The 59218-nt window shown below is 41.2% G+C and overlaps 3 protein-coding genes across 6 annotated transcripts; 1 reads left to right on the top strand and 2 right to left on the bottom strand.

Moving 5' to 3' along the window:
• Positions 1-8319: 8319 nt before the first annotated feature.
• On the bottom strand, positions 8320-12950 carry plvapa (plasmalemma vesicle associated protein a). The gene is made up of 6 exons (XM_034196216.1): positions 12281-12950; positions 11814-11865; positions 11001-11710; positions 9079-10117; positions 8627-8684; positions 8320-8483 (listed from the first exon to the last, which is right to left on the bottom strand). Exons 1-6 carry the CDS (start codon positions 12680-12682, stop codon positions 8450-8452), a joined length of 2295 nt encoding a protein of 764 aa, XP_034052107.1. The 5' UTR covers positions 12683-12950; the 3' UTR covers positions 8320-8449.
• Positions 12951-35857: 22907 nt separating this feature from the next.
• nr2f6a (nuclear receptor subfamily 2, group F, member 6a) lies at positions 35858-43852 on the top strand. 3 transcript variants are annotated; one of them, XM_034196274.1, is made up of 6 exons: positions 35858-36415; positions 36951-37703; positions 39419-39513; positions 40841-41178; positions 41374-41620; positions 42665-43852. In XM_034196274.1, the coding sequence occupies exons 2-6, from the start codon at positions 37435-37437 to the stop codon at positions 42937-42939; spliced, it is 1224 nt and encodes a 407-aa protein (XP_034052165.1). In that variant the 5' UTR covers positions 35858-36415; positions 36951-37434; the 3' UTR covers positions 42940-43852. The 3 variants fall into 3 exon arrangements, with proteins under 3 accessions (XP_034052165.1, XP_034052166.1, XP_034052164.1); XM_034196275.1 differs by having other exon boundaries at positions 35858-36620; positions 40844-41178; XM_034196273.1 differs by having other exon boundaries at positions 35858-36620.
• A 1898-nt stretch (positions 43853-45750) lies between these two features.
• Positions 45751-56722, bottom strand: zgc:154006 (uncharacterized protein LOC563016 homolog). Of its 2 annotated transcripts, XM_034196217.1 has the most exons (9): positions 56597-56722; positions 54830-55406; positions 53909-54112; positions 53221-53382; positions 49527-49681; positions 48830-49090; positions 47385-47556; positions 47133-47206; positions 45751-46266 (listed from the first exon to the last, which is right to left on the bottom strand). In XM_034196217.1, exons 2-9 carry the CDS (start codon positions 55376-55378, stop codon positions 46191-46193), a joined length of 1653 nt encoding a protein of 550 aa, XP_034052108.1. In that variant the 5' UTR covers positions 55379-55406; positions 56597-56722; the 3' UTR covers positions 45751-46190. The 2 variants fall into 2 exon arrangements, with proteins under 2 accessions (XP_034052108.1, XP_034052109.1); XM_034196218.1 differs by lacking the exon at positions 56597-56722 and having other exon boundaries at positions 47133-47174; positions 54830-55378.
• Between the last annotated feature and the right edge of the window lie 2496 nt (positions 56723-59218).

Below are 59218 nucleotides of genomic sequence, written 5' to 3'. Positions count from 1 at the left end.
GGAGTAACGGAGCGTCCACACTACAGCTTCAAAAAAAGCTTGGAGCTGGGCGTGTCTGAAGCTTGGGGATTTTATTCAAGCAACGCGACCAACAACCAATCACATGAATCTCCCGCCCCCGACATACAAAGCAAAAAATCCCGGGGATTTTATGGGAGCAATATATATATAAACTCCCCAAACAGGCGAAAACCTACCAGTTTCACCCACTGTCTCTGCCACCTCCCTCCATGCCTGGTTCCTCCGGTTTGTATCCCGGTAGGTGAAGAGGGTCTGGTCATACAAAACCGGGTGATTTGCTACGGCGATAATTAGTTTCTCCTCCATCTTTTTTTTAAATATAGAAATGAACGGCGGGATATCTCTCCCAGCTTAGACGCGGTTTGATTGGCTACGGCTAGAGTTGTCAGATTTTCCGAAACGGGATTTGATTGGCTGGCGCTGGCTACTCCGGTGTCTCCGGCATCAGAAGTTGAACATTGTTCAACTTCTGACGCCGGAGACGGCGGAGACGGACCGCTATGCTACCCACAATTCAGTTCGGCGAAAAAGCGAGGCAACGTGACGTCACCCCATTCAAAGTGAATGGGCAGATTGAAGCTGTCGACGCTGTAGTGTGGACGGGCCGTTAGTGTGCTCTCAAGAAGTTTTGTTTTTCATTTGTGCTGTTTCATGTGTCTTAGAGGTAAACAGATGTAGGCTTGACTCAGCTTGACCTCGATGTTTTGAATTGTTTGGAACTTCAAAGTCCTTTGATAATGTCTCTTTAGCAAACAGACAAACACAGCCATACATATACTCCTTGAAGTAAATAAAAACACCTGGCTGCAAAGCCAAAGCTTCAAATATGTGTAGTTTGGCTGGATGGTCATTTCATTCCTGTGATACACAACAACCAGTACGATGAAGAGGAGCTTCTCTGTGGGACAAGAGGTCTCATGCAGCCCGTAACTTTAGCTGCAGGACTCATCCTCTGAAACAGAAACACCCTGAGGAGGAGAATCTGGTGTGGATCTGCCTGAACTGTGCTTGAAAGGAGTCAGCACAAGGATAAAACACTTTTTTGCCAAACAGTTTGCCAAACAGTTCATTTATCAGATGGGGGCAGAGAAGAAGGAACAATTCTGCCCCGAATCCCATGTTGATACAGAGGAATCGATGAGGTCCTTTGCTGAGGAGGTTGAGGAGCTGCTGAGGAACTGCTGAAGAACAACAAGATGGTGATGAGGTTGAGATGTATGAAGGACTACAACACCATTTAGATGGAAAAAGCCTGATGTTCACAAAAGTGCTTAGTGATCTCTTCCTCAATCACACCACAAAGGGGATGATAGCACCAGAGATTGCCCCAGGAGTAACAAGAATATTCGTTGCGCCGCCATGTGAAGCCATGCTTAGAGAAATAATCAGATGCTTGTGGTGGAGTCTGATCGTTCTTCGTCTGACCCTTCCCCTGAAAGTGGAGAGGACACATAGGATCCCATCTCGTAGCTGCGCTACATTCCTCTGCACTACATTCCTCTGCACTATCCTATCCAATGTTTGCTCAAACATCTGTGGCATCAACATCCCTCCAGTTTGCCACCGAACGTCCCCCATGCAGGTGTGTCATGTCGACAATACTGCTGATGATCTCAGGGGTAAAGAATAAATCAAAGAAGGATTCCACGTCATGAATTCTTATTTATGCCACTCGTAATGGCATAACTCGTGGGCCCTGAAACCAAACCTCTGGCAGCAGGAATGTAGCGCGGCGTTTCCTCGTGAGAGGGAAACCAGATTTTAAAATGTTTTGATGTCCACCCACTGCCATGATGGACACGATCCTCCGGATAGGATAGTGCAGAGGAATGTAGCGCAGCTACGGGATGGGATCCTCTGTGTCCTCTCCACTTTCAGGGGAAGGGTCAGACGAAGAAGGATCAGACTCCACTACAAACTCCACATCAGATTCTCCTTCTCATGTTTGGCAAAAAAATGTTTTATCTTTGTGCTGACTCCTTTCAAGCACAGTTCAGGCAGATCCACACCAGATTCTCCTTCTCAGGGTGTTTCTGTTTCAGAGGATGAGTCCTGCAGCTGAAGTTAGGGGCTGCATGAGACCTCTTGTCCCACAGAGAAGCTCCTCTTCATCTTACTGCTTGTTGCGTATCACAGGAATTAAATGACCATCCAGCCAAACTACACATATTTGAAGCTTTGGCTTTGCAGCCAGATGTTTTTATTTACTTGAAGGAGTGTATGTATGGCCGTGTATGTCTGTTTGCTAAAGAGACATTATCAAAGGACTTTGAAGTTCCAAACAATTCAAAACATCGAGGTCAAGCTGGGTCAAGATCATACATCTGTTTACCTCAAAGACACATGAAACAGCACAAATGAAAAACAAAACTTCATGAGAGCACACTTACTCCTGTCTCATTCTCACACACAATCACTCACAAGTTATAAGGAGGTTTAATATGTAAGAGTGTGTATGAGGCGAAAACTGCGACTTGCTGTAAACCAAATATACTATATATTGTTGTACACACACACACACACACACACACACACACACACACACACACACACACACACACACACACACACACACACACACACACACACACACACACACACACACACACACACACACACACACACACACACACACACACACACACACACACACACACACACACACACACACACACACACACACACACACACACACACACACACACACACACACACACACACACACACACACAACACACACACACACACACACACACACACACACACACACACACACACACACACACACACACACACACACACACACACACACACACACACACACACACACACACACACACACACACACACACACACACACACACACACACACACACACACACACACACACACACACACACACACACACACACACACACACACGTATTCCAATGGCTGGCAGGGCCCCATTACACAACAGGCAAAGAAACCAAGAAATGACAAGCATGTAATTCAATGGTAAAATGTCACATCTGGTCATATAGAGTAAAAAGGACAAATTGAACTATTTTCCTCCAATATAAAACGCTGACATTACAAAATGCATGATTTTATACCGGTATGGCGGAGAGATCAAAAGATGTGGTTATAATGGGAGTGGATGGGACATTTTTGTCCGCGAGTGGCTAATGTGAGTTTTTTGTTTAATCTGTGCTGTGCAAAAACTAATTATCCACCAAAATAAATGTTGTTGCTAATCTTTGACATATCCAAGACTGTGATAAAAAAAAAGCCGACCCCCCCAACATTCATTATATGGAAAATAACTGCCTTTTTGTGTATGTTTTTCATAGAAAACGCAAATTCATGTTTTCAAACTGGCAGTTAAAGGGTTAAAATCCTGAACACAAGTTAACATTTGGTATTTTTTATCAGGACTGAAGTTGATTGAAAGATTTAACCCCAAAAAGTAAAAAAAAATATTAATCTGTTGTCATTTTAGAACAGTTTTTGGAAGTGGACATTTTTGTCCCGAATGACTAATTTGTGACTTTTTTGTTCAATCTGAATTTGTGCAAAAACTAATGATGCAAAAAAATCCATTTTGTTGCTAATCTTTGACATATCCAAGACTGTTATAAAAAAAAGAGCCAGTCCCCAGATATGTATTTTTTGGAAAATAACTCATTTTCTCTGTTTTCATCATGAAAAAAAACAGCGGTTTCATGTATTCAAAATGGCATTGAAAGGGTTAAAATCCTGAAAATGATTACATTTTTGGTATTGTCTATTAGGGAAGTTGCTTTAAAGATTGATCCCAAAAAACTTGTGAAAAAAAACTTTTAATATAATGTTTCTATCAAAGTATTTTGCAGTGGACATTTTTGTCTCGAATGACTAACTTGTGTAGTCCAATCGAATAATACCGGAGGGTTAAATGAATTGTTTGTTTAGTAGAAATGATTCCACACAGCCAACAAAATCCTTGACACTACTGCTGTGGATCATTAAAGAAAAATGGCTGAATAGTGGGATACATTCACATAGCATTACATTAGTAAGACTATTTAGATCAGGGGTGTCAAACTCAATTTAATCGCAGGCCACATCAGCATTATGGCTGCACTCAAAGGGCCGGTTGTAACTTTAAGACTATATAAAAATACATATATCAATATATATATAAAATAATGTATTATATTACATGATTGCCTCTTGGATTATTATCAGATAGGGTAATAACTTCATAATTAATACGTCTGAAGGCAGAATTCTGGGGCAAATAATTGCAAGTCAGTGAGAATGTCACAAAATGATTTAAAAAGAAAAGCCAAATTCTGAAAAAATAAAAAAGTCAAAATAAAAAAAAGAAGTGACATTTGAAAAAAGGAAGTGACATTTTGAAAAAAGGAAGTGACATTTTAAAAAAGGAAGTGACATTTTGAAAAAAGGAAGTGACATTTTGAAAAAAGGAAGTGACATTTTGAAAAAAGGAAGTGACATTTTGAAAAAAAGTAACATTTAAAAACAAAGAGTCATGGGCAACGTGCTTCTGTAAATCATTATGTAACCGTATAATAAACATAATATTCTTTGCAAGCTCTTCAGGCCACAGAAAATGAAGTCACGGGCCGGATTTGGCCCCTGGGCCTTGAGTTTGACACCCCTGATTTAAAGATATTAGCTCAATCTCTGACAAATCATGTTTTATTATGTCTGTCATTTTGGCATGCTGATGGCTGATTCATGATGCAAATTATAATATAATTTTCTCAACAGCATTACATTACATGTTACTTGTTAGACGCTTTTATCCAAAGGGACTTACATACTCAATACTGTGGAAAATCCCCACAGGAGCAATTTGGTGTGAAGTGTCTTGCCCAGGGACACAACGACATGCTGACCCCCTGATCCGAACACCTACGGACAACCCACTACGCCACACGCCACCCCACAGCATAATATTTAGCGTTTGCAGAACAACAGTATTTTTAAGCTGAGTTGATTGGAAAATGCAGCTTGGGAGTCATAGTAAGTCTCTCCCCTGTACATACATGATTTATGACTGATGAGTCCCATGCCAACCCAATTTGTGAAAGAGTCACAAAGTCACATAACAATGTCATTGGACAAATGAATGGTTAACACCACTATTGCCGTTTTTGGAACTGCAGTAGCCAATAAAAAGTGTATGCGTCAGTAATTTGGTATGTCGACATCAGATGTGCAACTGTAGTACTGCAGGATGTGCCCATTAAACTGAGGCTACATTTGTTCTAGCTGCTCAAACAGGGGTTACTAGAAGTCAAACACATCGTTTAAGCAATCAGACAGACACATGTTTTCGTATCCATAACGCTACAGAAAGAGGTCAAGGTGAAAGTCATGGTTCGGCTGAAGTCTTTGTCACAAAAGGACATTAGAGCTGGGATCCCTTTTCCCTCCCAGCTGTTTCCAGTGCTTGCCACCCTCCCCCTTAACACAATAGTATCTGCACAAGAGAAAACGTTTTTGCCCTTGATGACTTTACCAGCTTGGGCAGCCATGGGACTTGGGGAGGCCAGGCAGATAGGAAATGCAATTAGAATTCACAGTAAAGAAGGAACATTAGCAGTAACAGACAAAAGAGGTCACAGTCCTGCAACCCCAGGTGAGGAAGGCGGTCGTAATCATAAGCACCCGTTCCCTTTCCTGCATCAGGAGGGGAGGGTGGTGGCTGGGCATGTTGCGTCATCAATGGCCCCTAGTCTAGGTGGTGATCTGTGCTGTCCACATATTGAGGGTCAAGACCCCGAAAGAAAAAAACAGTGTTAAGATTAATAATTTGTCATTTAGCCTCAAACTGATCATCGATAATCGTGATCCGAGTGTGGCCTCAATGACGTACTTAAAAAGTCGGAAGGTATGAGAAGACCCAAAAAGGCTATTAGATAGTGTCCAGTTTATATGCAGATAACAAAACAAAAAAATCACACTGCATCTTTTTTTATTAATCACACTAATAATTTGACTGTGGGGTTCTTTTTCAGCTTTAAAACAAGTGAAGGGCCTCTCTTCTACACCGTCTGATCTGTGTTGTTTAATCTGTGTTACGCTTAAGCATGAGTCATTTCATATAGTTAACCCAGTACAAGCTTAAAATAATTCGGACCAAAGTTTAACTTCACGAGATTTATACATTTTACATTTGAAGAACCATAACAATTATTAGCACTTATTAAAACAATCTTATTTACCACTGGATGTATTTTTGTGTGTTTGTTTTGTAATTTTTTATATTTTTGTAATGTTGTCTTTGGTTTTGTTGTAGTAAACCGCTTAGGCTTCTAAAATAAATGAGGGACTGGGTGCTGTCCGGAGCAGCAAAACAAAACAAGTAGTTAGAAAGCCCATCCCATTTCACTCTAGGTCGTAAATCAAAACAACAATAAAATAGGTTCCAGGGGGTTGTAAGATCTACAAAACAGCTGGGAAAAAAGGTGGGAAAGTTCATGTTGCTGTTCAAATTCTGTTTAAGTATATGACTTGTTTCAAAAGTTCAGCATTTTTAATCCATCATACAGGATATAGTTGTGCTGAGTACAACAAATTGACAAAAATAATGTTATTGTAATCATTGTCCTCTGTGTAACTTAAAACAATAGCATTCCCAATGGGAATACAGGGAATAAAGAAATGCCAGGATTTCGACATAAAAATGCATTGAGATGACAGGAAGCATGTTTGCACAGACCAGCATCATCATGATCATTTTCCAGTGAAGTCGCGTCCTGTGTCTCAGTGAGTGTAATAAAGCAACTCCCAAAAGCATCGAACCAGTTGACCTTTAATATCCTCGCAGCAACCCCTGCAGTAAACCGCACAACACAAATGTGGAAAAACACTTTATGTTAAACAAAGGATATCCTTTAGACGGAAAAGAGCTCTCCCTTTGCGCAAGTCTAAGTGCTGTATTTATTAATTGGCGCCAAACACAATACACTCATGGTTCTTGAATTTAAAGTACGCTCTGATCCTTTCGCAATCCAACAAACAGGATGTTTGTGTGGCTTCATGATGGTTTGTTTCCATGCTCCATGGTTATGTTGTACAGGTCCAAAGGTTTGTAAACTTCAATTTAACAAATGTTATGATCCATATCAATGGAAAGGGCCATTTATATCTCACTAAAGTAATTATTTTTTCGTATTTATTGGTATCTGTCTCTTTTTCTCAGAAACTAAGCAAATATAAAAAATACAATTTGTCCTTTTCACTGTTTCAAGAGTTGTTTGGGGAAAATGCCAGAGCACTCATCAGACACTATGACAAGCTTCATCCATGTATTATTTTATAAGAGATATATTAAGATTATATTTAGGCTATGGATATCCGTGTTCTCTACCGTTAAGTTGTGGCACATTGTTTTTAACAGCAACATGTATACAAAAGTGTTTCCAAAAGTTCCTCCCATCCTTCTCAGCTGGCCTGTTGACAGGCTGTCAGGTAAACATAAGCATGCTGCAGGGATTAAATATTACTGTGCCAGTAAATCTTGCATGAAACATTCCAGGAGTGGTCGGGGAGTTCTTTGTACATAATTAGCAACACAATAGGTGACTAGGTGACGCACACACAGGGACAAGTGATTGTTTCCGGGTCTGCATTTGATAATATCTTGAATAGCTTGTTTATAAAGACAAGGCGGGCACAGTTGATTTGCTTACCTTTAAACAAATCCTTTATTTTATGTATTTACATTTTAGAAATATAACATGTGCTTTTTCTCTGTGAGGTATACACACACACACACACACACACACACACACACACACACACAACACACACACACACACACACACACACACACACACCACACACACACACACACACACACACACACACACACAGACACACACACACACACCCACACACACACACACACACACACCACACACACACACACACACACACACACACACACACACACACACCACACACACACATCACACACCACACACACACACACACACACACCACACACACACACACACACACACACCACACACACACACCACTACACACACACACACACACACACACAGCCACACACACACACACACACACACACACACACACACACACACACACACACACACACACACACACACACACACACACACACACACACACACACCACACACACACACACACACACACAACACACACACACACACACACACACACACACACCACATTTTACATACAAAAGTGCAAGAGTTATTCAAAATACTTTTCAAAATACATATTGAAGTACAAATTGTCACAAACACTGTATAATATATGGTACATTTATTGATATAAAATATGCACTCAATATGAGAAGCTTGCATTTAGCTGTGTATAATAGAATAATAGATGCATTGGGAGATATATCTCTTTTTTTTGTTTTCCCCATTAAGATGGACTAACCCATTATTCTGGAGAGAGCTTGTTTTTCCCTGGAAAAAGGAAGAAAAAGGAAAGAAAGAAAAAGTTATAGCATGAATTTTAGATGTGAAGCTGATGATTCCTTTTATTATTTTGTACTGTGTAGCCGTGATTTCCATCACATCCTACAGCTTAAGACATTTATTATACTCACTCTGGTTCAGAGGGGTTGATGATGCGCTGCAGATCCCTCAGGTGCTGAGCAACAGTTACTGTTGGATAAACATAAAGTGTCATTAGCCATCAATTGAGCTGAACTAAAGCTTTACAATACACAAATGCTAACAGTTAGCACTGAGATCTACAAAGGCTACAAACATCCAGCTATGCATTGTAAGTTTGATGAGGAATTATAATGGAGATTGTTCAAATAGATAAATAGATACTTTGAATTATAATGGATGCTTGCAAGATGATACTCATGACGTTTGTTTGAAAAGGACCAGTTCACCCAAAATATCCATCTATTTACAGATTAGCAGGGGCATGCATTGTGACAGAATGTAATTTTTTTAAACTGGATGAATTGTACCTGAACTTAAAATTATTTTATAGTAATAATAATAATAATAATAATAATAATAAACTGCAAACATATATTCTTACTTGAGCCACCTCCCAGTCCACTCGTTCTTCCTGCACCAGAGGACGATCCAAGTCCAGTATTACTATTCCCAGTTGATGGTCCTTTTCCTGTTGCACTTCCTGTCTTACTTTGCCCAAGCCAACTAAATCCAGAACTTTTGCTCGTGGATCCAGTCGACCCAGAGGACGAACTAGAAGAGCCGGTACCAGTTGATGCCGGCTTATTGAATGCTGACCAAATGGAGCTACTTGACCCTGATGATGAACTTGAAGAGCCGGTACCAGTTGATGCCGGCTTATTGGATGCTGACCCAATGGAGCTACTTGACCCTGATGATGAACTTGAAGAGCCGGTACCAGTTGATGCCGGCTTATTGGATGCTGACCCAATGGAGCTACTTGACCCTGATGATGAACTTGAAGAGCCGGTACCAGTTGATGCCGGCTTATTGAATGCTGACCAAATGGAGCTACTTGACCCTGATGATGAACTTGAAGAGCCGGTACCAGTTGATGCCGGCTTATTGGATGCTGACCCAATGGAGCTACTTGACCCTGATGATGAACTTGAAGAGCCGGTACCAGTTGATGCCGGCTTATTGGATGCTGACCAAATGGAGCTACTTGACCCTGATGATGAACTTGAAGAGCCGGTACCAGTTGATGCCGGCTTATTGATTGCTGACCCAATGGAGCTACTTGACCCTGATGATGAACGTGAAGAGCCGGTACCAGTTGATGCCGGCTTATTGATTGCTGACCCAATGGAGCTACTTGACCCTAATGATGAACGTGAAGAGCTGGTACCAGTTGATGCCGGCTTATTGGATGCTGACCCAATGGAGCTACTTAACCCTAATGATGAACGTGAAGAGCTGGTACCAGTTGATGCCAGCTTATTGGATGCTGACCCAATGGAGCTACTTAACCCTAATGATGAACGTGAAGAGCCGGTACCAGTTGATACCGGCTTATTCAGCCCATATGACGCAATCTTCGAAGCCAATACACCTGCCCCAGTCCCATAGGATGAGCCACCGGGAAGTCCACTTAATCCTGTCTGAAATAAAATAAGTAAAATTGATGTTAATAAGGTGTTATTGAGGTTATGGCTTTTTAGGTTTTCAAGCATTTGTTTTAGAAGTATTGACAACATGCAATGAAAACAAACTATTGAATCATTGAATTGACTACATGATTATATTAAATTACATTTTCAGTTTAAGACTCAAACTTCTGGTTTAAAGAACGTCATAGAGATTCATATTTCAGGTTCTTAATTTGTTCTCAAACAAATAAATATCTGTTCCAGCCTTATGCTCTTTTCTATTTGAATGACAGACCATTTCCCTCCCACACTTCCTCCTCTTCATACAAAGCTGGTGCATTCGCAAAAACAAGTCAGGCTGCGTTTATCGAATGCATCTTATGCACGTTAAGCACTCAAAGACTCAGCTTTGTTAGCAATTTAGTATAGTTCTAAAGGATTTGAATGTGGAAATATGTCTTCAGATACTGCAGAGATAGAGAGTTTTGGACAAAATGACCTAATAGCTGCAGAAACGTATGCATGTCATTACATATAATAAGGGTTTTAGTTAAAGTCAACAACTATGCAATGCGATTATAACCCGTATAGTATATACTACATTGTGCAATTCATTTATGAATATCCAATGGAATTCCAAGTGTATTTAATCCGCTGATTACAGCGGGCAGTTAACTTCCTGATTGTCTCACATTTTCACAGGGTTTTACTATTGTTTCTTGTGATGTGGAAAACATTTGATTATTTAAATATTGATTCATATGACAGCTACTTGTGCTGAAGGAAGAATGCAAAAGCAAGGCCCGCTTGTGATCCTGAGAGGTCATGCTACTTTTAACACTCCTGAAAAAAATAACAGTTTATGTAATCAGTGATGGCACTTTCTTTTTCTTACCTTAGACACGCATGACATATTGAGCTGCCTATTTTGCTCTGTCAGGTGATCATTCACTCTACTTGTATACTTCACAAGGTTGTTCAAGACTTCTATATCTCCATGAAGCCTCAATTTGTCCATCAGGAGTTCCTCCTTTTCCTCATCGTGTTTCTGCTGCAGCTTGTCTAAGTTCTGCTTGTGCTCCCGGATCAGACCTGTGCGGTTTGTGCTGCACCTGCGGTAGTCGTCAGACAGTAGCGTGTTCTCTGCCTTCAAGCGGCTACTCTCAGCCTGGATGTTTGACACTTTTTCTCCCACACTATTCAGGTAACGCTGGAACCTGTCCTCCACTTCCATGGACAGGCTGGTGCAATTGGTGCGGATCTGCTCCAGGTGTTCCCTCTGTTTCGGACAGGTGAGCTGGAAGGCGATGTGTGAAGGGAAAAGGGAGTCAATCTTCTCCAGGAAAGACTTGGAGACATTGGAGATACCGCTCAAGGACTGGGAAAAGTCATCTTTGCATTTTTGTCTAAAGAAATTAACTTCCTTTTCATGAGAGGATTTTTCCCTCCGCAGATGGATGGCCTCCAAGTTAATGTTGTCCCTCTCTTTGACAGTCTGGTCCATTTCCCTTCTCATTCTCTGGATTGTTTGTGTGAAGTTGGACTCCACAAGTTGCAGCCTGGCATGTAGCTGTTCACTCGGACCACAGTTACCTAGACGATTCACTGCTCAGAAAAAAAACAATAAGAGCAAAAGGGAAAAGATATAGATACAGTTAATAATTATTAGGTTGTTTTTTGGTTCGAACTAAAGACATGTCATACTTACTAGTTGTTGGGATTCTGCTCTTGCAAACAAACAACTCGGCAAGGCAATGTTGCTGTTTATAGGAATGTTGAAAAGACAGTATTTTAGGGATTTGCTTTGACAGTTGTGAAATGGAAAGAAACAGGGAAAACTATTGATCTTTTACAATAATCAAAATTACAACTTTAACAATGTCATAGACATGCTCAGACATTTAAAAGTATAATGCTTATTTTTCAACTTATCATTTTAATAAATATATACATTTTACAATCCTATTTGTTGAAAAAAATAATTGTATCTAATAAGCTCAACTTGACTCAAGCATTGCATTAAACCCACAAACATATATAACCACCTTAATTTCTATGGCTAGGAGTTTAATTCCATAAGATAGTGGTCTTTAAGTATAGTCACTTAAATACAAAAAGTAATACTACAGGAATGTATATGTTGGATAAAGAAAAAAAGCTTAATAGGTTACTCACCTGCTTCTTCTCCATTTCTTGGATAAGAATCGATGAGATGTTGGCATAGTAGCGGTGTTCAGCCAGGTCCCAGTCATTGCGAGCCTTCTCAATCAGGGTGGTGTTGAGCAAACTGGTCAAGTTCTTCCTCTGCCCCTTCAGGATGACGTTCTCTATGGAGAGTCGGCTAAAGCTCTCCTCCAGGTCTTGGATGCGAGACGTGGATGGCGAGTCCTGCGTCTTACCATAGACCAGAAAGAGCACGAGGCTGACTATGATAAGAGACTGAATGAGCGAAGAGAAGAAGAAGACAATGCGCATGTAGTAGCCGCAGCTCTTGCCCTTGCCCTTTGAGCGGTACTGCAACTTCTTCTGGCTCGCCGGGCTGCCCCTGGAGACCTGGGAGTAGCCACTGCTGTACATGATGGCCAAAGAATGGTCTCAAAAAAGAGGTAAAGCTTGAGGATTACTATGAGTGTCCAGCCAAGTTCAAACAAGAGTCATCTCTAAATCAAAAAGAAAAACTAGTTCCTCCTAAGCACTCAGAGCAAGCCAAATTAATTAATAATAAAAAGCTGAATTATTTCAGACCAGCTTGTGGATTTTACAGTCTCTTAAATTCTGCGCCCCTTCCTCTAACAAAGCCAAACACACTACAGACGTTTCCTTTCAGCAGTGTTGATCGCATGAGAATTTATCAGATTGTGAGTGAGGTGTAAACATGGGTCTGAATTTATAAACTTCTCTGGCCACACACTTCCCATGATGGGAACCTGGCCTCTGTCCCCTCCCTCCCTCCATCTCCCTGCCCCTCCCTGTGCAGAGATTATCAGCACACACAGACTGCCAAGCATATGTTTTTTTGTTGAATACATTTCATAGTTGAAAATGTTCCTAGATAAAAACTGAATAAAAAGCTATTTCATGACCATTTAATGTTGAGCAAATTAGAATATACCTTTAAAGCAGGGGTGGGGAACCTCCGGCCCCCGTGCCGTATACGGCCCGCGAGACAATTCGATACGGCCCTCGAGGTAACTCACGCAAAAAAGAAAAAAAAATTAAGAAATCTAGACCACAAAAGAATTAAACAAGCGAGTGCCTGTTTTTCCTGGCCAAGGTCAGGGTCCTTGAACACAACACGAGCCTAACGTGTCATCACGTGGTATATGTCTCGTCCGACAGGGGTTTAGAGCTGCCGGAGAGCACCAGGACGTCGCTCCGGGCCGGGACTTCACAAATGTCAGTACCCATAAGGAGCCGTACACATGCCGCAGTTTTTTGCGTGGCTGTGTCTTTAGTTGAAAGCCCAGTGGCGATCTGCTCATCTGTCATTCTGATCATACAGTCAATAACTTTGTTGTTATTAGCATCTGGTTAGCTAGCTATGCTAACGAATATAAGAAGCTTTTTCTCCAACCAGTGAGGTAAAGGCACATCTTTATATGATCATTATAGTTATACAAAAAATAAGAGAATACAGTAAACAGGTATAAAATACTATATGAGAGTAAAAAAAAGTTGTTATTAATAAACAAGAATACAGTTTGAAAGGAGAGTGATTTGTAAAATATCCATAAAGAAAAAGAACATCTGCTTACTGTTCTGTTTCATATGGGTGTTGAGAGATGTATCCATAGATCTCTTAATGTTGCTCTCAAAGTGCACCAGATTGATGCTTTTAACATTCAACATTTAAATAAAAAAAATCTTAGGTTAGGTCCCCGCCCCCCCCCCCCACTTAAATCATATTCACATGGATAGGAAACTAAATTGCACACATCTTGTGTCCATATATTTCTGTTTTGGTGGTCATGCCACAACCATGCATGTGCGTGCATGCATGCGCGTGCATGCATGCGCGAGTCATGGTAAAATATCTGGATTAAGAGGTTGCTTTTTCTTTACACAGCAAGAAAGAAAGGCGAAATGAATGGGCTGTGATTTTAGTATTTTTAAGCAGAGGTCAATAATTTGTACGGCCCTCGGAGGATGTTGAAAAAGTTGAAATGGCCCTTGAGAGGAAAAAGGTTCCCCACCCCTGCTTTAAAGTGAGAAGGAGAAATGTACATCTTCAAGTAGTTGTAATAAATTCACATTGTGATATTAACATGACTTTCTATAGCGAAACTCGACAGGCCATAAAGTCTTCACCGGACTCGCTGCGCTAATCTTTTTTATGGGATAATGAACATTGTTTTCCGTTGCAAAGCAGGCAGGACAATGGCTTATGTTGTTCTTATAATGTTCTAGGGCAGGGGCTCTTTGATGCCCGAGTCTCAGTCCAACATGATGACGTGGGTAAGCTGCCCTCTGTCTCACAGGACAGACAGACACACACACACGCACGCACGCACACAAAGAGACACAAACCAATTGAAAATGAACTACAAGAGCCTGACACTAACGGTCACAACTTTTTCCTGCCCCGCATTGTTGACGTGCCAGCCACCTATTTGACAGGAAGCAGTAATTCATTGGAAAGAGGAACTACGGATGGTCAAAGCTCCATCAACTTTTTGGAGAGATCCTAGATAAAAGGCTCCAAGAAACGCAGGATATCAGACACAAATACAAGAAATAAACACTCCTTTTGTTTATTTAATTGATGATGAAGTGGGTTGTTTTTATCGTCATTTGTGAACACTAGCTATGGAATTCTTTTTTTGGTATTTACATTTTGTAAGTAGTAATGGGATGTTGCCAAACTGAATGGCTCAGCTCTCCGCACTTAATTTAGTAAGAGAGGCTTATTGCATAATTCATACACCTCACCAGGGGTTACATTGTGCCGGGGCTGTCCGGGACTCAGCCCCGGCACATAGGACGATGCTCTGACGTCATCACCCTTACTCATTTGTCATTTGTTTAAGCCATATGTTAAAACATCTCTCGTTCTTAATATATACTTTATTTAGGGTCGATATGTGTTGACAAGATATAGTTTTTCCGCTTAGTGAACTTGTCTCTGCTCCGATCAGGAGCTGCAGCACCGCGGCTCCTTCGTGGAGAGAGTCTGCAGCGGTGTGTGTGTGTGTGTGTGTGTGTGTGTGTGTGTGTGTGTGTGTGTGTGTGTGTGTGTGTGTGTGTGTGTGTGTGTGTGTGTGTGTGTGTGTGTGTGTGCGCAGAGAGTCTGCAGCGGTACCGCCAAACCCCCGACCCGTCTTGTAAACACGGAGCCCGTTTCCTACACCATCAGGGCTGGTTCTAACCAATTTGCTGCCCTAGGTGAGATTTTAGCTGGCGCCCCCCCCCCCCCCCCCCCTGCCAGAAAATCATTCAATAGACAAGATAAAAGTATCCAAGGAATAAACAATAGAATATATAAACAGTAAATGAAAAATCTCTACGAAAGACCAATACACTACAAAAACAGAAACGTATTGACATGTTGGTAATCAGAGATGGGGTCATTACTAAAAAAAAGTAATATATTACATATTACATAAAAAGTAATATATTACACTACTTCGTTACTCTCTACATAAAGTAACTCGTTACTTTACTCGCAGGGCCGGCCCGCCCCTACAGGCAGATCACGCAGACTGCGGCGCACCTACAGTGTAAGCGCGCCACAGTTTTGCCTCTGTGAGACTCCACTTGCACCCCCAATTACTATTGCATTAAGGAAGACATAACATAAGTCTTTATATGCTCTAAAATAGGCTACCAGCCTACCACAACAAGCTAACAGTCTGTGAAACGTAAATACACTAATTAATTAAACCAGTTCAAGACGCATTATTCTTATCATTCTTTACGAGCGCATAACGGTAAGGTATCTAATTACTTATTTATTTAGTATTCCATAACTTAGTAACAGAGATGGTCAAACTAAAGTGGTAGAGACAGAATTCCTACAATGAAGCGGGACATTGAACTGTTCACCCGTGAGAGGGCGATCAACAAAAGAGAGCGAGCGGCCCCGTTGAGGGAGTTTACAGATGAAAAGACTCAGCCATGTTTATGCAGCACTGCACGTGGAGATGTGGTCTCGCAAATCGCGCAGATTACGTAGGCCTACATGTATATAAACCGATATAAACCTGCGGCGGAAACCCCTCTTGTCTGTCAGTGAGTGTGATTATTTTATAAAAGTAACGAAGTAACGCGTGTCGGGGCAATGTTAGTAACTGTAGTGTGATTACTGAATTATAAAAGTAACGCGCTACACTACTCCGTTACCGACATAAGTAATAGTATTACAGTAATGCGTTACTTTGTAACGCGTTACACCCAACTCTGTTGGTAATATACATCAAAAAGGCTTCAAATGTATTCAGTATTGTATGAACATGTTTTAATTGGGGTGGACGTCACATCCTCTAGGGGGATCCGGGGGTATGCCCCCCTGGGAAGAAATGTTTGAAAATGTAAAGTAAAATGCTTCAATCTGGTGCACTTTAAGCACACATTACTAGAGACTAGATTTTAGGGGGTACAACGCTAAACACCCATATGAAAAAGATCGGTTTACATTTTAATAACCAAAGATGTGAACATAACCAATAACCTACCATAGCCAATAACAAATAAATTCATTCATATCTTATTTTACCTAGTTAACATTTATTTATTTAAGCATATTATTTTATCTCAAGTTTTTTTTAAACAATATTTTTGGTTTACTGTCCTATAGTATACATTGAAATGATTTCAAACCTGTTTATCCCAATAATTATAAAGGAGTGCCTTGGAAATATTTGTTTACATAAATTGCATTTATCTCTCTCGCTGTTAACAGCATTCCAACTAACTGTTATTCTACGGACGAAAAGTTTATTATTCCGCCGACTTATTTTGGCCCTCTTCTCCTCCCGCATTGAACATCGCAGAAACTCCGTTCAAACATCAAAACGTTCAGCTCGGTCCGGAATCGATGGCTATTACTTTTCTCATTCATAACTTTCATAATTCCTGAGATACATCCCATAATTCATCACATTTTTAACATTTGAACTTTAACATTGCGCAGCTTGTTAAGGCAGAGTGCGTGATGTCAGAATTAGAGAGGAGGACAGTTTGAAATTTGCCTTCATATATTTTTTTTAAACTGCCATAATTCCCAAACCCTACATTCCTGAGACATAATTTTTCATGACAAACGTAGGAAAACATCCCGTAGCTTGAAAAATGACAAATAATTAAGCAGAATAATTAAACAAAATGCCTCTTGAGGGCATGAAGTGACAAAAACATTCAACATTCCTCCATTAAAGCCCATTGTAATTTCAGGCTGATATTTCCTCACGGTAGCAGCCGCACACCTTTAGTTAAACTGCCAAAAAGGCCACATTATTAACCCGAAAGTACACACAAATTACACTTCAGATACTCAACTTCCTTGACATGCTTCACGTTTTGAAATTTCACAGATATCTGTTACGGTTCTTCCACAAAACGTTCACATGTAAGAGGTTTATCATTCAGAACAATGGAAACCTGTGATCTCTGCACACCTCGTTAGCTCAAATATACACCTGTGTCATGGAACACGATGATGTCATCACTCCAACTGACATGCTCAGAGCAGCAGACTTCAGATAGCAGTGTGCTAACAGTCCAGCCGTGAAGACATCTACGGGACAGTTTTGAGATTTCTTCAAATGCCGTTGCCATGGCAACACAATGCTCGCCATGAAACACGGCTTTCTCATAACTTCAGTGAAAATACTCCAAACGCCCCAAAACTTCACAGGTTTGGTAACGATGCAGCCATCAACGCATCTAAGCATATTATGGGGTGTCATCAAATGCCGTTGCCATGGCGACAGACCACTCGCCATGAAACATGATGTCGCTGTAAATCCAATCGACACGGTCCAATCGTCCCCCAATCTTCACTTGTATATCACCGGTCCATGCCTCAACAGCTCTACGCCAAATCTGAGATCTCACCATATGCTGTTTCCATGGAAACGCATCCCTCGCCATAAAACATGATGTCGCTATAACTCCTATGAAAATGTTCAAAAAGTGCTCAAACTTCACATGTGTGCTAACAGTCCAGCCGTGAAGACATCTACGGGACAGTTTTGAGATTTCTTCAAATGTCGTTGCCACGGCAACACAATGCTCGCCATGAAACACAGTTTTCTCATAACTTCAGTGAAACTGCTCCAAACGCCCCAAAACTTCACAGGTTTTGTAACGATGCAGCCATCAACGCATCTAAGCGTATTATGGGGTGTCATAAAATGCCGTTGGCATGGCCACAGATCATTCGCCATCAAGTTAGTTCAGAAGTTTGCAGTTCAAATATTCTGCTGCTTTTCCAAGCCTTTTTACTTTATTTCTTCTCTCATCACACATTCAAGCCCCCAGTGTTCATGTATCATTTCAATCTAAATTCTTCACTTTCTTCTTACACATTAGATTTTAGCATAGCAGTTTAGAGTCAGCTTTTCAGCATAAAGCATTCCCACTAGCAATTTCTTCAGGAATTGCATTCTCTAGTTATGAATGTTGTTACATCAAGGCCGAAAATTAGGATGAGCGCAAACAGTCAAAAAAATAAGTTCTCTCCCAGATCTGGCGCCCTAGGCGACTGCCTATGCCGGCCCTGTACACCATGCTAAATGTATGTCTGCATAAAGCTGAGTTATGATCGGTCATAATAACACAGAATTTGGTGATGATTAAATAGTTTACAGTGAGATTTACTCCCATACTTTTGGCCATACTCACGCAGCCCTACAAATGAATTGAGATTTCCCACACAAATGTTCTTTATTTAGCAAGTGTGCAGAGCAGTGTTGATTTAAAAAAGCAATTTGAAGGTTGGATATTTGTAAACCTTTTTTTGTATAATATATATTAATAATTTAAGATGTAAATGAATTCCAGTTTATTTGTAGTACTTTCTATTTTTATTGTGACATTTGGTGGAATCAATGTGTGCATTTGATACAGATAATGGAGCAGTTGCTTTGGGGCCACAGTGTATATCCCTTAAGGTCAAATAATTAGATCCTCGACCTCTGCCCCCCTCTCGCACCTCCACACAGAGCCCCCCCACATATCAAATCCCAACTTAACCCCTGCACCTCACTAACATATTTGATCAGTTAGTCCTTTTTATATTTCATTTTTCAAGCATAAAATAAAAAGGTATATAAAAATGAAGTAATACAAAAATGAAAGTTATTAAACACTTTGACGTTATAAGTAAAACGCCCAGTTGACTTCTTGCTGGTCAGGAGTGGAAGATTAACACCACTGATGTCTGTTTGCTAACACAAAGCTATGGCTATTTCGCTTAGCTGAGCCAATGTGCACATCAACTGTGCTCTACTGCACTTTGAGGTGGAAGAGGCTAGAAATGTGTGCCCCTCAACCATAAGACACCGATGAAATAGTAAAAAGCTCTTTTGCATTGAAAATTGTGTTAAAGGCTCAGTTGACTAAAATTATAAAAATACAAATGTACTTGTATGTAACTAACATACTACAAGTATTTCAACAGTTTTACGACAAATTGTGACTTTTTTGATGATTTTTTAAGATTGACAAACATCACATGTGTAATTCATGGCACAATTCAAATGGGATCGAAAGATACGTTCTCTCTCTTCATTGACTTCAATGCATAATTTTTCAGAAATAAGGTCCCATGGACCGGAAGTAGATGGGCGTGACTTCGCCACTCTATAAACTTTAAACACAAGTCATGTGCACGGAAATCCTGTTCAACCATTGGTCAGACATTAAGGGGGTAAAAACGCAAATCCCGGCAATTTCTACCGGAGCCTCCGCCATGGAGCATCGGCACTTTCGGCAGGTTATTCTCATGCTGCTGTTAATCTGGAGATCAACAGACACTAGCGGCCCGCGCATATGATTATATAATCAGACAACGTCCGTTAAAAAACATTATAACACATATAATGAGACGTTCTGCAGTAAGGAGGGGTGTTTCATCGACGACAGGTGTTCTTACTTTGATGTAGCTGACGGAGCATTTTTACACTGTTCAACACTTAATTCTGCTTCACTCTTTAACTAAACAACCGCGGATGTCTTGAAAGACTCTTTCGCTAAAGATTTTTGAAGACATCCGCGTTCTTGTGACACGTAAATACTACGCTTTCTATGTTTTGGTGCGGACTGCGTTCACACCAGCTGAAGAGTTTATCGCCGGCCACTAGAGGGCAGCGTCTCACTGCTGTCGCTGACCGGATATGCCGTGCTCTGACCCGGTAGTGTCGAGCAGCCATTTTAGTTAGAACATTGTTCCTTCACTCCACCTCGAGTTGAGACGTTCATCCACTCATTCATGTAGGATTGTTTCCACTATTGTTTGGTGTGTCTATACTTTGTGTCGTTGTATATATTTGTGTTGTGTTGGTGATGACAAGCATGGATGTAGTAGGCTACTTTGTCAGCTTATCTTGCTGCATTGCTCTGTTTCAGGGTGTCGTCATCCTTGTCAATAAACTACCGAAACTGACATTGAGGAGTGTGTTTCTTCACCAGCAATGAACCGCTCCAGAGTTCGCAAGCAAGTGCTCCGAGACCACCTATTTTAGGCGGACCAGAGTCCGGTTGTTTAGTTCACTTAAGAGGTCTCGGACTGCGTTCACACCGACCCAAATGAACCGCACCAAGCGTCTAAACGCACCAGGGTTCGATTCAACCGGACTATAAAAGGCTGGTGTGAACGCACCATGGATGTTTAAAGTTTGTATTTATCTAATATCAGTTTACTTTTCATTAATGAAGTATGACGCTGCGCTGTCAGTACACTTGTCCCTGTTTGTGATTGGTCAAATGTAGCTAACCCCGCCCCTTTCACGTGAACACGCTCTCAGCCGGACAGAGAATCCCTGGCTTGATTTACCGAGTTGACAACCAGCGTCGTATGACCGCTTAGCGAGATCTCATTTGTTTGGGTTGGTTAAGAGAACTCAAACATATCCAGGGTATGTTGAACTGGCTTCGTAGTACAGGGCACTGGTGGCTGCATAGCAGCGCTAATGTCAAAGACACAAACATTATTTTTTTATTTTACCAGGATGCAGTGACAAAAATATTTGGGAAGGCTTAGCCTTCCCGAGCCTATAGTACCCGCCGCCCCTGCTTGCAAACATGTCAGAAGAACCAACGCAGAAGAAAACTAAATACAGTCAATCTAAACTTACATTTAACAACTGGAAGGTCACATCCCTGACATCCACATCTCTGGAGCCTGGACCTTCATCAATCTGAAGAACCAGCGAAGCCAGATGAACCCAAAAGCAGCAGCTCTGCGGCCGCAGAGACTGTCAAAACCGCCACCGCCACCCCCACCGTCGTCGTTGAATTGAAACATTTCCGACTTCATGGTTTGTTGTCGGGACATTGAGGCGGGTAAAGCTGTACAGCTAAGTGTCGAAAAAAAGGAGACCGCTAGATTATTTGGGCAAAGAGAAAAGTACTTCAATGCAGAATGGTACAAAAACAGAGTGTTCATTCTTTGCAAAACAACTAAACGGGCCTTCTGTGAAATATGCAGATTTGCTGCTGTCAAACGGTTTGTAACTTTCTAAAAATGTGGAGATGATAGCTTTGTTAATACCGGAGTTAATAATTGGAAAAAGTGCCCAAGCCTCCTGGACAGCCACGAAAAGTCTAATTTCCACAGTGTATTAAAAAAAAAACAGCAGTCAACATACAGCTTGTCAAACAGCATATTGAGCAGGGAAAAAAAAGAAATGGAATGATGGAGCAACTGCGCTGTCTGCAGTTTCTAACCCGACAGGGCCTAGCAATCAAGGGAGAGCAGCAATTTCCAAAAGCTAGTTGAACTCGTAGCTGAGAAAAACCCCACTCTGAAAAGCGTCATGCTCACCGGAAAATATGCATTACACGAGACAATTAATGAACTTATACATCAAATGTATCGGGAGTCTCTCACCACTATATTAACTGAAATTAAAAGCAATGCAAAACACTATGCAGTTTGTAGCGACAGCAGGAAACAAACTAAGTCGCTGAGAGGCTGAGGCCGGGCCTGTTTGCTGTTGTATGACACGCTAAAAAAGTACTCGCTGAGATCTGAAGCTCTGTTTCGTAGTATGATAGTTTAATGAAAAAACTTGGTGATCAGACATATACATTGTTATAATCCAAGCAATTGTAATCTTGCGGTCAACAAAAAAATACAACGGCCCTGTGTCACCCTCTCTTCCACACACCCACACCTCACACAGGTGAACAGGATTATAATGAGTGCCACCCATACCCATGTGACCCAAGCCAACCAATCAATATTGATCATGGCTCCTACACAGTTATTGTGGATGAAACTCGCGATTGCTCCAGGCATGAACAGTTGTCTCTGACTGTACGATGGGTATCAGCTGATTATGTTGTCTATGAAGACTTCATAGGAATGTATGACTGTCCTAAGACTGACTCAGAATCAATAACCCACTGGTAAATTGCGATGTTAACAACCTCTTGATAACCTCATATGTTTTTAACTTAGGATCGTATACCTGTGTTTAATCTAGAAAAAGGTAAATGTGTGCATTTTATTATAAAGTTGTGTATATTTACAGACTGTTGCAAAAACTAAGAAACATCAGGTTTAAAACTAAAAGAGCTTTACAAAAAAGTGACACAATTAAGGATGTTTGGAGTTTTATTTGAGTTATTAATTTAAATGTTTTGTCAAAGAGATGCTGATTTGAAACCGTTGTTACATACAGTTGCGGCATTTCATTGTTCCTGCCAGAGAGAGGGGAGTTTGTCCCAAAGCTTGCCGCTGTATTACTCCCTCCATCTGACAGGAGGTCACTCCACGGAGTTCACTCCGTCACGGAGGGGGAGTGTGTAGGGGTAGGGTGTAGGGCATGGTTTGGGATTGGGCCATACACACGCACTTTTTTGCCCCCCCCCACTTCTAAAATGAATCCGGCGCACCTGCGTCTGTGTCAGTTCTTTGTTGTCAGATTGGTGTGTCCGGGCCTTTAGCCACATTTGAAATAGTAAAATAAAACAGTATACAATAAACAAAATGGTAAAAATAAAAAGGAAAGGCTTGTTTGAATTTGTCTGCTTAAATTTAAGATTAAAATGATAATATTTTGTTATTCCTTTTGACCCCCATAATAGTAAAAAGACACCTTTGTATGTCTTTAATAAAACAAACATACATTTACCCAAAAACCCTGAGAGAATACAACAAGTCCTTATTAGTGTTAGAATTGTTAATAAAAGATCAGTACTGGACATATTCAACATCGTCATGCAAATACATAATTTTGTTATTTTTTGTGAACCAAATATTTCCAAACAACCCCAACACGGTTTGTTGTTTTGCAAAAAAAAACTTATCAAAAGCTGCCCATGTGGGTATGAAGCAGCTTAATTTGGCAAATCAAGCTGTACCACTCCCACCACCCAGCCACTGACGGTGTTGCATCTGCTGCTGTGGCTGAAGCGACAGTTATCACAGAAAGTGCAGCGGCCTCTGGGTGTCACAGATTACCACATTTACTGGAACAGGTAGTGAGGCAACACATCTCTATTGTGTTGGCGATGTTTAGAGTGTTCTGTTAGACACAAAGCAAACTGAAGTGTTTACAGGGATTTTTTTCCTGTCAGCTGAAGATCTCTGTTGAGATTGTCTTGGCCTGATTTGGCTTCTCTATGTTTAGTAATAACTAGATGTTCCTCACATTAATATTTCAGCTTGTCATGCACCAAATTCCTAAAAAAATCACAGAGACTGACTATAACAGTTGCAACGTTATAATTTGTACCTATTTTAAGTGGCAACCACTTTTTAACAATATATATTCAGCAAACATCAAAGTGTGCACCTAAAGAAAGAATAATAAGTTTCAATAGAAAACCAAAATTGAAAAAGGGAGAGAAAGGATGAACAAGCAACCAGTAACTTTGTAGATTAATGTTTTTAAGGGATCTGTTAGAAACCTGAGAACAACTGCACTGGTTATTTGTTTACCAGGAATTCAGAGTGGACAAGTTAATTGAACAAAATATGATTATTCTTAATATAATTATCATTCGTATTTTCTGCTGTGACATGGTAACTGTAAAACTCCAGTTTACATGCAGATGCTCTGTAATCAGATTGTTGCTATTTGAAACACAACATGCGTAATTTAAATCATGATAATAATGATAGTAATCATGAAGCATTTGGACTGGAGCACTTAGTGGACAGTCTGAATGCCATACTCAAGAAAAAAAAGACACTGCATTAATTGTCATGAAACACTGTCACCTGGTGGGGATAAATATAACTGCAGCCAAAGACTGATAACGTTCCACTTATTAATAAAGTAATCTACGTCAATAAAGATTCCAGAACTAAGTGCAGTATCAATATGGTAGCACATGGGGGATAATATAAACAGCGTGTCCTGTATACATCAAACACATTATTTGTGTTCAATATTTGATGGGACAAGTCTAACATACAGTCGATGTTCCTGAATTGTTAAAACAAGAACAAATCTCCAGGTATAAAAACTGTAATCTTACAGAGGTCTTACCTGGCTGAATATAAACTTTTTAATAATAAAGTGTTTTACATTGTGGGAAATACTCTTCATACCAAGAGCTAGATGAAAAACGTGGTACCACCGTAGCCAGTTAGCTTAACACAAAGAATAGAAACAGGGATACAACTAGCATGGCTCTGTCCTCAGAAGCGCTGTCATGATTTCAGATTTTCACACAATTATCCTGCCCAAGAGAATTCATAATAACAATATTATTGGTAGGCTATATCTATAGAAAAAGAAGGAAATAGAAACACGATTTCAAATGTAGCTTTGTTTGATTGTCTGTTTTTGGCGATGAATTACACTAATTTGTGGATGTGGGGAAGAAAATGTGTGAATGTAAAGAAACAGAAACAATTCAAGCTGCGCTGGATTATTTACACAATGTTATCATATGTGAGTTATTAACATGATCAATAGTTATTTTAAAAATATTATGGTTTATCGAGACGCCTATTTCAACAAGGAACAGAGTCTGCCAAAAACAGCTCTCCTAAACATGTTGTGTCTGAACCATTATTCATCTGAAAAACTGTATAAAAAGCTCATTGGCCGTTTTTACATTAGCTGTTCATCAGCCGGGAGCAATAACCTTTAAACTCTCTGTTGGTCGCCTGGCAACTGCTCAATATGTTTCTCCTACAATGTCTAACTATCAGTTTAATTGAAGCATAATTTCTCTGTTTTCCTCTTACTCCAGCATTTTTCACTCCTCCCACCTGCCATATTGTTTAACCTGCCCTCACTGAACATCAAGCCTCCTGATGATAACGCCTGAATAACACGTAGAATCACACTGAGGTTTCCCTCCAGAGATGTTTGGCTAATTGGTGAAGGATCTGGTTACCCGGATCACAGTCGTGTGCTATATCAGATGGCTAGCCTGAAGAAAGAGGTCTCTGTTACTAAGAGCTCACTGAGGGGAAGTGGTAAATACCTGAGTCCACCACCAGACAGAATAAAGACAAATAAACAATATGGTGCTAAATAGCTGCATGCAGAGTTTGGGTTAAGTAGAGAGAGCGTGGAAATGCTTTCTTTTGTTGTCTGTGGACTACAACCCACTGGAGGATTAAAATGATACTGTAAGGTTTCAGTGGGGTTCAAAATGCAGACGCTCATTTATCATGACAATGCATGAGGATATCAAAGGCAGAATTGCTCAAATGAACTTCTCAGTAGACACTGATGTGCAATCCTCTCAGATCATTTATTAGGCTCAAATCTTAAAAAGAAAGGCTGGCTGTGACCAGTGGCTCCTGTGGTGGTGTGATAAGAAAGACTTCAGCATTCGCATCAAAGACATTCTCCCTCATATTGTATTTATCAGCTTTTAAAAAAAAAGAAAAGACTCTCTACTCAGCCAAGAGGCAGCAGGGGCATTAAGGGGTAAAGCAAGGGAGATTTGTGTCGTAATGATGTGATGTACAGTGGCTTTCTGCATGCTCCCGTCACCATCAGAGGTGGCTGAAAAGACAGAATGATGAATCTCCGAGAGTTAATCCCCCTCTTCTCCCCTTGTTCTCAGCTCAGCAGATGTTTTCCCTTGACCCGCACAAAAGGCCTGTGTTTTTGTTTCCAGGCTTGTCCATTCCTCAGAGGTCACAGGTCACTCTGGTCGCAGGGTGAAGCTGTCACTGCAAGTCTAAACCTTTGACAGCCATCAGAGCGTGGTGAAAAACGCAGTCGGCGCGAGAAGGGAGCCTCAAGATTACTTTAAGTAAATACCTATTTTCCATATGCTGATGCGGTTGAGAGCACACACTAACACCCTGAGGTCGAATTACAGTGGTCGCTGGGGATGCCTCAGGGAGAGGGCTGGTCTGACTTTAGACACTTGGGGGGTGTCGGGTGGGGGGTTGTATTTGTTATGGGATGGTCCTCTGTTACAGACCTTAAAGGTTAACTTGAATAGTTGAAATGTTAACTGAATCAATAGCTGTGTAAGTCATGTTTGGGCTTGCAGAGGAATGCCAAAGGGTGAGTTTTAATTACCCATCTTGTAATCGTAACTTCAAAAGAAGTCTGGGAATTTAAAGCCAAACTTAACTAAAGTGCATTTTACATTTGACCGGAAATGCAAGTGATAGGATGTCTAATCATTATTACAAGGTTAATAGGTTTGCATGGCATACATTGAAACAGAACAGAACCGTTTAATGGTTTGTAGTTATCTACAATACTCAGAACCTGCTTCACTTTCAACCACTGACAGATAAAAAATATATATGTATTTCTAATTGTTTAGAAATTTAGATTAAATATACTAAAAAGGTGTATCCACTTAGATTATAAATTTGCTTAAGGTGTGAAGTTAGAAATGTCAAATGAATGGTTGGCCAATTTCAGAATAAAGGGTATGGATGTTATTATCTAAAAGGCCAAAAAGACCAAAAGGCCTTTTAAGACTTTAATGTTATCCATTGAAAAACAGCTGCTTGACAGAGGTTTAAAAGAAAGCTTAAATGATATCTGCGCCACAGTATTTCACACCACCAACACCACATCACATAGCCGAATGTTCAAACTTTCTGACAAGGACACAAAACATGGGCAGTGCACAAAACCACCAATAGAAGTGACTTAGAATTAATTTAAGTGTGTGGATTGAGATTAAAATAGCAGAAACCCAACCAAATTCAATTATTTAGTTTTAGAGTCAAAGTACAGTATACGTTTTTAGAGTTTCATTTTAACTAATGGTGGGTTGATCAGGGGTTCGACCATGTGCTGTATAACTGCTTCCTTGTTGTTTGAAGGCTTTTCACCTAAAGAATATATCTAGGATTAAAAGACTAATGTCACAGCAGGATTTGGAAAAACTTGTCCATGCTTTTATCTTCAGTAGACTGGACTACTGTAATTGTGTCTTCACAGGTCTCACTAAAAAATCTATTAGGAAGCTGCAGCTGATTCAGACCCCGGCCACACAAGGACGAAAACGGCTAAACGCATAGGATTAACGCAAACGCAAACAAGCTTCCGTCCACACGCAATAGTTATCCGGATAGTGTCTGCCCACTAGAGATGTTAAGATTCACCGATTCGCATCGGTGCACCGGCATAAACGTTCAAGATGCGAGTGCACCGGTTGAAAGAGTGCACATCGGCTACAGTTTGGGTTGAACCGGGTTGAACTCGCGATGCATCGATTGCATAGCGTCTTTGCATCGGTAAAAAACCGATTCATTCATATAAAATCCCCTAATCTTGTCAATGCTCAGCAGAGACGATCTTTGATATTTGCTTCGCCACTACGGAGGCCGAGAGTCTCAGTTATCAACACACACGGAAGTCGAGGAGAAAGAGAAACACAGCGCACCGAAAAATACCTACAAATCAAACGTTTGGTAACACTTCGGATTGTTCAAGAAAGACGGTGTAATAGTCCTTTATGCTAGGCTATATAGTTGACCGCAGGTCAAGGAGAGTAATAAGGTATCCGTAGACTTTTGTATGAGGTATCTTTATTACTTAACAGGTCTACAGCCATGATACATAGATCCGTCCTAGATGCGGGCTTGCATACACACAGTATCACTCCGCAGCCGCACCCCATCAGTAACGTCCTGATGGTATATGTGCGCGGCACAGACGGTCAACTTGAAAAATCGCTCGCAAATTGTTAACGATGCCGAGCCGATTTAAAGTACACAAGTAGTACGAGGAACTTAGCGACGCACATAAAGAGTCGACATGGGGTCTGCGGCTGAAAAGAGAAACCTCAAAGTTAGACATATGAGTTAAATCCCTCAGTGAGGTGTTCTGTCAGAGAGAGTGGTGTTTAGTTTACAGCAGCCTGTGACGGCCAATAATAATTTAAATGTATTCCTCACTGTAAGCAATTATGAAATACCTGTTTGTGAAAGGTCATTTGTATTATTTATTGTTCATATAGAACCCACCGCTTTCTGCTCACTGGTGAGTTAGCCTATGAATGAGTGTTAAGCACATCAGGCTGGCAGCTGTATGGGCATTGCTCTATGGTAGCTGTTATTTGCACATTGTTAATCATGAGCAATGCATCCTTACATTGTTTAACTGTGAGGTGTTATACAATTGTACTCTGGAGAGCTTTTAAAGGTAAAAAAATAAACGGCATGATGGGATGTGCAGTACCAAATATGTAAAGCACTTTTTTGTTAATGTATGATTTGCTGCATATAAGGAATAAAACAAAAATCCTCTGTCGTACCAAATTGAAGTATCATTATTTTTGCATCGTGTTGAATCGCATCGTATCGCACCGAATCGCATAATGTTGAATCAAATCGTATCGAACTGTATCGCAACAGGGGTGAATCGTATCGTATCGCATCGCCTGGTGTTTCAAATGTATCGTTAATGTATCGTATCGTGGCAACGTATCGAGATGCGCATCGCATCGGCCTCAGTGATGGAGATGCACATCCCTACTGCCCACACGAGACCGCTCCGTTTAGCTCCAACCGCTGGAGAAGCTGCAGTACATATGCAGGAGCCTGTACGTGGCGCTGTAACTTCCTCCACAAAAGCAGCGAAGAAGCATGGTTGTCATGGTTGCCCTTCTGTTTATTCTCCGCGGTGGGGGCCGAGGGAACCGGGCAGAGTTTTTCGCCAGTCAACGTGTATTAAAGTTTAAATCTTCCGACAAAATTATAAAAGTGCCGGTCAAAGGTCTTCTTTGTTATTTATTGAGCTTTAAAACAAATGAATAATGACTCTATATAATATAATAATAAAAATACACGGAGCCTCTCTTTTTCCACCCTCTCTTTGGACAGCGTCAGTGTCTCATGCAGCAGCTGATCCAGTAATGAGTGACCCGGCCGACAGTAAAAATAAACATATTTATAACTAGTTTAGGTAGTTTGAGAGGTGTCTCCGTCCTGTCAGATTAGACTTCACTCGCGTTTATGTCCATATCGAGAGAAAGATACATAATCTGAATTCAGTGCAGTTTACTTTGACGCGGGGGTGAGCAGCAGAGGTGGGGAGAGGCGGGGCTATTGCGCAATCATTATCAGAAAATGATCGCTGAAGCTGCAGTACATATCCACAAAAGCAGCGAGTAAGATCCCCCCCGGATGTGTAAGTCTGCTGTAGATGTTGCACAAAGAACTGTAGCATGGTCAGTAGCGTCCGGAGCACGATAGCAACTCTGCGATCCGCCATTGTTGTTGTTGTTGGTGGCGAAACACATCAGCAATGGCGCGGGGTACGCGGAGGTGAGCAGCAGAGGTGGGGAGAGGCGGGGCTATTGCGCAATCATTATCAGAAAATGATCGTATAGGGCGCACACACGGAGCTGTTTGACCCCCCAGAGCGTTGCGTATGTCGTTCTATCCACCTTGGGACCCGTTATCGTTTCCTCAGTCGTTTAGTGCCGTATGCGGTCGTCCTCGTGTGGCCGAATGGTCTATATGACACTAAACAGTAACGCAAACGGCCGTTTTTGTCCTCGTGTGGCCGGGGCATAACACTAAGAAAATGGATCACATCACTCCTAGGCTGAAGTCTTTACACTGGCTTCCTGTGTGTCAAATAATAGATTTAAAAAATACTGCTGCTGGTTTATAAAGCTTTGAATGGTTTAGGCCCCCTAGAATATATTACTTATCTACTGCTAATGATCGTATAGGGCGCACACACGGAGCTGTTTGACCCCCCAGAGCATTGCGTATGTCGTTCTATCCACCTTGGGACCCGTTATCGTTTCCTCAGTCGTTTAGTGCCGTATGCGGTCGTCCTCGTGTGGCCGAATGGTCTATATGACACTAAACAGTAACGCAAACGGCCGTTTTTGTCCTCGTGTGGCCGGGGCATAACACTAAGAAAATGGATCACATCACTCCTAGGCTGAAGTCTTTACACTGGCTTCCTGTGTGTCAAAGAATAGATTTAAAAAATACTGTTGCTGGTTTATAAAGCTTTGAATGGTTTAGGCCCCCTAGAATATATTACTTATCTACTGCTAAATTATGAACCATCCAGATCTCTCAGGTCTTCAGGGACTGGTCAGCTTTCTGTCCCCAGAGTCAGAACTAAACACGGTAAAGCAGCGTTCAGTTATTATGCTCCAAATATCTGGAACAAACTCCCAGAAACCTGCAGGTCCGCTGCAACTCTCACTACTTTTAAATCCAGGCTGAAGACTTTTCTTTTTGCCACTGCTTTTAATTGAACTATTCACATCTTAGACTGCACTGTAACTTTTATCCATGTATTTTTTCTTTTAATGTTTATTTTATTATCTTTTCTTTTTAATGACTGATTTTAAATGCCATTTTCTTAATGTCTTTCATTTTTTGTAAAGCACTTTGAATTGCCTTGAAAAGTGCTATATAAATCAACTTGCCTTGCCTTTTACATGCCTGCAGTTGACAGTTTTTGTTGGGTACATCTAGAAAAAACTATTGCAGTCTTATACAAGAGTCAGGCAATATATATATATATATATATATATATACAAATTGCTCCTGTGGGGATTGTCCACAGTACTGAATGTATGTAAGTCGCTTTGGATAAAAGCGTCTAACAAATGACATGTAATGTAATATATCCTGTTCAACTTCAGATTCTAGCAGTAAAAGCTGCAAAAAAAGATTAACTTTAATCTAACAAAAATGTCAATAAGGTTTTAATCAACATCTCTTCAAAACAAAGCTCAATAGTATTACCTTTATGAAAGCAGGATTGGGCTTTTGCATGAAACTACAATTTTAAAACTATAAAGGATATAGCGTATATAAAGGTGATTCTGAATGATAGTGTTTGACTTTGACTTTTCTGTTGATATTAGTTTTAAGGGTTAAAAACAGATTGACTTATTTTGGGTTTTCCTTTGTGTGATCAGAAGATATTCAGTTAAAAATATGTTATCATTTAAGCACAGAATGTATGAATACAGGGTTCCCACACTTTCTTCAATATATAATTCAAGGAATCTGCACGCCCAATTCCTTCAAATTCAAGGACCCAACAGAGCAGGTCATTGTAGCAGGAACTGAAGTTGCATTTTTGTGGTCAGGTTGGACAAGCTACGTTTATTTCGGATAAGAGATACCCTCAGATAAATAGCCTTAAGCAGACACTATTTGTCTTTCATACCATTTGATGGTCAGTGGGTATAATACAATGCACACTAAACCTGTTTACATGGACAATCTTCTGAGGTTACTTACATTTAATGTAGTTTTATATCGTAATCAGATGTCAAATAAATGGATATAGTTTTTCATTTAACAACTATTTATGTCTGATATGAGTTTGTTTTTTTAGCGAGGATATACATACACTATATAGACAAATATCTTAATCATTGACTTCAGGTGTTTCAGTCCCATTGCCACAGGTGTATAAAATCAAACACCTAGCCATGGCATTAATATCAGCACCAAAACTGTGTGCCGGGAGCTTCATAGCATGGGTTTTCATGGCCGAGCAGCTGCATGCAGGCCTTACATCACCGAGCACAATGCCAAGCATCGGATGGGGTGGTGTAAAGCCACTGGACTCTGGAGCAGTGGAAACATGTTCTGTGGAGTGACCAATCACACTTCTCTATCTGTCCTCTGATGGACCAGTCTGGTTTGGCGAATGCCAGGAGAACATTACCTGCCTGACTACATTGTAAAGTTTGGTGGAGGAGGGATAATGCTATGGGTTGTTTTTCTGGAGTCGGCCTAGTGCCCTTAGTCCCAGTGAAGGGGTTTCTTAATGCTTCATCTTACCAAGTCATTTTAGACAATTCTAGGCTTCCAACTTTGTGGAGACAGTTTGGGGAAGGCCCTTTCGAGGCGGCAGTGGCTCAGTCTGTAGGGACTTGGTCTTGGAACCGAAGGGTCGCCGGTTTACATCCCGATCGGACCAAAAAAAGATGGAGTGAGCTGGTAGCTGGAGAGGTGCCAGTTCACCGCCAAGGCCACTGCCGAGGTGCCCTTGAGCAAGGCACCTAACCTCGAAACTGCTCCCTTGGCGCCGGGCAGCCTCTCTGCTCTGCCACCTCTCCTATCTGCATGTGGTTGTGTGTGTATCCTCTGTGTTTGTGCATGTATATCCTCCCCTATGTGTGTAAACACAACAGAGTGAGTGGGGAAATTATTCTTCTTCTGTTCCAGCATGACTGTGCCCCAGTGCACAAAGCAAGGTCCATAAAGGCATGGTTGGGTGAGTTTGGTGTGGAAGAACTTGACTGGCCCGCAGAGCCCTGACCTCAACCCCATTAAACACCTTTGGGATGAACTAGAACGGAGATTGCGAGCCAGGCCTTCTCGTCCAATATCAGTATCTGACCTTACAAATGCTCTTCTGGATGAATGGGCAAAGATTCCCACAGACACACTCCAAAATCTTGTAGAAAGCCTTCCCAGAAGAGTGGAAGGTTGAGAGGGCAGCAAAGGGGGGACCAACTTCATATTAATACCTAAGAATTTGGAATGGGATGTCATAATGTGTAGGTCGCCCAATACTTTTGTCTGTATAGTGTATGTGTCATTTAAGATTGTTATGGCAGTGTCGTCCACTGAGCCAATTTGTTGTACTAGTGGCCACATTGGGCATTGCACACAATGTCAATTAGAGTTTATGATTTAGGTTATACCTGACCATTTAATAAGTTTGAGAGTTTTTATTAAATCCAAGTAGCTATTTTACCACTGTGCTGCTCAGTGTCAGCTACGTCTATGTGCGTTATCTGATAGGCTGCCAGCTTGGTAGACATCTTTTTTTGCATTCTTGCATTTCTGGATGCCATCGCTGGGAGCAACCACATTCCTGACTGTCAGTTCAAAGGTCTCGTCACTCCTGCCCCAAGTGATATCTCTCCGACAGACGGACACACACTGAAGTGGAAATGATGTGCAGCATCTTTTTTGAATCTGTCTACTTTTCCTTCATATGTGAAATACTCTTTTCAAATGCTATTGTAATGTCAATTACTGAACTACCTACTTGTTTGCCTTTTATCTGTCTCTTTATAATGTACAATTCCCCAATGTTGGACTAATAAATTATTTCTGATTCTTCTGTATTTCGGTAAGGTGAAGCTTAATGTCGACACAGAAGCAGTGCAGTATCCTGGGGCTGAAATCCACAGGAGCACTGAAGCAGAGTTAAGACAAGATTAGGCAAACCTTTAGTTGCTGGGTAGAAAATTATCTAAAAGCAGCTGAAATCGACAGATGGAGAATCCTTTCTTTAGATTAGCTTTTATTAGAAATCCCTTTTTAATCTTTATTATTTATATATTGGTTTATTTTATAAGTTTAATAGATTTTTTAATTATTTATGTTGTAGATGTATTAGCAACATCCCCTTTTAAAATGGTTATTTGTATTATTATAGTTACAACTATTTTTTTTAAAAGTTTTAATATTCAATTTGATTTATTAATTTGTTTTCTCTTACGTCTTCCTTATTTTACAGAGATCATTATTTATTTTATTATCATACCTTTTACCTCCTTGTGCCCCTTAAATGTATTTGTTTTTTATGTTGCACGTGTGCAAAAAGGTTGTAACGTTTGACCTGAAGTGAATTTGTATTTGTGATGTGTGCCTTATTGTTAAAGCACTTCAAGCTGCACTTGGTGTATAAAACGTGCTTTATTATTAAATAAATGTCAATGTGGACCATTTGTTTTACAGATAAACGTGACTGAAATGAAACTAAGAGATGTGATAAAATATTCAAAATTGCAGATCCACTATCTGTAATTTTGAGTATTTTATCAAAATCGTCAAAACAGAGTTAAATAAACAATAATATAAGCAATAAAGAGTACAATTCAACTCAAATGTGAGTTTTTTTTTAATGGAACAAAACTATTGATTAACAGCTCGGTGGGTATCTGATCTTCTCACACACAGACACACAGTTCTTTACAAGCAGCCTTTATTTGACAAGCCTAATCTTTCCCAACACAAGAAGTGACAATAAGCAGGCACAGCGGCCTAATTAAAGGGACTTCCATTCAAATTCACGCACACACACACACACCTCTGATGACCCATTAGCTGCACAATGCTTCTCTGTCGCACACACACACACACACACACATTTCTGTTCTCCAGGGGGTAAAGCCGGGTTTAGATTTAGGAATGCCGTAAAAGTGTTTGAGGGGGAAAAGAATGCCTTTAAAATGTCTGTAAACGCTCTGCAGATAAGACAACAAGTTGCATATAGTGAATGTCTCAGAGGACTTTCATCTCGCCCTATCTACGTCTGCCATCCCCCCCAAACCCCCGAAGAGCTGCACATTTACAAGCAGATTCATCACTTATCTTTTAAAGCTCTTATCCAGGGCTGCTGTGCGTCCCCCCCTCCCCTTTATCTGCATTTGACCCTGGGCTTTTAGCGTGGCAGGGTGTGAAAGTCTGTTTGACCTCTCCGGGTAACCTCAAACACAAATCACTGCGTGCTCCACAAAGCCCACAGACAGAGGGCCTTGAGCAAATGAGCAATGACCACAAAACGATGACCTTTATTTCCAAGACAATAAGCTGATCTCGAGCGGGCTGCTCACACATTCGCCAGATCAAAGTGTGCTATTCGAGTTTGAAAGATATATCCTCCCTTTGAGAAATAAAGTTCATCTCTCTGTTTCTTTGCACGGCTTTTTACATCATGTATGGCAATGTGGAAACTTTCACCCTGACATTTGATTGCTTTCTGAAAGACAAAGGGCAGGCAGCAGCTCGGCTTGCTTGTATTTGCAGCGAGGCTTTAGGGTAATCTGGTATTGTCGGGGTGTTTTTTGAGGCCAAGGGGTCATGCTCTCTGCATCTCCGAGGAGAGAGATCCTCCACATCCTTCCTGTGTGTGTGTGTGTGTGTGTGTGTGTGTGTGTGTGTGTGTGTGTGTGTGTGTGTGTGTGTGTGTGTGTGTGTGTGTGTGTGTTGCCCCACACAGCCCACTCTCTTTGCTCTTTGACTCCAATAGCCATATAAGGCAGCCAGCACCATGGAAACCGCAGGGCTTGAATAGCAGTGTCAAATCCCTGGGAGCACACACACACATACACACACACACAGAGAGACGGCCCCCTCCCCCTCTGCACATACTCTCCCTCCCTTGCTTGATCTCTCTCTCAACACACACAAATAGGTTGGATGAAAACAGACAAGGGGAAAGAGGGGCGAGGAAGAAGAAGAAAAAACCCAGAAAAAAAAAAAAAAAAAATCCAGCCTTTCTCCGGCTGTGGCCATTTTCTTCAATCATAATTTCATTTGTGGACTCTGAAGCCTGAGAGAAAGAGGGGGGGAGAGCAGCACACGTCCCCTTCCACCCCCACCTCCTGTTTTGCCTGAGCCATAGGCAAAGGCTTCACACACACACACGGACGAAAGAGGAGCACACAGAGGGCTAGGCCGCAAGTCATTAGTTCCTGGTGGGCAAGCACTGACAAAAGGCTGTGAGAGAGAAGTCCGCATGAGTGCCTGGAGAGCGACCACAGGAACTATGGAGGGCTGAGCACAAGGACGTTCTGCTGCTTTTTTATTTTGTTTTGGGGAAAGAAGCAGCACGGAGGACATTGTCACAACCGAGCAGCCGTGCTACAACAAGCAGGGAAGAGACAGATCACTTCCTTGTGTTGAGGATCTATACTCGTGTATTTAGGAGGTGAGCGCAGTCTGCTGCAGCTGAACCACGGCCACATGTGAGTGATGTTGTTGTGAGGACATCAACTTGTTTTTGCTTGATGAGGAATGACTTCATTGTGGGTCACAATGCTGCTGCCGCTGAGGGGATTACAGCAGAATAGGAGAGCTGTGTCTGCGCTCTCAGGCTCGCTGAATGGGAGGAAGATCTAGGGCAAGAAAAAGGATTTAATTTGAAGGAAGGAAAGCCACATATACGTCCAGGTAAGCTTGACATTATTTCTACAAGGATTTAGAGGCAATCTTTTGGTAGACAGCAACCTTATATGAGGAATAACTGGCGCAAGCAGGGATAACATTTGGTGTATGGGGTGCTTTAAAAGGGGTGGTCAAAGCCTCTCCAGGCATGTGCTAAGGCGAGCTACACCAAGGTCCTTTTTCAGCCATTACTGTTGCTACAGAGACAGAGCTGGGAGTGCAGCGGTGTGCTAGGGCAGATTTCCCCCATGTAATTTGCTTGAATATCTTTTCAGCCTTTGCTCTCTTTTAGTGGAATGTGCACTGTATGTTTGATTCATTGTTTCCTGTGGAAAGGTTCCTTGGATGAGACCGTTTGACCAGGCAGCGATCGAGCAGGCTACTTTTGAGCCATCTCAGGAATCGGTGTAAAGAAAAGGACCAAAACAACACAGCTGGAGGAAAGAAGACAAGAATAGGGGGAATGTAAATCCTCAGGCATGCAAAACTAAAAGTTGCCACACTGACTGTTTCCAGGTCATAGTGGAGTGGGAGGAGACCGAACCGCTCTTTTTTCTGACACCCTCCCTCTCAATGCTGTAGCCTATTTTGTCTCTAATTGACATCTGCTTGTTAAGCCTGAGGACTCTTTATCTTCTGTCAATATAAGCTCTAATTACCTTGATTAACGAAGGTGAGCACAAACAAGCAGGCAACACTGATCCATTTCAGGTGAGGGGAGACACACTCTGGACTTTCTTATATTTATGTTACCTTGACAGCAGCCAGACATCTTGGCGGTCTGTCCCATTTTCTTCCTCCGTGGTTCGGTAACCAAGCGATGGCCATGGTGAGTGGGGGCTGGGGAGATCCCAACGGGGGCACGAACGGGCTGGGGGAAAAGAGTTACCTGAGGGGGGAGGACGAAGACGGCTCTCCGCAGGCGGGAGGAAGCGACATGGAGGCCGGGGACGATGACAAGTCGTGCGTGGTGGACTGCGTGGTGTGCGGGGACAAGTCCAGCGGGAAACACTACGGCGTGTTCACGTGCGAGGGATGCAAGAGCTTCTTCAAGAGGAGCGTGCGGAGGAATCTCAACTACACATGCAGGTGAGGGGCATTGTGGGTAGTTTTGTTTGGTTTGTTGATAGTATCGTGTGTTTTTTTTTTATACAAGTTGCTAAAAGGTACAATGTAAGCTAAGCTATACATTGTTATACACTATCAATACATTGTTTGGTTTCCATAAGCAACGAGGCTGTTGTCTTTCTAATGTAATTGAGTATTTAGTAGGTACAATGCTAACCATGTGCTTTTATTATGCATAAAGCAAATGTAAAAATAAAAGGAATATACAGGGAACCACAAATATAGCCTAGCATTTTCATTTTTAAAGGTGTCTCTATGGCACTGAAACTATCAATATTATGTTCTATTTCTGTTCTGCTAAGGATTTAAGTTTTCAATCAAACATGCCACACATTGTCTGGTTCCATCATCACAAATGTGCCTGCTGTTTGTCCTGTATGAACTACATATCTTTGTGATTTTTCATGGTCTGATTTAAAAACTAGTTGTATTTACTCAATAAATGAGTAAATTGTGGCAGAACTATTGGTAATTGCATCCCTAGTTTGAGAGTATAATATAAGTATAATGCTTGTGAAGCATGCCGTACATCAAACCATATATAGAGTTTCTGCATAATATCCAAATTCAAGAGAGAAACTACAGCCTGGGACTGTTTGCTATAATTATTCAGATCAAGAATAACATGTTATGCCTGATATATCTAATGTTCATCTCCAGTCCATGCATGGGCAGGTAAACAGAAAACAACAAACAGGCAGTTAAAACATTAATGTATATGCAACACCACTACTATGATCTCTACAACACATCTATCTATTATAACATAGTCTGAAAAGTCTGCACATTTTAAGCTCAAGTGGAAGTAAGTTCCAATGCCTTATGCCACAAGGTAAACATCAGATGGAAAAGGCGGTCGGACTCAGTGAGATGTTTAAGTCGACAAACTATTTCAGTGCCAATATTGTCTTGACTAAAGGACTGCAAATTACTTTTTCCAATATATAGATCTCAGTCTTTTAGTATTTCTCTCTCTATTTCTGATTTAGGTTTATGTTCTATAAAAAATATACCATTTACAATTTCTAGGAGCCCATGCTGGTGATTTCATGATACTTGTTTGGTGTGAACAAAACAATCAAAATCAGAACTAGAATTTGAAAGATTTTACACGGAAGATTTGGCATGTTGCACTTGAAAATTATTGTAACAATGAACTGATTATCAAAAAAGTAGCAGACAGTGTTTTCTGTTTATTGAGTTCACAACCAATTGTCTCTGCTCTACTTTATAGCTGAGTAAATATGAAAGAGTATGTTGTACACTACAGATAAGAACAATACTGTATGTGGAAGAAGTAACACTGAATGAAACAGTCATCATGCTTTCTAAGCATAGCAACATTCTCTGAGGCCTTGTGGTAGGCTAAATCTGATGCAATATTAATGTTTGAGAGCACTTTAAAAAGGAAGTCTTTGTATCATCGCATAGACAATTATATAATCAATATGACAGTTTTTTATATGATGTACATTCAAAAGTTTGACATACACTTTGCAGCAGTAAAGGATGGATTGATTGTACTTTTGCCATCAGGGTTGGATAGTTTTTATCATCTTCATGAAAACCAGTAAAGTCACAAAACCACAAAGCAGATCACACAGTCTGCATGTCATCAGACTAAATTATTATGTTGGTAAGCAATAATCAACAATATCATGTGTTTATGTCCTCAGGTCAAACAGAGAGTGTCAGATTGACCAGCACCACAGGAACCAGTGCCAGTACTGTCGACTGAAGAAATGTTTCCGTGTTGGCATGCGCAAAGAAGGTATCTGCCTACCCTGATCTGTAAATCCGCAATCCATTTTGATCCCTTAAGAAATTATTTGAGACACTGTGGGACACACTGCCACTGCGCATGAGCAATATGGCAAATAAAAAAATTGATATTTCCTTTACTGAAGAGTATCAAAGAGACATTCCATTACTACAATCAGCAGCTCTTAGGACAATAACAAATAATAGTTAAATTTGCCTTCAACGTTATCTTGTTTCTTCTGCTCCATGGGCTCCATAGTGCAGGGAAAATGCCACACATGGCTGTCTAGGCCCTATCATGGCAAAGGAAGCCATGCGTGTCAGCTCAATGCCATGTGCTAAGTGGCTTAATCTAGTGCCTGTTTAAGAGTGACTGAGAGGGATACAGTGCTAAGACACCTGCTTCCCAGAGCCTTAAGCCTCTGGGTGAAGCTGCACAAACCCTCTGCCTTGTTGGCTAAATCAGACAAAATCCAATACAGGGTTTTCAACCGAAGTGGCAGAGCCCAGATTGAAGTATTGTTCAACGTCATGCCGATGTTTAAACAAAAAACAATCACGTTGTTTTGACCTGGTTCGTTAGATTTTTAGAACAATTGTTTCCCCCCTCTAATACTCACAGATCGTAAAGCTTGCTAATGAGACTCATTATTGCTCCCTGCAGAGAGATTGCCTCTGCTTGACTATCTCCACAGAGAGGTCAGGGTCAGCTACAGAGCATTCCTCAGGCTGGAGTCTGTTGCTCAAGGACACCTAGACAGAACAGATGCTTACAGCATGAATACGCACAAATTAACTTAACTCTATCCAGTATTCTGCCCTGCTGCTTTGTTTTGGAAGTCAATGTGTCTGTAGTGATGTTCTTTCTCATAGGGTGATTTGGAGGGCAGGATCAAATCTGTGTGTATTATGGTTAATGAAATAGCGTGCTGTAATTCCCCTCCAGAATAAATATTTCAGAGGTTTGAATTTTGAATGGAGAGTAATCTTTTGTCTCGGAGTCTTTGTTTCATTTCCATAGATAACCTTCATCAAACCTGACAAGCACAAGAATGTGTCCCCTCACTTTCAAGCTTTTCTTGAGGAATCAATCTAGACTTGATTGTGCCTGTATTCTGATAATCTGACATTTACCGCTGGCTGAACTCAGTTTTAAGTTTTCTTTCCCTCCGTTTTCTTCTCCAAATCCCTTCCTATACCTCCCCTTTGCCTTCATCTTCCGTCTCTTTTTATCTGCCCTTTTCCCATTCCCTTTGCTTCCATCTCTTCTCTTTCTTCTCTCTTTGTTTCCTCCCCACCCTTCCTCTCCTCCCCTTTGTACCCCAACTAAACTACAGCAGTTCAACGCGGTCGGATCCCACCGCAGCCGAGCCTCAGCCCCTCCATCACCCCCTTAGGTGGAGCCAGCGGCCTTGGAGGTGGCGACTTCTACAACAACAACAACAACAACGGAGGGAGTGGCGGAGGTCAGCCGGTGTCGGAGCTCATTTCCCAGCTGCTGCGAGCTGAGCCGTACCCGAGCAGTAGGTTTGGTCACCAGTACAACCAGCAGGCCGGTCCGGATAACGCCATGGGGATCGATAACATCTGTGAACTGGCTGCAAGGCTACTCTTCAGCACTGTGGAATGGGCCAGGAGCATCCCTTATTTTCCCGAGCTGCCTGTGTCAGATCAGGTTAGCAGATTCGATTTTAAATTGTGTTTGGATATGTTGCAGTTATTCCCTGGTTATCAGATGCTATTCTTTGGTATGTTTCCATGAGAAAAGGTTGTCTACATGGAAACATAAATATACAATGAATACAATGAACATTAAAAATGGATGATGACAGTGTAGGTCAATCATATTAACACACTCACCAATCCACAGGTAGCTCTGCTGAGGCTGAGCTGGAGCGAGCTGTTCATCCTCAACGCGGCCCAGTCGGCCCTGCCACTACACATGGCCCCCTTGTTGGCCGCAGCCGGCTTCCACTCCTCGCCCATGTCCGCGGAGCGCGTCGTGTCCTTCATGGACCAGGTGAGGGTGTTCCAGGACCAGGTGGACAAGCTGACCCGGCTGCAGGTGGACTCGGCTGAGTACAGTTGCCTCAAGGCCATCGCGCTGTTTTCACCAGGTGATTGTTGCTGCTCTTCTGTTCCATCTGATGTTATCGTAACACAATGTGCTGCCCAACCACCTCAGGCATTCTAAAGTGGCACTCCAGCGTTTAAATCTTGTCCATAAAGTTGTTTCTCATTCATCTTTTAAACTCTGCACAAAGTGTTCAACTTTAAAATTAGTCGTATTCAGACATCAGCCAACATAATGCTGATGACATCACCGGGACTACCTTTTTCACACTTAAAAAAAAGCTCCCACAGAGCCAAAGAAAACGCTAATCAATTAAACAACAACTAAACATGGTAAACTGATCTTAATTCCATGACAGCCATAACTACACATCCATCTAATTGTATATGCTTTATCATTATTAGACATATATACATAAAGGTAGATGTAGATTGATTGATGTTTTTTTTCTTTTTAATATGCTGCTAAAATTAGTGGATTGTAGCCAAACTGAATTATGTTGTGTTTGTCTTATGTTACTATCTTAATTTTCAAAATATTTATCGCGCCTCTCTTTATAACTATGGATAGGAACTAAACACACAAAGTAAGCGTCTTGGAAAACGGTATATTTTAAAATTGAAAATGTCACATACAGCCTAAATATCTGTGGGGCTGCAGGTAAATGTGCAACCTCCATCTGGGAATTGATACAATGGCACCATCTCCTGGCTTATTAATGAAAACGCACTATGTGCTGCATAATTCAGTGCCATCACTGATCATTATACAGCACATTGCATTTTAAGACTTGTTTTAGTGGCCTCCTTTTAAAACAATTTGCCTTGTGGGTTTGCCTCATCCAAAAGCATTCAAATATTTTTTAAAGACCCCATCCTTGTATTCCTTTTTTAAAGCTGTGATATAGGTTTTTAATGTCTTGTTTTTACAGGGTAGACATGCCGAGCACTATATTTTATGTGTTCACCTCGGGGGCATTTTATTATTATTATTATTATTATTATTATCTGCCTGGATTTCTCATCACGACTCTTTATGTAACCTGCCCACAGTATTAAATAACGGCCTCCTTCTCCCTCCCCCTCAGACGCCTGTGGTCTAACAGACCCGGTCCACGTGGAGTCTCTGCAGGAGAAGGCTCAGGTAGCTCTGACGGAGTACGAGAGGATGCAGTACCCGAGTCAGCCTCAGCGCTTCGGACGCCTGCTCCTGCGCCTCCCTGCCTTGCGCGCCGTTCCAGCCAGCCTCATCTCGCAGCTCTTTTTCATGCGCCTGGTAGGAAAGACCCCCATCGAGACGCTGATTCGTGACATGCAGCTCTCCGGAAGCTCCATCAGCTGGCCGTATGTCCCAGGACAGTAGCCCGCTTACGGATGAGGTCTCCGTCTGGGATTAGTGACGACAAAGACCCACAGGAAACCTCCTGACTCATCACTATCCATCTGTGTGGTTATCAAACTGCAGTGCCAGCTGGCCGTCATATGACCTGTACTGTAACCACTCTATTCACTCTCATGAAATGATCCCTCTGTCTCCACACGGCCTCCAGTAAAGAGAGGAGCCAGTGCCAGCCAGGATCTGTCTTGTTGCCAGCCCAGTCGCTCTGGTGCCAGGTCTCAGGGCAGCGAACAGCTTTTCATGCTGGGCTCCGATATGGCCACCACGGCCAGTCATGCCACCACCCACATGCAACAGTGACTAAAGACACTCCAGTTTCATGTAGAGGGCAGCAGGACCCCCCCCCCCCCCCCCCACACACACACACACACACAAAATCTAGAGGACAAAACGGTCCCGCCGCTGAACGTCAGCAGAACAATTTTCCCCACACTGGGCTCATTTTCCACAGCTCACCCTTTGTGATACATTGACCTTTTTATCCACAATGATAACATTACAATTACATGATTAGAGTGGATCTAATTGAACTGTGGTGAACTGAATATGGGACAAAGTAAGAGCTTGTTTTTGAAGCAAAGCTCTTCTAGCTCAACACTGAGGAGGGAATGGATCATATGGAACCAGAAAGAAAACAAAACCAAGGAAAAATCACCAAAGTCTATAATTTCATCCTCAGAGATGGCTTCTGATTAGAATAATTGGTCCACAAAGCAGAGAGATAAACGGACTCTTGTGACTGCCTGACCATCAACAGAACAATGCATTTAAACTCATTCACAGGGATCACTGTTTCTGTCATAAAGCCGCAGTTACAGGAGAGCGGACTTATACCTCACTAGACATCAGAATGCTTCAGTCTGATATTTCCTAAACACAAACCTCTGTAAATGTTGTTCACCAGAAACCGCCTTCTTTTTGACAACTGCCTTGTTTTTCATTCTGAATTTGGGGTGAGCATCACCAACATTTGTCTTGTATCTTTAAAAAAACAACATGATTTGACCCATTGAATCAGGGGGAATTCAGCTATCAAGCAATGTTTGGATCAAGCTTTTTTTTGTTTCTTTGGAGAAATAGCAGGCTGACATCAACTCGGGTCCTTTTAAAACAAACAACTGAAGATATATCAATGAGTTATTAGGGCTGTACCCGAATATCCGTTCATTGGAGTACTATTCGGGTTTCAATTTATTCATTTTTGTTTTTTATTGAAATCTCCAATATCAACGTAAGAGCTTGTGCCTCTTCGGGGGGGTGCTAACACTTAACCATAAACGTTATCGTTTACTTTATCCGTCTTTATATGTAGATTATGACTTTTCTCCGTTAATCTCCGTCACGTTGTTTCCATAGCAACAACAACTTCCTGTCAACAGGGCTAACTCTCCTTCAAAATAAAAGCATGTCCATAAAAAATAGAAAGCCAAGCCAAATTACACTTAAGACATAATACAACTGCAACGAAAGTAACAAACACAATGCAATATCCTTTTCAATTTCAAAGAACACAAATTAGGTTATATACTTGAACAAATAACTATAAAACAACAATACTGTAGAATAACAAAATGAATGCTGTGAATAAACACAAAATAGGTTATATACTTGAACAAATAACTATAAAACAACAATACTGTAGAATAACAAAATGAATGCCGTGAATATACCGAAATACCACCCCCCCGTGTGGACCGAATATTCGCTGCTGATTACTACCGACTATCCGGAGCCCGAAAAATGGTATTCGGGACAGCCCTATTAGTTACAGTTGGTGGTGAGAGTTTATATCCAACACTACTAATGAAAACACCAGTTTACGTCGATCAATTCTGTTTCTGGGGGTAATGATCCCTGACAAAATGTGTTGATATGTAGATATATATATATATTGAAGCCAACTTTGTTTTTTTTTGCATGTTGAAATGTTGTTTTGGATCTCTGCTAAGTGGAGACTTGTTTTATTCTTTTACATAATGTAATTCAAGTTTCATTTAAACATGTAAGTATTGCTTTCACTGTTTACTTCTAAATGTTTTTTTTCTATATGTATTTACATGAAAATACCTCCGTCATCTGCTTAGATGTCAAAAAAGACGCTTATCTTCATGCCATTACAGCTGATATAACTGAGTGGGTCTATACTGTTGGGAATGCTGTGAGACAATACTGTAGGTGGAAATGGGTTGGAGAAACTGCACTTGGAGGATATTCAATGCCAAAACATCATGCTTAAGTTAAAAAAAGATGGGTCCTGATCTGCTGGTCCACTGGGATTTACCTCATGCTGGTATTTAAAGAGGCGGGTTTACATGAGGAAAATATTTGAAAGGAAAAAACAAAACCAACTCTAAACACAAGGCATTTCAGCATTTAGTGTTTTCAAACACGAAGTAGAAGGATGTAACTCTGCTTCTTGATCTACCGCCGGGCCTTTCGAAAGTTATTTTGACTTTTCTTTTACGCAACAACTCACACATCCATGTCATAGAAAAAAAAGAAGCTAAATATGCTATTAATGTTTTCCTATCTTTGGGTTACTGAGTTCTTACGTTTTTTTAAATTGTGTGTGTGGAAACGTTATTAAAATAATCGAAAGATGGCGATGTGTGTTTTTGTTATGTTTTTTTTTTCCAAACTATTTGAAAAAATGTTGTAATTACATCTGTATGAAGAATGCCAAATAAACACTGCGACATGAACCTTAAATGTAGAAGTGTATTTATAAAAGTTGTTGATTTGTTTAAATAATTGACTCAATTTCTGTTTATCATTACATTATTTCTGTATTAAAACTGACACTCATTGCTTCCCATCCTGCAACATTCTGTAACAATTAAAGATTGTTGAAATAAAATTGCCATTTAAATATTACACAAGGTACAACAAATATAAATGTTAACAGTAGCATGTTGTTACAACTACGCAGATGAAAGTCTACCAGTAGCTCTACCCTGACAGTAATCCACTCTGACAGCTGCCAAAGCCACACACAGTAGTTGTAAACATTGGGGTCAAAAACACTTGAGGTTCAGTGGCTGCAAGCACAGCCATGTTGAGCTGAACTGTTATTCAAATAGCAAAGCAGTAGAACTGGAGGGAAAATGGAGGATACAATCCTAGTTTCTGCAGCCAGGTCACAGCGTGTCAGTGTTCATCCTCGGCTGTCGGACAGAATGTTACATCACACTAACACAGACCTTGGTCAAAGACTTTCACCAGACGTTTGATGTGGAAAAGTTTCTGCCGAAGTTCTTTGCACTGCCTCTTCTTCGCTTTATAGTCTGAAGTCTAAAAGATAGAGAAATAAAAGCAAGCAGATATTAAACAATGAACATAATCATTGGTATTAGTAGCAATACCAGCAGAAGGTAAGTATCCTTATTCACTTTCTTTGCCGAAAAATGTAATACAATTATCAATATGGCTCTTCAATGTGTGTAATAAAGTACTTATCTGAAAATAAATGTAATTTAAATGAGTCTATCACTATCGCCAAATTAGGTAGAAGTTATGATTAAGCCTATATTTCACCGATCCATATAATGGTCCAAAGAAGTTTGTGGTGACATTACCAGGAAAAACAACAAGCGGGCTACATTTGGGAAGTGAAATTTAAATAAAACACATCGGAAATCAACCTTTAGTGCGCAATTTTGCAATAAATTATAAATGTTAAAGATCGTAACTTTAAATATAAGTTTACAGCTGACAGCTTGTCAACTTAACTTGAAGTATTTTTCAACATTAATTCAGACAATTGATATAGACAAGGTACCATTAATTACAATTAGTTGAAACAGGAGGGCAGACAGAATAAATAGGCTAGGAAATTGAAGTTGTACAGTTGGTTATGCGCCAAACTAGACTTATTCCTTTGAAAGATTTGTACATGCCATTTTGCTGGCTCTTAAACTTGGTGAGGTTGAAGGTAACAGCTGAGATTCAAAGGTGTGTTACACTAGCTGTTTCCCCCTGCATTCAGTCTTTATGCTAAGCTAAGATAACGTGATGCTGATGCTTTATATAAACTGTTACGAGAGGCATTTGTCTTCTCATCTAACTTTCTGCAGTAAAACAAATAAACAATTTCCAAAATGCCAAACTATTGTACTAATGACTCATCATGATATGATGACAATTTTAATTACACTCACCTTTTTGAGGTCTTTGAGTCTGTTATACTCATCTGCCACACCCTGCAAATAGAAAAACACATGTTGTGTTGACTCTATAACATTAACAATATAAGATAATCTTAAAATGTTAGCACAAAAGCAAAATCTTGCTTCAGCTTCACTGCATTGTGTTACTGAGCATGATCTTAGCTGTTAGAGGATGGCTATGACTGTAAATTCTCCTGGCAGTCTGCCCTGAATGTTCGACTCCTCACTCCTTTTTTTCTGTACCTGGTACTTCATGGAGTCCTCTTCCAGGATGTCCAGTTCTCGGCTCAGCTTGTGCATCTCGTCACTAACGTCATCCATTTCTGCACAGAGGCTCTTATAGCGGGCCAGGTCTGAGTCAAACTCCGTCTTGTACTGCCTACGCTGCTCATCTGAAGTAATCTCTGGGTAAAGTCTGGAGTGGGAAATGAACAGTAAGTCTTGACAAGATGATTAAATACAACTATTATTGAGACAGTGGCAACACAAGTATGCAGTGGGGTTTTTTTGGTACAGTATTTGAATAAGAATAACAGTAGACAACAGAGATGCTGGCCAGTTTTTATAGTATCACAGCCTTTTCTTCTGAAATAATGAATACTATTTCAGGGCACTGCAAATTGTCTCCATTCATTAATAGTAGGGATGGGAATTTGAAAGAAAATGTATATTCGAATATTCGACCCCCAAAAAAACGGTTAACCGATTAACCGAAATGTACATATCCTATAAAAAAAAATGTGGGAAAAAAATGTTCAAAAACAAAAAATATTATTTTGAAAAATAAATAAATACATGTTCAAATAAGTATAGCAACCAAGTCGAATTTGTCAAATGTATTGAACTGGTGATCACAGTTTGAACAGTTGACAGCTATAGGCCTACAGCTTTCATGCTTAAAACATAACTTGGTTTTCTGATGGATTTGGACATAAACTCGAGTGAAGTATAACCGGACGCGAGAGAGAGAGAGATCAGCACCTGCAGCTCTGCCCGCTGTGAGGGACCGGTGAGCGGAGCAAAACACACCTTTAGACCTAACACATTTAGCTATGGCACTGTCATATACATAGAATTATTCCATTTGATAATATGTAATCAACTTAGGCACCCCACCCAAAAAATAAATATTTAAAGAAAAAAAAGAATTACAATAAAAATATTCATAACTCATATTCTCATATTTGAATACCTGAATGATTTAGAATATTTGAATATTCGATTAATCGTTCCCATCCCTAATTAATAGTGGTATTAATTAGAAAGAGGCAAAGCCAGAGGAAAGTAAAGGTTCTTGTCAGATTGGTCTTAAAAACTTTCATTTGGGTAAAGGTGCCTAAATCTGAAACTGAGTTTTCTTGCTTCAAGATGCCAACAGCCAATATGTATGCTGATACTCAACATCTTTCAATTCAGCCTGTCCTGGCTGACAACAAATACATTATAAATATTATATTGTTATTTAAGAAAAAGCATCCGAATGAACATGCAGAGAGTATATAACTCTTCTACTTTGTGTTCAATATTTATATTTCAACGCTTTATTAATTGTTTTTTGCATAATTAAATTATTTAAAAAGAAAATGTGAGCCCTCAGTGCATAGCATCTGCTATACAAATAAACGTGTTCTGCCTAAATATTAAAAACCCAAGGACAGCATTATTATCTGGCAGCAGCAGTGGCCCACCTGTGGAGGTAATCTGTGTGGTGCCGGTCCAGCTCATTGCCCGTGTCTCCGGTTGTGTAACCAGTTTCATACGTGGACTCCACCATCTCCCGAGCAGCAGGTCTGGGCTCCCGTTCTTTCTTCTGCTTCTCCTCCACGTGATAAGGAGGAGGTTTCCTGAGGCTGTCCGTCTCCTCTGAGGAGCTGCTGGAGCCGACTGTGACCTTGCTGTTCTGGTACAGTGGATCCACACCCCGACCATTACTGTTGTCAGCAGAGTAACTATAGAAAAGCAAGACACAGATATCAGATGACTGACAGATGCGTATTCTGTGTCTAATGTCACATGTGTGTTTGTGCACAGTGTAATGAATGTATTTGAGCAGTACGTATGTCTTGTGATAATCTTTCTTGTATAATTATGGTTGTTTCTAAAGCACTGACAGCACAATCCTGTTGTTTTTTTTGCGCTATAAATACATTTGACCTTGATATTGAATTTAGCCAAACAGTTAGCCATGATAATCATTTATTAATTTCACGTGCATGGATAGAACAATAAAGAACTCATGATATGGCTACTCTGTATAATGCAGTTTGTGATGATGTTTCGCACTTCACCAAATGACTGTCTTCAAAGACATTTAACACTAATAACTGTGCATTTGAAGCTTCAGGGTTGAAACAGATCACACTGTGGTGTCCGGGCATCACTCACCTATTGTGGTTATAATTTCCCCCACTGTGGATGCTGACTGTCCCGTTGCCATAGGAGACCACGCTGTTCCCCACCCTCAGGTCAGGTGCTGCTCTCTCTGACAAAACAACAGTTGGTGCCTGCTGGGTGCTGCGTACCTCTCCAACATGGTTCACCTAGAATGACATTAGGAAACATTGAATGTCTGGTTTTATTCAACTACAGTGCAGATTGACTCTGTAAAACAGAATATACATTATTTTGTATTTTGACACAAAATGCCAAATTTTGAATTATGATACAAATGAGAAAGTCCACAGGAAGAGGTAGATTCATTCTTTATGCTGGAAAATAAGAACCTTTTCTGCTCTAAATCTTTCACATAGGCAGAGAAAACTTGACGAGAGAGGCTGTCGCTGCGAGACATACAAGCATGTCGCCAGATAAATACAAGGACACTCAGCCGCATCCTTGAAGCACAGTGTCACTCTGAGAAAGGTTGAGACAGAAATTAAATCAGTGGAAGAAACATGTCTGCTGCTCCATCTTTCTGAATCATCAGGTAAAAACACAGCAATGGTAAAACCCTTTACAGCCACAGTAGTAGGTAGGAAAAGCATTACCTAAAACAATACCAAAGAATATAATACCAGAGAATACCAAACACAACAACTGCATTATTCCTCTTGTAATCCACTGTTGTGGATTGACCTATAGATGAGCTCCAGTGAGCTGATGCGAATGTCTTGAAAAAGCAGCCTGTGAAACAGATCTCATGAATGTCAGAGGATGATCATATGTAGAAAGAAAGTCCCAGAAAGCTGCAGGGAATATGATATGATGCAGAAGAAAGTTAATGTGGTAAAGTCCAAATAACTGCAACAAGGAAATCAGGTAGTCTAAATATGGACATATTCTGTGTCTCCAAAATATATTTGATGATTATTTTCAGCACAGATTAATATGATGCTCGCATTATGGATTGATCATTTACAGTTCTTTACATTTCTATATAATCTTAATATATTTTGAAAAATACCTATCACAATTTATTTTTAGTTAATCAACCAATTATTGATTGATTGTTTCAGCTCCAGACCATACATTGAGGTTTTAAAAGTGTTTTGAATATCCAAAAGGTTTCAGATTTACATTAAAAAAGCAACAATTCCTAATTTAAAGCGTATTGTTTGCGCTATAGTATTTTTACATAAACAAAGATTAATCAGTTATCAACTATAACAAAGTCATTTGTGACTTTGTGTTGAGGGGTTGGTTTTATTTATTTTTTAAGTACTTTCTATTAGAGTGCTATACAAATGAAGTCTGATTGATGGAGTTTCTGACATTTTTTTATGTTGAATACCTTTTTGATAATTTCATTATTTTTATGTTTTTCTTTTTGTACAAATACCAACTTAAAGGTGGGGTAGGTCAATTTGGAGAAACCAGCTCGAGTGCGCTAGAATTTGAAAATATGCTACTTCCTTACAGAGCCCCTCCTCCAACACACGAACGCACACATGACCAATGAGGGCACGAGATAAGTTTGTGCACAGATGGAAGGCTGACAGGCAGGTAGGCCATCCAGTTATTTTAGCCGGGCCGGCTAAAATGATTGGTCGTGCTTTTGACAGTACTACGGCTTCCACAGATGACATTTTTGTATGGATTTGTTGTCAAAGCACTTAAGATATTCATTGCTATCGGGATGTTAAGAGCATTCCATGGAATATAACAACAAGTGTATCTCGAGCCGGTTTCTCAAACTTACCTACTCTACCTTTAAGACAGCTAAGCCGCACACATTTGATCATGTTATAATGAACTAATCATGACAGTTCTCTTCTCGTTTCAACTTAAGTGCGGGTCGTTTGCTTTTAATGAAGTAACCCTACAAACTTTTAACTTAATTGCCACTCTTTTCCAGCTATGCTCGATAGCAATGTGTCAGTAAGCACATGGAAATGACTTCTTAGCCAGGAGTCTAATGTGCAGCAGTCCCATCTCATACTGAATCATTTAGTGCCACCACACACTGTCGGGATTCACACAGCAACACTGAGGCAACACAACCCGTTTTATACATTATACATGTCACATACATTATACATGCCTCCCTGCAAGGCAAGCATCTTCAGTGCAATAGAAGAGTGCATCTCCACGAAGTGACTCACTCCATCCTTTGCAGTGATAGGCAGTATGTAGGCCAGGGCCTCGCTGCTAAACTGATTGAGTGCTTTCCTTCTCTTCCATAATGAGTCAAGTAGGACATGATACAGTCATAGAAATCTGCGGCTGTAGTATATTAATTACTGCTAAACACCAAATGAGGCTACCACTGTGAATCACAAACAGCACCGCGTTGACAGGGCTCCACAGCAGTGTGAAAACCTGCTGAATGCACTGGGACAGCAGCTCTCAGCCAGCGGGGGGGATCTGAGCGGTAGTCGGTTATTTCTGTTTTACACATCGAGAAAAAGGACAGCATCACAACGGTTTCACTGTCTGTGAAAGTATAGTTCAAAGAAACTTTGCAAACTTCTATTTTTAACTGAAGAAAAGTAAAATATATGGGTCGATATACATATTTGAACACTGACTAGTGACGTCAGTGTAATAGTGAGAAGAGTCCTTCTGTTTCTCTACGCTCTGACTCAATGTGTGCGTCTGTACTTTTAAATGTTGTGTTGCCTTATTTTACATAATGATTTGTGAGTCATGAATGATTTTTTTATGCAACATAATCCCATTAATGTTGTTTCAACATGATAAATACATAAGCTGTGGTTTAAAATCTGTATATAGCGCATACAAAAAAGCTTAACTAACCCACATCATCACCACAGGCAAAAATAAAAGTAAACTGCCAAATCGCTGCAAGTCTTTTGGGTCCTTTGTGTTGTCTGTACTGCATAATAAGTATCAATGATTAAGGAAGGGTAAGGTGAATAATGTATTTTCCCAATGGTTAATTATATAAAGAATCGTGTCTGCATGGCAATGTTTTAAAGAAAATAGATTTTTATAAGCAAATATTTGCCAGCTTACATTTATTTTAGCTGCTTTGATCATCATTCAATCTTTCATAGTATTTTATAGATTGACTGAAGAACACAGTCAGTCATTTATTTATGTTCTCTGATTTGTTTCAAGGCCACCCATAAAGAAAAGGTGTGATCATGACTTTGTGCAATAAAAGTGTGATGTGATAAACCTAGCTCAAACAACCTGAAACTTAAAACCTGGTTTCAGCCAGGAATAGTCTTCGGACCTATACTGTACGTACGTAGCGTTTCCTTATACAGAAAATCGTATAATGTTGCTTAAAGCTCATGTTTATATGATTCATGTGCTGCTGTTATCACTAGGCTGGTTAATGATCAGTCAGGGTGAAACCTGGGAGTGCCGCAGATAAAGGGCAGCGTTCTCTGAGTCAACAGCAGCAGGTTAATGTGAGTTTGTGAAACTAAATTGCCACAAAAACCAAGAGACTTGACGATGTGTATATATTGGCACTGGAAACTTGAGAAGAGCAAACATGAGATTGTAAGCGCATTTGTTGATGTGATTTTTCCTGGGGAAAAACATTGAAATAAACCCAAACCACAAGTCTTTTTCAATTTCATTCTAACTCGCTCATTTACACAAACACAATCCTCATTAATCCTCTGTATAAGTATCATGAAGCTGTATAAATCATAAAGCATCTCACCCAGTCCTGTACATCCTGGCCCTCTGAAGACCTGACCCTCGGCGCGTCCCAGTAGATGTTAGCTTTGCCGTGGTGCCAGATCTTGCTGCGGGTCTTGTAGGCGTAGTAAGCCGACAGGGACAGGGCCAACACCACCATCAGACCCAGCACAAACGCCACCGCCTGAGGAAAGACAGTAAATCATAGATCAGGATACAATACAATAGATGTCAGTAGAATAGTAAATAATAATCTAACTGTTGGGAAAATACTGAATGTACTCTTCCAATATCAGAGTAGCACATGATAACAAAGGCCCTACGAAGCTGTGTACGTAACCGGATGTATGATTACCTAGAAGAGCGTCAGGACTGTTTTAGGCATATGATATCTACTGTATGTGATAACGATTAACATGATGATTCAGCCTCTATGGAGATAGACATATGACTGTCATGTTTATTGCTTACGTGGGCCTTAGCTAATCTGAACTAAGCATAGAATACTGCTTTGAACACATGCATTTTGTGACTGAATAACACCCTGTCTTTTATATAAAGCATGTGAAGGACACTGTTCTGGGAACTAGTTGTCCCATGCAGCTCTGTATGTGATGACTACTTCCATTCTTGCAAGGATAATAAATACAGGATCCTGATTATTGAAGCTCAAGCCGGTAACGAGTGATATTTTTCTAACACTAACCAACCTCCTCGGGGTCCATGAAGCAGTAGTGGTACAGGTATTGGTTGTACATGGGGAAACCGCCTGGAAACCCGGCCCCGATGCTGCCGCTGAGGCTGGGACTGCCCTGGATGCTCTGGCACATCATCAGCATGGGATTGTAGAGCATGCTCTGTGAGCTCTGAGACATCGGGTTCACCCCGATCACAAAGATGATGTCAATGATGCCCTAAAAGACAAAAGAAAGGCATGTTTATTCACAGTAATCATTTAAATGTATCCTATATTATATTTGAATGATCTTCCAAGCTATTATGACTTCCTTCATGTGATGTATTTCCTGTAGTCCTATAATGTAACCCCCCTCAGCTACAGAGAGATTTTTGACACCTTTAAGTTTATTGTTTAGATTTTCTGGCCTGCAAATGTTCTTGTTTTGGTACATTCTCACTGTTTTTATCACATTTATTTTATAGACAGCAAGTTAATAATAAACACACGGTACACTTTCTGCTCGGTATTTAACAGACTGTTATTTTGTATATATTAATTGTTGTGCTTTTATTTATGCCTTTAATGTGTGCATATGTATAAATGTGTCTGTTGATTGTGTATATATATATCTATATACATATTTTTATACATATTTTTATTTTGTATTCCTCTGGATTGTGGGAAACGGTATTTCGATCTCTGTCTGTACACACAAACTGAAAGATTGGCAATAAAGTTGACTTAACAACTTGCTGATGAAGAGAGTGGAGTATTTGGCAGCTAAAGTAACAGATATTTTACTCAGGGGCTGGTGTAGACCAAAACAGAGCTAAAAAGAAATATTAGAACACTAAATGCTTCTTTGTATCCGCTGGATGTGTAATAGACAACTGTGGCTGTTCCTTCACTGCTAGTAATGTAATTGACACATTACATATTTGGTGAGACTCACTTGAAGGACAGCTAAGATGATATCACAGATGAACATGGTGAGGTAGAACCTGCACCCCCTCATGATCCGTGACCGTGAGAAACTGGCCACCAGGAAGCCCAGTGAGACCAGGAAGTTAATGGCCGCCATGGAGATCATCGCCGCCTTGGCAGACTGTGGCGTCATGTAGGAGCCCCCGTAGCCGTAGCTGCCTCCATAATATCCAGACTCCATCCCTGCACCACCCCCTGCAGCCCCGACACCGTAGCCCCCGTACCCAAATCCATTCATGTCCCACACTAAGGTGGAGGCCACGCAAGCGAAGATGAGGAAGCACATGAGGACCGTTGCTCCTTGGAAGGATTTGACGAAGCCAGGAGGAGAAAACCAGCGGTAGAAGTGCTGAGGCTTCTCCTCCATGTAGTGGGAGTCCGGGGGGACGTTGTTGGTGTAGGGGACATACTGGCTCTGCGGGGAGTGGACGCTCCGTGGGGGGTAGAAGCTGTGGGAGTTAGTGCTGTAAGGCGGGCTGTACACAGGGGGGCTATCGTAGTACCGAGGCTCATACATGCTTTCGAGGATATTACTGCAATTTCACCTGGAAGAGAGGAAAAATATGGGCTAAGAAATTCACGAGGGCAATTTCTTTTTATCACATTACTTGCTTAAATGTGTTAGCACGACATAGTAATGCATTTAAGAGAAGATTTGAAGTTTTAACATGAATTCTGACATGTGTGCCTTGATTAGAAAAGTGACTATTAAAGGGACAGTTCACCCCAAAACTAAAATGTTCCCCCTTACCTGTAGAGCTATGTATCAATACTGTTCTGGTGTGATTTGCCAAAGTGTTGTAGATATCAGCTGTAGAGATGTTTGCCAGTTCTCTGGAATAAATAAGATAGATGGTTGTCGGCTTGTGGTGCTCAAAGCACCAACAACTTGAATGTATCATCTTCAAATTATGGTTGTTGTAAGATTTCCATGTAGCATCTACATTAAATGTTTCAGTAGAAAAATAATAGTTTGATCAATTAAATAGAGAGAAGGCCAATATTTTTGTAACACTCTCACAAAGAAACGGGTGAACTATCCCTTTAAAAAAGAATGTAAATGCATAAAACTAAATATTTCAAATGCCTGTTCCTCAATCCTTTCAGCAGTTTTTGTTGTGAGTAAGCTTTTTAAGCACTTCTTAAGGCCCAGCATGCACCTCTCTGCCCTTCAATCACCTCAGCCCATCCCTGAACCCCCTCTCGGATAACGCTGACCCACGCTTCATCACTCCAGAAGAACTCAACCCAACAGGCTTCAATAATTCAGACTGACAGCAGATAAGAGGAGGCATGTCACCTGAGTGCACCTGCTCACTGAGAGACATTGGGAGACACAAAATAGGACCAACCACTGTGGTAGACGTGTTTGGGTAAATCATTTTATGATTAATATTACCATACTTCCATTTTTCCCTCAGATAGAAAAGCTTAAAAATAAAATACTTCTAACTATATTTCTTTAATTTGTCTCCCTCTGCTCTTAATTCGTGATGATATGAACTAGATAAATACATCAAAATAAACTGAGGTGAAAGATATAGCTTATATGTCCACTTTCTTCCAAGTGTAGGCTAAGGTCTAGCTTAATATCCAAAGGCTTTAAACGTCCATTATCAAAGCCTAGACATGTTCTTACATTCAGCAGGACAACAAATTGATCACTTTGAAAGGAAATAGACTTTGTAGCAACTTTAACACTGAAATGATCAGTCACAAAGAGTAAACCACTTACCCGGGCACCATGGAAACGTTCCTCAACTTCGCACAGGTCCTGCTGATATGATCTAGCGTCATTCATGAGTCTCCTCTCGAACCGCAAACTGTCCTCTTTATACTTCACCGACGATCATAAACCGAGTCATTTCCCTTGAAGGATACTTTCACTTAACAAAAAGCCCGTAAACGAAACCTGCGGAGCGGCTGTGTCTCACCAGGAGGACAGATCCCCTACTGCTGTCCCGCCGGAGACACGTGTCCGCTCTCACAGGTCCTGCATGTAGGCTGCATCTCCCTGACATTAAACATTAAAGACTGCATGAGAAGTAGCACTCAGAGGCCTGGTCAAGTTATAAAATTATTTGAATATTTGAATTACAGTAAATAGGACGTCTAGCTCCATCATTGTATTAATAATAATTATAATTATAATAATAATGCCTGTATCATTCATTATTTTTAAAGTTGCATTGTTCTTCTGTAGGTAGGCTACTATTTGTCCATTGTACCTACATTAAAGGCAGCTAATTGATTTGTGGATCAACAGCAAATTACTCCATTACTATTTGAATATAATGGTTATTCGTTTATAATTGTTCAAGAAACAAAAATATCTAGTTAATTTGTTTGAGTCAAAATATATTACAAACATATATATTTTTGGTCAGACCGTTTCAGACAGTTTAAGTATAGTTGTCATTCATAACACTCCGTTCGATGTCTCACTATGGGATGCGCTTCATCGCGGAGCAAACAGAAGCATCAATCTCATTACGCCAATCCTGATTGGCTGGTGATCTTGACGTCAGCGTCAGGGAATTCACCCCCTATAAGTAGCTTGCGCCACGACGCATGCGTCATTCAAACACCTCTTCTCGCTTCAGAGCACATCTCTATAGTAGCCGGACAAGCTTAACGGTCAACAGACTGAACCCAAATATAACCATTTCGGTCGACGGGCGCTCGCCGGCTACTCCTTCTGCTTCGCAAGAAGACGGTAATACTAACGCCAGTTAGTATTAAAATCGACCTCGCCGTTTCTTTCCCCGGAAAGTAAGGTAAGGTTTTGATTTTTCTCAAGCTAGCTACGCACCTGTTGCTAGCTAGCTACGCACCTGTTGCTAGCTAGCTTCCCCTTACTACCGACACCACGGTAGCGAGGACGCTTTTCTTTTTCTCTCTCACGGAGGAGAAAAGGATTAGAAGTATATTGACACAACCAGTCAATATTCTTTGAGAACAAAGGACCCACACCGTCCCTTTTTCTCCGGATTAAGGACGGGTTGGTAACACTTTTTCTCTCAACGACGTACCTGTTACGAGCGGGTCCTCTCCACCCCACGAGGCGAACAAGATGGACGCCTCTCCCCCCCACACCAGAGGAGTCAGGGACTCGGAGGCTCGGTCATGCGGCTGCGGGTTGAAGATAGCAGGCACAGACTCACACCAGGTCTGCTCGTCCTGCCTCGGGCTGGAACACGCCCAGGAGGCTATCGACAACCCCGGCTCGTGCAGGCATTGTGCCCGTTTCACCCGAAAGAGCCTCCACCGACGGCTAGCACACCAAGCTAGCTTGTTGGAACAGGACTCCCTCATGTCCACTGATTCGCCGTTTGGCAATCAAGACACGGGGGCGTCCGCCGCAGAGACTGAGCCCCTCACTGTGTCGGTCTGGGGCTCACTAACAGCGGCAGCTGCGGAACCGGAATCCCACGCCGTGTCAGGCCGGGACCCGGTGGCGGCAAGAGACGCGGGAACGGAGCCCCACGCCTCACCAGTCGGGAGCTTCCAGCGAGACCTCACCATGGTCTCGCCCGCAGAGGCTCGGCCTGCTCCGCATACCGCCGATGGAACTGCTGGTGGCAGCCCACCTCCTACCGAGGATGGGCCCGTCACCAAGCAGGAACCCCACGCTGCCAGCGAAGGTGGACCGTTTCCAGTCGACCATGACTGAACGGTCCTACAGAGCCGCAGCGTTGTCCGCCAGGGCTCTGAACGTTTCCTCACTGCTAACCGCATACCAAGCGGAGCTCTGTGAGGATATGTTGAGTAATCCTGGACCGGCCGTTCTGGATGAGTTGGCCGCGGTCACAGACATTTGTCTCCGTGTCCAACGCTGCGCCGTCCAGGCCACGGGCAAAACAATGGGGATCATGGTGGTGCAGGAAAGAGCTAGATGGTTCAACCTCACCAACCTCCCAGACCGAGAAAAAGAGGATGTGCTTGACATGCCCATCGTTCCCGAGGGGATTTTCAGCTCCGCTCTTGCCTCCATGCAGAGGAGATGCGAGTCGAAAAAGAAGGAGGACGAGGCCCTCCACCTCTGTCTCCCTCGAAGGGCCCAGCCGCTGCCTGTCCAAGCTGCCCCGAACCCTGCTCGGTTCAAAATACCGAAAACGCAGAGGTCGCAGTCCACCCCGAGTCCCCAGCCCAGGCAGGGGACGAGGGCGAGCTGGCCTAGAAAATCTCCGGTTCCGGCTGCAGCCCAGGCGCAGCCAACCCAGAATTTCGGCCAGCAGTCGAGGAAGAAGAAGTGAGTGGCGTGACAGCCCCTCCTTCTCCCCTCTGTGACAGAGCTGGAAGTCTACGGTTCCCCAGCTCTAAATGTGTTCCCGCCGCCTCGAGAGATGCCTCAACA

This window comes from Gymnodraco acuticeps, unplaced genomic scaffold, assembly GCF_902827175.1.
Source record: "Gymnodraco acuticeps unplaced genomic scaffold, fGymAcu1.1, whole genome shotgun sequence".
Taxonomy (NCBI): Eukaryota; Metazoa; Chordata; class Actinopteri; order Perciformes; family Bathydraconidae; genus Gymnodraco; species Gymnodraco acuticeps.
This window is presented reverse-complemented; position numbering and strand designations above follow the sequence as displayed.

Bases quoted from the DNA above. Each gene is read 5' to 3' on its own strand.
- plvapa (XM_034196216.1), bottom strand. From the start codon at position 12,682: ATGTACAGCAGTGGCTACTCCCAGGTCTCCAGGGGCAGCCCGGCGAGC. The intron at 11,866-12,280 runs GTGAGTAACCTA...TCCTATAAACAG, and splicing joins AAGAAATGGAGAAGAAGCAG to CAACATTGCCTTGCCGAGTT. The intron at 11,711-11,813 runs GTAAGTATGACA...TTTTCTGAGCAG, and splicing joins GAGCAGAATCCCAACAACTA to TGAATCGTCTAGGTAACTGT.
- nr2f6a (XM_034196274.1), top strand. From the start codon at position 37,435: ATGGCCATGGTGAGTGGGGGCTGGGGAGATCCCAACGGGGGCACGAAC. The intron at 37,704-39,418 runs GTGAGGGGCATT...TTATGTCCTCAG, and splicing joins AATCTCAACTACACATGCAG to GTCAAACAGAGAGTGTCAGA. The intron at 41,621-42,664 runs GTGATTGTTGCT...CCTCCCCCTCAG, and splicing joins CATCGCGCTGTTTTCACCAG to ACGCCTGTGGTCTAACAGAC.
- zgc:154006 (XM_034196217.1), bottom strand. From the start codon at position 55,378: ATGTATGAGCCTCGGTACTACGATAGCCCCCCTGTGTACAGCCCGCCT. The intron at 49,682-53,220 runs GTGAGATGCTTT...ATGTCATTCTAG, and splicing joins GCCAGGATGTACAGGACTGG to GTGAACCATGTTGGAGAGGT. The intron at 47,557-48,829 runs GTGGGCCACTGC...TTCCCACTCCAG, and splicing joins CACACAGATTACCTCCACAG to ACTTTACCCAGAGATTACTT.